At 34.4% G+C, this 64,412-nt stretch overlaps 2 protein-coding genes across 2 annotated transcripts; both read left to right on the plus strand.

Moving 5' to 3' along the window:
- The first annotated feature begins 20,043 nt into the window (after positions 1 to 20,043).
- On the plus strand, positions 20,044 to 26,723 carry LOC121429957 (alpha-N-acetylgalactosamine-specific lectin-like). The gene is made up of 5 exons (XM_041627224.1): positions 20,044 to 20,229; positions 22,203 to 22,388; positions 23,786 to 23,884; positions 24,271 to 24,452; positions 25,382 to 26,723. The coding sequence occupies exons 1-5, from the start codon at positions 20,175 to 20,177 to the stop codon at positions 25,667 to 25,669; spliced, it is 810 nt and encodes a 269-aa protein (XP_041483158.1). The 5' UTR covers positions 20,044 to 20,174; the 3' UTR covers positions 25,670 to 26,723.
- A 2,651-nt stretch (positions 26,724 to 29,374) lies between these two features.
- LOC121430358 (neurocan core protein-like) lies at positions 29,375 to 60,553 on the plus strand. Its single transcript, XM_041627639.1, has 6 exons — positions 29,375 to 29,696; positions 30,245 to 30,436; positions 30,785 to 30,883; positions 53,752 to 53,850; positions 59,550 to 59,800; positions 60,209 to 60,553. The coding sequence occupies exons 1-6, from the start codon at positions 29,639 to 29,641 to the stop codon at positions 60,461 to 60,463; spliced, it is 954 nt and encodes a 317-aa protein (XP_041483573.1). The 5' UTR covers positions 29,375 to 29,638; the 3' UTR covers positions 60,464 to 60,553.
- The last annotated feature ends 3,859 nt before the right edge of the window (positions 60,554 to 64,412 follow it).

Below are 64,412 nucleotides of genomic sequence, written 5' to 3' on the forward strand. Positions count from 1 at the left end.
TATCCACGTTGGGGTAATTTGATTATATTACTGGCTAACTTCCAATTTGACTCTCCAAGCGACTGAGTGGATAATTTTATATCAACAAGCAAATATTATATTAGCTAGTATCTAGTCGCATTATTTTGTAATTTAATAAAACAGTTCAAGTCCCGGATCAGTCAGCAATTCACTATTTTACACTGAGCAATTAACCAATACACTAAGTAAAGAAGTCAATTGTGATCTATTAATGATTAATCTGATCTCACTATAGTCGCCCTTTTCCCGAATCATTCATGTACAACAGGGGTGCTATCCCTGTGTCTGATGGGGGGGGGGGGGGCAAAAGTGAAACAATGTCCTCAATTTCGGTGCGCTCCACGCGTAATCAGAATTTTGCGCTCAGAGCGTGCTGAAAATGTGGAAATTGTGTATGTTTCATTGTATTTTTTGTCAAGTTTAATGGCTTTGTAGTGCTTTTCGATACTTTTAATTCATATGCATTGCACATTTTGAATTTTGTAAATTGACAAAATTATTTGGGGGAAAGCTCCTCGCCCCAAATACTTTCATTGAAGGGGCAATTGCCCCCACCCCCTGATCGACGCCTCTGATGTTAACAATAACATGAAACAAAAGCGTATAGGGTTGGGAGTGGCAGTGAGTTTAAATTCATTTCATCTTTATTTTTATTATTATTTTATCATTAGTTTTTGCTTGTGAAAACATTACCCCTCCTAACATGCCTAACGAGGTTTTACAGGCACGCCGCTGCATACAATCATTTACAACCTGTTATGATCCCATCACAAGTTAATTGATTAACTTTTTTATTTAAAGTTTATCAACGAAATAGCGTGAGGTAAAATATGTTTAGGTTCATAGTGAAACTTTTTTTTCTACATATTGCATCACATTAGGTAACCGACAAACGTTAATGTCCGACCACATAAATGGGGACTACTAAGGAGAACAAAGATGGCTATAAATAACAACCTTGCGGAAAACCCTGGTCGTCCTGCTCACTGCTAGGGACAAGGTATTTCAGAAATGAAAGATTTCCTGAAATGATTTATTTCAAGAGGAATTCTCCATCCTGACCTGCTAAAAAAGGGGCATGGTTTTTCCTCCTGCCCATGAATTTGAGGATGTTTCTAACCATGACCAACTGGTAAAGCTTGGGCAGCAATTGATGTCAACAAATTAGAATGTTTTATACCCCAGATGCGGAGCTTAAAAACTCATTTAGCAAATCTTAATAAGCATACACTTTAAGAACAAATCAGCAAAGACTAGTTAATAGGGTCATCTAGGTGCATCTGTTATTCTAGTCGTATTCAACTATTTTCTAGTCGTATTTTTCTAGAACATAGTTGTTTCTGACCAGAATATTCAGAAATGTGACTAGACATATATATATATTGACTGATTTTTTTAAGGGTGTAAAATCAAGAAAGGCGATGCAGAGGGGCTATATAGCCCCCTCCCCGAATATATCATTTTTATAAATAATAACAACATAATAATTAAAACATAATTTTCGAAGCTAGCTCTAAGTAATTAATACTTCTTATGTTTTCTGTAGAAGTGTAAACGAACGACCTCTTTCGCATTCGCACGTTTATCGTATTTTAAATTTCGTTTCACGATAGCCTCGAAATACCGTTATCATTATTGATATTTTTGTTTTACATTTAGGCCCCTTACCAGTTGTCTTCCTCCTTTTCAGCTTCTTGCTTCGTGGTTGCAAGTATTGCTTCGCGATAATATTTACAAACCTTTTAAAGTCCCCATTCGTGTAATCATCTCGAGAAGATGTTACGCCTGTCTGCTCCAAGAGTGCCGCCCCCTCTTTATAGGCTTGATTGCCAAATCTTAACATATACAATTAATACATGCCTTATGTTGCGTGTGGATGACAAAACGAAAACGGTAACATTGGACAACAAAAAGCAGCAAATGTCTCTCGATGTCATAGATTATAATCGAGGTAGACAAAATCAATAGCCATTTATTTTCATGAAATCCTTTTCTCTTTCGAAATATTCTCGAAAGGGATATTATCTTGTTTATGCATTATTTGGCGTCGTGACAAGAAATACACTTGAAAGTCTGTCACAGCTGCTCTCTCTTCAGCAAGCAAGGCGAGAATGTAACTTGAAATAAAATGGGATTTCTTATAATTTTGTCGTAGCCCGCCCCACCCAGACTAATCTCAGGATATTGTTGAAGGTAATACTGACATATACACTGTCTCAATGATAACACGTGTCAAATGATTTGAATGTACTCTCAAATTGAGCTTCATCAATTTGAGGCCATATAGATTACGGGTTCAAATGCGTGCAATAAAGGCCATAACAACCTTTTTCAAATCTATTTCTTTATAATCAAATTAGTATTCATATATTGTTCAGTTCTGATTCTTCTTTTAATCCCAGTTTAATCAAGGCTATCCACATATCAGTTTTGAAATTCAGTAAGACCTGATAAGGGCTTGGCGGTGATGGGGCTAAAACGAGAGAATAAGGAGCTTATACTTAAATAAAACCAGCAGCATGATATCATGTATGGCATTGCTTACATCTTATTCATTCTTATTATATGGGCTCCCTATATAGAAAATTGAAACTACACAAATCGTATTTTTTTCGAAAGAATAGGATGTTGGTGAAAAATTATGATTTGTTTTACGCCCGTTATTGATCTTTCAGCAGTGTTCAGATAGACCCAGTTTCAAAGGTCAGCTTTGGGTATCAAGAGATAAATCTTTCTAAGGTTATTTCCTGCTTTCAAAGAGAAAAATATATAATATCTACTTCAATCCATATCATGCCATATGGAGCTTTTCATGGGTTTATTTTCGTTGAAACTCTTGAGCCGAATCGGGATATCGCTAGGTCAGGAAAGGGCGTGTATTTACCCCTCTTGGAGCTCTAAAATCTCGTTTCTTATGGCAGGCGTGTAGTGTCATGACAACCATTTGACAAGCGGCTTGCAAGATATTTGGAAAATCCTGACGTTTCTCGCCATCATAATCATAATATTGATATTTCACTGCAACAAGAAATTTCATTCATTTTTTTCTTCACGTCGTCAATTATATAATACACCGGCGTGTACACACTCAAGATACTCCCACCCCAAACCCCTATATTTTCCAACCAATATAGATAGCAAAGGCATGCATTTGTAATTTCTATTGACATCATCTTTATTTACTTATTTGTTTGTAAATGGTAATGTTGGGAGTAGGTTAGAAGAAAAAAAAATCGCTTGTTAAATATTTGTTAGTCTTAGGTTACTTTATCATTTGAATTTTATTCTAAACACCGACATTGTGTTTAAACGATCGTTACTACAAATATGGAAATTTGAACAAGTCACTCAAGAGGCATGAGCTGCTAATACCTGAAAACATGGAAAATGTCAACTATGTTTGTACAAAAGCAATCAGAAGAATTTCTACATTTTTCCTATTAATAAAACAGTTCTTCCTGTAGACTTTTATCAAAACTTTAGAAAGATCTTAATTTCTTTAATAGAAATCTAGAATTTAGAAATATCGGCAACCACCACGACTCGTATAAGGCAATGCATATAAACCAATCGTGAATGCCAATTCATTATACCATGCCATTCTTGAACTTTGGGGAGGGGGTAAATTATTCTCAAAGGTTAAGGGTGAAAGTCTGAGTTAAATGAAGGACAGACGGATATATGAACTAGAGGAAAATGACTGTACATGAAAGCTGAAAATTATTTTGCTTTGGCATCCTAAAAAAATCAACTACGGGAATTTTTAACAGTGCTGATATCTCCATGATTTAATCAATCATATACATACCATTCTTGATAAGTCAGGATCAGATTTGTAAAACTTAAATGTGTTGATTACTGTATAACAAGAGACACCAAAGAATTAAATATACCATACACTCAAAGCACAAATTTAGTTGAAATCAAGAATGATAGGATGAAAATGAACAACAGATGTGTACAGAGCATGTTTCAATATTATTGATACAAAGAGTAAGTTTTTATTTTGACAATGCGTTTTGTTAAAATATACATGTATTTGCGAGGTGAATTATGTATATCTCCTTATTTTTTGATAATTTTTCGTACTATATTTTCATTATGTTCTACAAAGCGACGGGGGAGACAAGTCATGCTTTAGTTTACGTACCATTTTTACATTCTTGAATAAAAAAATAGGCATATTACCGACATAGCATGAAGATACTTACCAAAAGACTAACCTAAGTAATGATTTAGTAATTAGTTATTTACATTAAGTGCCATTGTTCCGTGGAACAGTGGTAACTTCACTTTTTTATATATATTTTTCATAAAAACACAATTTCAATGATACAAAACTAATGTTTTTCTCGCTTAGTCTACTTTATTTATTTTATATTTTATATACATGTGAACTCTCTGTTTTAAACGTATTAATGACGTCTTTGGCAAAATCATGGATTCCTTTGACAATAATTAATTAAAAAAAGTTGACTAGCAGGATCTTTTGGATAAGAAGTATCCAATTTTTGTGACGGAAACAGTAGCAAATATCAAGTAACTCTGTTGATGAAACATGTTAGATTACAGGAGTGCATGTTAGCACTTTTGAGTGTTAATTAATAGTTTGTCGGATGACAACTATTCTTTCACGGAATTCTGCCTTCTATCGTGATCCTCCATACCTGTTAACTGTTTCCTCTTGAGACTGAAGCGGTAAGATTTTATTTTGTAGGCAGGAAGATTTTAATTCACATTTCCATGAAACTAAAATGTATACATTGTAAAACCGCGGTTAGTGTTATCAAAGTTACCCACTGATCCGATCTCATTCATGTCATTCTCAAACACAATTGAATTGGTAGACAACTTTTGCTAAACTTCTATAATTGTTATCTAATTATTGAATAATATATCTCTACGGGCTTTTATTTAAAAACAAACACATAATGAATATCTTATATGTGTGGCGGCACCAAATGGGAGGGGGGGGGGGTGCCATGGTCATCTTTCCCCTCCGTTGGAACCCACGTCCCTCCTTTTTGTCCCCATACGTTTTGGAGAATGGAGAAAGAAGGTAGAATAATTTGCTTCCAACATTAACATTTTATTTTGCCATCCACTTGCCCCCTTCCCATAAAGTCGTGGTACCGTCACACAAGCACAAGGGCTGCATCTGGATAAATCGATTTTTTTTTTTGGGGGGGGGGGTGAGGAACAATCTGTCGATCTAAAACGTCATATTTGATTTCTCAGTTGAAATTGCGGAGATATTTGGCATATAAAGTGACACGGATCAGACCTCTCTTTTTATACCCTCCCGTCTACTTGCTTCTTATTTCTCCTTCATTTTTGTCTCTTAGATTTTTCCCCCACTAAATGGAAATTCAAGGAGGGGAGGTTGCACCTCTGTCCCCATGTGGCATCGTACCTTTACATGTAGTGGGCCTCTCTTTAAAATATTCAGAAAATGTAATGAAATCTAAGAAATTCACGAAAAAACGACTAAATCATTTTTTTAGAAGAAGTCACCAATATCTCGGCCTGGGTTCCACCTGTAGGGCCTTAATACACCCTTTCTGTAGACTTCAGTCCCGGACTTCAGTGCACATCGAAACATATCTCTCACTCCCTGATTTTAAACTCACCTTCGGCGATTCCGAGAGCAGCGATCGCAATCAGCCCTCCGTTTGTCAGTCAGCAAACTGTGACTCACTTCAGCATCAAGTTCATCTAAATGCCAATGACATTTTCTCACCCCATTTTTTATTTTCCCTTTTTTTTGGGGGGGGGGGGGGGCGGGGGGAGTCGGGTCCGCTGAGCGGCTCATGCATGTTCGAATGCACCCGTACCCTTGGAGCGCGATCTTCGGCGAAGCCCGGCTCGGTTTGACAGTCACCCCAACCATGCAGGAAGCGACTCGTCAAAATAATAGCATGTTTACAATCAATGAAATGGGAATGTTATCCGTCATCGACTTGACATGATTCGTTTGATATAATCCCAGCAAGATCTGGATGCTGCTAGACGAATGGGTGGCGGGGCCGGGGCTGGCCTATATTTTCCAGAATTTCAGGGTATATATATTCTTTCCGTTGCAATAAACATGATAAAGTGACTGAAATTTATATGGACGATGAGCTTTGTATATAAGCGAGAGAACGACCCCTCCCACTAAAAAATCCACCCCCTAAAAGGTTACACCCCCATCAAACCACAAATAAATGGGACAGAAATAGTCCCCTCCCACAAATAATAATCATGATTTTTTGAAAAGAGAGAAAAATATAACCCACAAATAGTTTTTCAAATATGTCTTAATTTCTGGTAAAATTTGTTTACGCTCAATATGACTTTGTTTGATATTGATATTGACAAAGTAATATTAATATTTGTGGAGGTGTTGCAAATTGTGGAGAGGAGAGTATGTCATGTGTGTGTGTGGGGGGGGGGTGTGCGTGGGGGTCCATGTGTGTCAGCTCGTCTGATTTTAGTCAGGTTTTGTTTATATTATTTTAGTAACTGTTTAGTTTAGTCTAGCTTCATTTTAGTTTGATTTAGTTCAGTTTAGTTAAGTTTGGTTTAGTATAGTTTAGTTTGATTAGTTTAATTTACGTTACTTTAGTCTAGTTTAGTTAAGTAAAGTTGATTTTAATTAAATTTGGTTGAGTTTAGTAGTTTAGTTTAGTTCATAGTTTATTTTTAGCTCTGTTTAATTTAGTTTAGTATAGTTAAGTTTAGTTTGGTTTAGTTTAATATTGTTTACTCTAATTGTAGTTTAGTTTACTTAAGTTTAGATAAACTGATTAATGATGAAGTATATAAGCATATCCAGCAGATTAGACATTATTACTGTCGTCCTGTTGTTGGTATTGTTTCTTGAGCTGTCAAATGGCGCCCTGTCTCACTGTAACTTAGAAAAAAAAAAATCTATTTGGGTCACAAACCAAAATATTAATTTGGTAAATTCTGTCACTTTTTCCCATCAGTGATAACAAAATCAAATCTGTTCACGTATGACGATGCCTATTTACTCGCGTTGTAACCAAAGAATAAGCCAAGACTTTATTTGTTATATTATAAGCACGATCAAACACTAGTTAAGAAATACGATGGCGTATATACATTTGATGTTTCGAACAAACTTAATTGAGATATGAATCATAATGACGTAATTAGGTTCGTTTGATAAGCTTGATAAATTCACGGTTTTCTTCATTAAGCTTTACGAATCAAGGCGTCAAGCCGTATGTGTAACGAATTATGAGTGATATTGACAGATCACAGATGTAAAGAAAATTCTTAAACATATGCTGAACTCGCACATGTATTCAAGTGCGTCATAATGAGATAAAAACAAATGACGAATTCCCAATGGTGAAAAAAATCTTGTTTTTTCTTACATTATGTGTTTTCGATATTCCATTTATTTTTTCTTTCGTTTTACTAAATGAGAATTGCGAACTGTTACAAGCATACAGGGCACATTGCAAAAGAAATCAGATATATTTTTAATGGATGGAAATGAGCAACAAAACATCAAATTATAATGGTATTTACCTATTATCTGTTGCCTTGCCGATAAAGAATCAATGGAATTCAAAGAAGTGATATTGACCAATAGAATGTCATTCATTTATGTTTGCAGAGAATGGCGCATAGGGCCTGCATAAACTATAATCATACAGTATAAATGAGTGAAACATATAATCGAGCCAAGTGTTAATAGGTTGACCATGAAGTAATCCTCGTAACTCTATTGGGGCAGATAAAAATAAACTTACTGTCAGTATAAAACATATATAGATATGTAAAGAAATTCATGTGACGAGTATGGGTCAACGGATCAAAGAGCTAATCTCTTGGCATTATGTCTTGGCATGATATAACCGAAAGCAATCCGTTAAATAATGTATTCCGGTTTTGCCCTTTAAAGACACCGTAACATATTTAATGTTAACCCTTGAAAGTTCGCCTTGATATGATTAAGTGTAGACCGCGCCTTGTCTGAGGTCGCCCTGGGCTCAGGTGGAGTGCCAAGAGCTTATGAAGAAGTCATTAACCTCATCGTTTAGTCAATTGCCTTTGGCACTTGTCATTTTCCGAGAAATATTCTTGTTAGCTGCGAAAAGTTTTTATCATGTCACTCAAATTGACTACTTGACATAACTGTAATATGCAAAACATGATGGAGATGGTGGTGAATAATAATAATGATAATAATAATAATAATAATAATAGTAATAATAATAATAATACTAATACTAATAATAATAATAATAATAAGAAGAAGAAGAAGAAGAAGAAGAAGAAAAGAGTAGAAGAAAAAGAAAGGGAAGAAGAAAATAGTAATAAGAAGAAATGTAAAAAAATATATGTACTTGAGTTGATTTAAAAGAAAATCGTATTATTAGTGTTCAGATGGATGGGGGGGGGGGGCTGGGCCAAAGGAAAAAGGGAATAAGAAACATTTGTGAAAATTTGCTGGCTCACTTCGTTCGCTAGCATCTCATTAGAACGTATACTCAATCCGGCAAAGCTTACCACCAATGGCACATTCTATCACTAGGCAGAGTTATCCCATTGTAACCCTTTGCTTTGATTATTCCGAATTAATATTACTTTATTCCTTAGCCGTGCTCTGAATACCCGTATGTCCTGTCAATATAGCAATTTTTAAAGCTGAGTGTAAATATTAATAGACAGAAAATTGTTCAAAGTCACGAAGGAATCACTCCAACTACATTCGAAGTTCATTCTAAATAAAACTCGATTTTTCTCGAGGGAACACCTGGTCTATATCTAGAACTTCTAATTCAAGTTCATCTCTTACTCATGCTAAGTATATATTCCCAAACGGTCAGATGTAGGAGAGGTGATGGGGTGGCATGCTAGGTTATAGCTTCATTTCCAGCTATTGACTATTGAGTCACATTCACACCGCTGAAACCGACCCCAGGGAAGCGTTTCATCAACATTTTTATCCGACAAGTTGTCAGATCCGACAACTTTCCCTGATTCTGATTGGCTGGGAAGTACTGTTTCTATATGGTAATTATCGGGAAAAAATCCTTTCATGAAATGCTTCCCTGACCGATCAAAGCTGTTACGTTATTCAGAATGGAATCATGGTTTATCGATCGGTTTGAAGTCGGTTTAATTGTTGTCACTGTAAACATAAGAGAGAGAGAGAGAGACAGACAGAGGGAGGGGCATGAACAGTAAAAATAACCACATCCCATGCTCACCACCCCTTCCAATAACAACGACAACCATAACGGCAAACGCATATCAAGTAGTATTTTTGAAAATATAAAATTTGTATTTTCAAAAATACATTTTGATTAAAAAATATTATTGAGGCAACCTTATAGAGACTTAATCTCTATAAAGTTGCATCAATTCTTTTTTAAAATCAAAATGCTCCAAAAGAACAAACAACAAAGAAGGAAAAGGGAAATGAAATGAAAAAGGTCAATCATGTAATTTTTTATGGCTATTGTGTCAAACTCTATTAAAAAAGTAAACTTTTATTAAAAAAAATCATTACTGTATTTTCAATCACTCGCGACTATTTAAAATCCAATCTGAAATGTGCCCCCTCTTAATTTTTTTTATTTTTTAGTTATTTCTTTTACGGAGCCAATATTGCTACTGACCGCTGTATATTATATTGCAAACCAAGCCAGTCAGGAACTATATATCAATTGGAATATTACCTAAATATTTAGCTCAAGTTCATGGCGATCAGGCTTAAGACTTTCTTGTCAATTTCCTGTCTGAAATTATTTTGGAGGAGTCCCAAGGGCCTCCATGGAGAGATGTAGGTTTATGTTTGAACGGTCGTTTGATGGTATCCTTGATAAGAAAGCCAGAAAGGAAATTCCATTCTGCAAGTCACTGCCTTGATTTACCTCATCATCCAAGGTTCCTATATCATATCATAAAATGTGTCTAAAACTGAAATGGGGGTTTTAAATGTCTATTAACAGTTTAAAATCAACAAAATTACGGTAAATTCATTGCGCATATACGTCTTTGATAAATTATTGATTCTTTAAGAGGATCATAATTCGAAACTCTCACAATCCAAATATTTTCATTTAAGCCTATCGTGAAAAATGGGATGTAAATACATATGACATTTATTTTTTATTGAGCCATTTGTTTCGAAATATTTTGTAGATTTAATTTATGCTTAGGCGCTTTCCCTTCACTGTGCTATAGAGCTCTATAAACAGAAATTTAATGTATTAAATTAAAAACTTGGTGTAATAAGTGAGTATTCTGTGTCTTTGAAAGCTGACAAGTGTCTTTAAAATGAGGGTATTCGCGTGGACACAATAGGGCTGCAGTTCTTTTTGAAAACTATTGAATTGTCAATTGTTTTGCTAAACATGCAGACCTGGAAAAAATAATAATATTCTATTCATGAGTCTGTCAACATCAATACTATATCTTGTCCGAACTCGATTGAAGAACAAAATAAAAAGCACACTTAAAACTATTAGCATTCAATTGAATATTCTATAATGGGAGCGTGGGCAAAATGGTAAGTGGTCATAATTATTTTTCACAAAAACTATACCATAACGTTGAAATGCCTGGTGCCATGGTGGCGGCTCTCCATGATATTTTCATTGTTGCTGCATTGCTGGGCGTGACGTCAGAGATCGCTACTGTAGTGTGTCATTTAAAAAAGGCAACTGATGATAAAACTAACCATGTTGTCTTGTCACAAAAAAAGTTATTTAGGAGCAAGCACCATTGATGAAAGCCTCTATTAATGAACCTCATTATATTAAATGAGGAACAGTGAGCTCGAATTGTCGAAATGTCACAAACATATCAAATTCCACTTGTTCACGAAAACATGATATCTAATTGATTGTTATTGTTGCAATTTATATGAAAATGCTTGCTTATCTTTAAATCTGCAACAAAAGAAATTTATATTTCATATAATAAAACGAAGAAGAAATAATACACGACATAGTTGACTCCCTCGTTTGCATATTACCGGTGATGTGCATGTTTTGTGGGAATATGAAAAACATTGAAAATGTCATAACCTTCTAAATTTACTTTCGAGTCTGATGATTTCTTTTAGCATCGTGCTTAATTTTTTTTGTATTCATTCAATCCATTTTTGTTAGGGTGAACTAGTCTTCTAATTAAATTTAATTTCTTTTATTTTCATTAATTTCTTCATCTTTAATGTATAGTTTAAATGCGTTTCATCGGTTTCTAAAATTATTTTGAAATGAGCTTTAATCATCCACGTAACAACCTTTATTGCAAAGTATGCGTTTCTTTAAAGAGAACATTATCTCCTTCACCTTTTTTCTCAAGATAAAATATCTTGTGTCTTTTTTTGCGGTTCATATCGTCTTGAAAGTTGAAAGTCATCTCTAATTAGAAGATAATTCTCGGCGCCTCTCTTGTGCCTTGACAAAAACCACTAGCTGATGATCCGCTTATCAGACTCTGAACAATATGTCAAATCCAAATCAGGAATTGGGACCGTGTAAAGATATTCTGCCGATTCTCTTGTGAAAAAAACGTAAACTCAGCACACGACACTACTTTCCATGCTTTCTCTACCACTGGCGTGCAAATGGAACGGGGGAGGGGGGCTTGGGCTATAGTCCCCAACAATTTCACAATCCGAAAAAAGAGAAAAAGAAGAAAGAAAAAGGAGTGAAAGATATTATTTTCTATCCCCAAATTATATTTTTGATTAGATATTACAAAGGTCAACGTTTTGCTCATTCACTTCGCTCGCTCGCTCGCATCCTTTCAGAACCTTTTTTTCCACCCGCCAGTAACTGTTCCTCGATGAACATAATAAAATTAATTTAAGTTCATATATATGTATATTATATATATATATGTAGATATACTTATAGAATGGAATTAAATGCATCTAAAAAGAGACGGTAACATTAAGTGGATGTCACATGCAGCCAATATTAGTGCGATTAGCGGGATGGGTCATAAATATGTATAAACTTTCAAATAAAATAAGCAATAATGTCATCGCTGATAATGTAAATCACGAGCTCTTTTCATGGAAGTTGCTGTGGCCGAGTATAGTCTAAGAAAACTGACTAGAGACATAACAATTCGAGGTTCGATTCCAAGCCATGGCCCAGGCGCAAAAAATATGAAATGAATGAAATGTTTTACGAAAAATGACGAAAGTTAGAAACTTCAACCTTTTGGCCTGCACCACAAAAAAGAAAAGAAAAAAAGAAAAAAAAATGGTCGTATGAACAGGGAAACGAATACTAGTAGTACATCTGTGATATGAACATATTTTCATGAATCACTGTCTACAACTTACCCAAGATCTGAAACACGTACGATCTGACCTTGCGGCTAGAATTTAAAAGGAAAGAGAAAAAAAAGTGACATATGACAATTCATGTTTCGTTTATTGTTTTCATTGGGTATTTTCCCTCCGACATTCTTTTTTGTTATTTTCGTCTTCAATTAGGAAGTCTACATTCTTCAGACATCGTCAAGTATGAATCATCTCCAGGTAAGGATGAGGTCATGAATACAACTTTTGAAGGGATTCAGAAAAAAAATTTGGTTGGTGGCAGCCCCCAATAAAAATTATCGTCCTAAAACTTGACAACTGTTTATATGATTTTTCTGATTCATTAATGGTGAAATCCATCATAATATTTGTATATATAAAACTTTTCTGCATTTGATGAATTCATCTTACATAAGGATTGACGTCCCATTAGAAAAAAAGTTCACATTCTTCATTTTCAGATCTTGCTTAAACTCTGCATTCAAGCTCTTACTGTTACAATTCAAGGATATATGTTTATGACAAAAATGTAATATTATTCATAATACAATCAAATAATAATAATAATAATAGTGTATATTTGTAGAGCGCACACACCGTCAGTAGACGCTCATGGCGCTAGCCGAGCAACAGTTCTCTTTTACAGTGTAAAAATTAGATTTTATAGAAATTTATATAAATACTACACAAGAACATGGACAAGTACAATTTAAGAATAATAATTTCACATCTGCTTCATTCACCCCAACCCATCCATCAGCTAATCATCAAATGAAAAAAATATTCCGAACAATATTCAGAAAGTGGGTGGCTGTAAAAGATTGGCCAAATGTATATTTTGACAGCAGAAACTCGGGAAGGGGTGGGGTGCATGGTTGGAGCACCTATAGACTCATGCCCCCAACCTGTTTCGTATGCCCTTGAGAACGATTTAAATTACACTACTCAAATCTCATCAAGGTGGTAATAACTCAACGCCTTCGTAGGCTCATTTCCACCGATTAAATGATACTCCTGTGGAGATTCACATTGAACTATAGGCATAAAAATACAAAGTCATGGTGCTGTAGCTTCATAATATGCTGCTTCATATCATATCATACCATTTTTTTAATACAGATTTCGAATGATCGTTTTCTGAACCTGTTTATGGATTACAATCATGATCTTTAGTATGGCATGTCTAAAATCTCAGCTCTTGCTTCGCGATTTCTTTAGTAAAAGGTGTATTTCATTCACGATTTGATTAAGTGTCTTAAAACTTCCCGTTTTCAGAACGAATATATGGAAAGTAAAATGAAAGAATAAACAGAGTAAAACAATTATTCATATAATTATATAGGGGTAAATGAATAGTTTACCAAAATGAAATACATAAAAAACATAATTCTTTTTCAAGAAAGTATCATATTCAAATATCATGTAATTCATAAATCATATTAAACTATACCTGTCCTATTTTAGCAGAAGTGGATGAGAGTCACTGCTATTTTTTTAATCACCGAAATTGATACAAATTATTGTAGGCGGTAATTTGGTGGAGGTAGCATGGAGACATGTCCCCTTGTAATTCTGAATTGGGAGTTGGGAATAAGAAAAGTTTCCATTGAATTTCCAGAGCAGTGTTTAAACCAGCAGGCACTGTCTTTCTCGTCCACTCATTTTCAAATTATACTATGTGTCAGGAATTTGTTCTCGCAGGTAATCATTCCGAATTATAGAAATTAAAATACCAAGATTTCCCCTATTTATACACAAATATCGTGTATCCCGGCTTGGATTGACCCTACAAGTTAACAGAAATATTTTAAGTCTACATATTTTATCCTCCGCTTCCCAAAGGATATCCCGTCGTAAATATAAACAGAATCATATATTTCAATCAATTTACGGATTTATAAATCATGAAACCTCGCAAATAAGAATAAAGTATTTAGTTTTATTAACATGTCAATCGTTTTATACTGACGACTGAAAGTCATTTTCATAAAACTACATCAATCATGTTAATCTCTGAAACGAATTATGTTTGAATTTTCAGATCAGTTCATCGATGTAAACTGGATCGTGTTGTAGGGATTAAAAATATAAAATTCGAAACATCAATTGAGCCCCTAAATGATTAATCTCAGGGTCCTAAAATGATGAGCCGTTCAAATTCCACAAACCATATCTACCAATTTTATTTTTCACGTTGATCATTTCATAATTTATAATTGATGTGGCTTAAAGGTTAATTTCACGGATAAACCCGGGGATATTTTGCCTGGCGTTGGAGATTTGAGGTATGGAGCTGTATAGATCTCAATCATGTTTAGCTAAATACTTCGAAAAAAAAAAATCTTTAGCTCCCAATACGTGAGCTGTCAAATTATATATTATCCCGGAGTATAATACTCTTCGGATCATTTACAAAATATTCCATTAACAGTCTCAACCATAGGCTAGAATGATATGTGTATACACACTAAGAAATAAAGGTTCAAAATTGAACCCCGAAAGGTTGATGCAATATCAGCACCCTATGGGTACAAATATTTAACCCCTGATTTGGGGTTCAAAATTGAACCCTGCAGTTGGGGTTCATTTTTGCACCCTACGGGTTCAAAACTACACCCTTAGGGGTTCAATTTGAAATTTAGGGGTGCAGTTTTGAACCCGCAGGGTGCAAAAATGAATCCCAACCGCATGGTTCAATTTTGAACCCCAAATCAGGGGTTCAATTTTTGAACCCATAGGGTGCTGATTTTGCATCAACCTTTCGGGGTTCAATTTTGAACCTTTATTTCTTAGTGTGTATATTTTTTTTCTTGGCATGTTTCATTGAAATAAATCAACATGATTAAAAATCTAAAATACAAGAATGATTAAAAATGATAATGAAATTCGTGAAATGCAAAGGAATGAAAGAGAGTATCTATAAACCTTAGTTGCACAGCAAAAACTATGGTGTTAACCGGTGTACATAGAGGACCACACCAGTTATTTACACCGGTGTTAAATTGGTGGTGTTAGTTTTACACCTATAGGTGTTATCACAACACCTTTGGTTGTTACATGTACACTCTTTGGTGTTATATTCAATCTCTAGCGTGTAATTTTAACACCTCAGGCTGTGGTCCTCTATTAACACCAATTGGTGTCAGTTTTAACACCACAGTTTTTACAGTGTGGAAATGGTGACATTATGAAAAAGCGACATGAAGAATCTTTTAAGTGTGTTGATCAGAGATGATCCACAGAACTCCAAAAAAGCAAAGCCGATAATTCGAACTCGTTAATCAACAGCCTACGTTATGACCATTGATCCATGACAACATTAACTCGTGACCTCACTTCCGCGTTTGATGAACTTAATCATGTTAACGATGTCGTAATGGAATCAAATTGAACATTTTGGATTCAATGACAATTATTTCGATTGGAGGACAGTGGCTATAACGACTGTAAGATATGCTTTTATTTGGGAAATACATAAATTTCCGGTAACAAGCAAGCAAAAACAAAAGATACCCCCATAAAAAAGCATGCAGCAGAAAGGAAAAACAACCTTAGAGTGAAATGCACAACTAACTAACCAACATGACAAAGACTGTCCGTGCAAAGTTATTTATTACCTTACTTTGCATATTTTATGCTTGGTCAAAATTAAGGGAGACAAAATAATTAAGTGAAGTTTGTAAACAATTAGAATAAAAATGTGGTCATCATGTGATCATGGTCTGTAATTAATGAGTCCATTTCACTTACAACAACCTCTTTAAACTATATAATGTGTACATATTCCATTTTCTTGTGAGAGGGATGAATTTGGAAGACTTTGCAAAAGCAAATTTGGTATGTTTGGAAGTACATATAATCTTTCGAGATAATTCAATTGCAATTAGTAAGATTTTTCTCGTATTTTTGTCAATAATGAGCATGCGTTACATATTGCACATAAGCCTAAATTACATCATACACTGACTTTTATAACACACGAACGCTTTTCGTCATTATATTACATAAGTTAATCGATTTTGGTTTTCTTCTCATGTTCAAAAGGCCTTATTAGACCGATTTTTGAAATGATTTGATTGATATTATGATAAAACACATTCTAAATTTGTCAAGATATCAGGGGCCAGGGGAATCGGTCTCCCAAGTAATTCCTCAGTTCTAGGCACATTATAAGCCTCTTAAAAATCATGTACTTTATTTCATTTTTAAGGATGTAGTCTGACTGGGTTTTTTTAATCCACTTTTATCAATATTTTCCCTCGTACTCATCATTTTTGTTTGAAACCTTAAAACTGTCAACATCGATGAGACAGATGCGGCTTTCTGCACTCTGCTTTTATCCTAAACCAATTCACTTCAAATACGTAACGACATACAAACAGGAGGCGGGGTAAAAACTAGTGCAGTCACACCAGCGAAACCGATTACAAACCGACCGATGATATGCAATTGCAAATAACGCTATAGCGTTGATCGGTCAGGAACCGGTTTAGCCGGGTGTGACTGTGGCATAACCGTAGACGCGTGACGTGATTAACCCCGGTTTCCGACCACGGTCACTGAAAATAACTTTCCAGATTGAAAATCCGGGACCGTTTAATAAGTCTGAAATGATTCACCAAGAGGGGGGAAATCTATTGTTTGGCATCGAAGATATAATTGTCATCAAGTCTTCATCTGACCCATTTGTCATGAGCTTGTTGTTTGGATCCAAAGCTGCTGGATTTAGAGATAATTAGGGTAGTCCTACTTTCGCCGGTGAAAGGAAATCCCCAACAAAAATACAATTCGATGTTATAATTTTGTATGGTGTTTGGAGCTGACACTTGGATCCCACAGGAGGTGTTTCATACAGTTGAACGCAAAGTTGGAGATAAATCTTTGAATCACTTCAATACTGATGATGTTGTTGAAAATGCAATTGTTGCCTGTTATTTCTCTTATACTATTCTCGGTTATATTAAAGCCGCTATCCGATTGGTCAGAAGTGGATCACGTGATAAAAAGTTCGTTGTACTGTGTACTAGCTTATCAACATGCGCGCATAAGCGCACATTCCACAAACCTAATCAAAAAGGTATAGCCATGCCCATGTGTGATATCTTTTCGACAAAATCGCTCCTGGAATATAAAACAAATAATCACATTTTGGTTTGTCTTTCGAAAGACTGCTACCTTAAAAAAACCTCGGAAATAATAGCTTATCCCATCATTGTCACTAATTGTAATCGTTGTGTATTTAGAGGTATATTCTTTACATTAGATTCGTAATTTGACGGGGGAAAGGGACATCAGTTAAACTGCTACATGATTTTTTCAATGACTGATTGAAAATTTATAGATACTGTTTTATCAACTTGATTTTCTTTTACATCTATCTATTCCTATAAAGTTTCAGGTAAGGTCACACGGCTCCAAATTTCACACTTTCTTCTGTGGGGTTATTATAAAACATCCATTGATTTTCTTTTTGGGACATAAATATCATCAGTAACCCCCCCCGCAAACATTAAATCAAAGATCTCGATCATGATTATAGTATTAATTAAAAGAAGTGAAAAAAGCTTACGCTACCAGCAAGAAACGAAAGCCCCCCCCCCCAAAAAAACAAAAAAACACAACCCTGTTAATTCACTCCATCGAAACCGACTCCCGACCGATTATTATATCAAATAGCATATCATCAGTCGGTTGGTGTGACTCGCAAAAAAACATCATTATTATCAACATAACACTGCATTAGCGCCTTTGTGCTCGAACTTTAAGTACGGACCTTGTAGTAGGTCCATGCTTTAAGCAAATTCCATATACAGTGAAACAAGAAAGAGCGCATTGTTTAAGCCTGCCACTCTAACAACAAGTTGTTTAAACTTTTTGTTATTGTTTAAACTTTGAAAGCAACTTGTTTAAAAAGTTGAAACAATTATTTAAAAAGTTTATACAATAATTGCTAGAGTGACGGGATTACACAACGTGCTTAAAAAATTATAGAGCGTTTTTACAGTATAGTTAAGTTGATGGGGGACATTTGTTAATGAAAACATATGCCATTTGGGGAATAGCTTTTACCCCTGAAAATCAAGAACTATTGCGAAATGGACACCATCAGGGACCCGTTTCATAAAGTCTTACAACTACGATAACCTTGTCATTGCTTTAACTGCCATGGTAACCATGATCGTGATTGGCTGCAGTGCTCTGTTACCATGGTAGTTGCCATACTGTCAAAGTTAGCATAGTTGTAAATCTCTATGGAAAGGGCCCCCGGTTTGATAAAAATGATTAACCAATGACCAAATTCATTTCTAATCCTAGTTTAAGCAAATCCAGAATTCCTGACCCGCTTCTGCCCCGACCCTCTTCTGCCTAACGCCTCTGACCGTACGTGCTCCCGGGGTGGGCCTCTCCTTCTTTCTCGTAGTCTCGATTTCTGCCGGGGCTAGACTCGATAAGCTCCGCCTTTTCTAGCCCCGGTCACATTATTTACCATCGTATTTTGATTTTGTTGTATGTTTTTTTTCTTTCTTTTTTATGTAAACATTGAGTAATTTTCTTTTTTTTCATTTGTAATTGTGTACAGGGTTTTTAATGTGAAATAAAAGAAATGAAATGAAATACATATCCTCTGATATGAGAGGAACTGGCTTTGTTAGAATTTTTGCCAGTCTTTTCCACAACATGTTTTTATTTAAGAGTATAGACTGATTACTCAAGCCTGTGGCTTTTCAATCGTTTTCCTAGTATTACTGGAACAATAGTGGAAAGGAGCCAATGGCCAGTGGTATGAAGAATTGTCTTCTGAGCATGTACAGAAATGTTGTTTGATATATATTTTGGTTTAAGAGGTGATTAAGAGGTTTTTAATTCAGACCCCCTTCCAGAAAAGAATGTTTCGCGGTCACGGAATCGGAACTCAGCCTTATTCTTTTAACTGATTGTTTTTGTGATTTTTTTTGGTTTGGAAAGTAAATAACATTTTCCATTCGAAGTAAAATGTAATACCCTGGCCATGCATTACTTCAAGAAGAAAATGCTTGGAAAAGTTCACTCTTTAGTAAGTAGTAGAAAGTGAATTAAGAGTAATTTCGGAGTTTATTTTGCCACAATTTGGAGTGACCTTGCTCTAGAACGATTACACTCCAAATTACCATTCTTGAATTCTTACAATAAACGTGATCGCTTTCGATTATCAATTTCCTTTAAAAAGAGAAGGTAGTCGGTAATCCGCAACACGTAGCATGAAATGAGAATCGAAATATTGCAATATTGCATTAGATGAATGCAATCATTCGTATCTAAGCGCATCAAAGCATTCAATTTCATTAAAAAGAAGCTATAATATAATGATCGAATTGGCCCCAGTAACTGGTGCTTTGGCGAGGCCAACGTCATGCACCGATAGGAAGGAAAAGAAAAGAAAATAACAAATTAAATGGAAAATGACTACAAACTTTCCTATTTATCATTGAGCCATTAACCCTCCTGTATATCTACCGAGTATTGCAAAGAAGTCAAAATGCTAATAAAATAATAATAATAATAATATTATTATGGCTTAAAACTGGGTGAAAGCTGATTCGTTTTGTGGTGCTCCCGCTCTCCCCTCGTTCACACACACACACACACACACACACACACACACACACACACGCACACACACACACACACACCACCACCACCTCTCTCCTCCTTTCTCTGTTCGTACGAATGCACATGCTTTAGATAATTATCTCACCTTATCCTCTATAGTTCATTAATATATCATAACATCATCTCGGACAGTCAGGCTTATCGTATTTTAGAAAAACGCAATATACTCATACAATTATTAGTCTTTCTGGTCAAGATGGAAAGTCCTTTTATCAGACGTCCACTTTTCATGATCTTTCTTTTGCACTTGGGTAAGTAATAGGTATTCATTATAATGCATTTGTTCTTTTATTATTTTTTGGCTTAAATGACACATATTGGATGGTATTCTTGTCGTAATGGTTTAGTGAACATACATGTAATTTAAATTTGGACCACACTGTTTATGCCACTTGTACTTTTATTTATCAAGCGCAAATGATCTTTATTAAGCAGAGAAAAGACTTTTCCAAAAATTTTATAAATGAGATGAAAAGGACAATATGAGTTCAATAAACCAATTTTCGCGATCATGTTGCAATCTTGCACATTCGTACGAATAAATTCAACAATCGTAATAATAAGTATCCCCCTACCTTTAAGTAAGAAAAGCTAATACATGTAAAAGGCAATAGTTCTTAGATAACATCTATATGACAATAATAATTATCAATGGTGCAATATGGAAAGAAAGTGGAAACAATTGTCGTTATTGTCCCCCAAAATTAATTCAGCGTGCAAAGAGTAAATTAATTACATACATACATACATACATACATGTAGTTTGAACAGTATCTTTGTCATAAAAATGGAAAGGTAAGAAAAAGCAAGCATTCAATTGAAGAGGAGACTGAACTGTATGTTAGTATAGTTAACATTGGGTTTAACTAGCACGACACTACACCATTTCGCCAAAAACACAAAAAGGTTAAAAACTAGTTGCTAGGTTATGGAATCGTTGGTCTAAGCCGTGTCGCAACCCAAAACCATATCCACACATCTTGAAAGGGGAAAAGCAGACAAGCAGGTGAAGAAGTTGATTTTTTTTTTTAAATATTGAAATAATACATTTTTCGACAGCAGATCCCCTCCTTTTGCTACACTGCCCAGTTTTGGTATATGGAAGCAAGTGACACATATCCGTCAAAGAGTTATTGTTGTTTCTGAAACACCCTTTGTATGTTGGACGTTAAGGCAAAATTTGGGGAAGAAAATGATCGTTATATGGAAACACATTGAAGAAAATATGCTTTGAAATTGCATTGACGCCTATAATAAATAAAGAATAAATGGAAATAAAAAGTCATACTACAGGAGGCATCTGAATTTCAAAGTCAAAACTAGCAAGTTCTGTTCGCTGAGCTATGATTTACTACCCGATTAGGAAAACGAATCGAAGAATAAAACAGATTACGGATTTTAAAGCAATTTTTTTAGTTTCCAGAATTTCATTAAAAAACTGATCCATTTTCATTGACTGCCTGTCATAGCATCAGACATAATTGGTAGGTACTTAACGCATGAATGATTGTCAACGAAACATATTAGTGACTGGAAGAGATGATTCCTACCAACTACCTAGTTTTATCTATTACAGACATTTTTGCAATAAAATTAAATTGATAATAGCAATGTAGCGTTCATTTAGCACTTTTTTATGTTTCTTTATGTACGTGTTGGCTCAGCTGGTAGAGCGTCCATCTCACAACCGGGAGGTCGGGGGTTCAAGCCATGGTCGCGTCAGACCAAAAGACGTTAATTCAGGTTATTTTAGATGTCATATCGAACAATAAAACATAGATTTTTATTTCTTTTATTTTTTTGTCATTTCATAAGTGTTCAATTCCATCGTTCTATAAGACGCACTATACTGCTTTAGCACAGTACGCAAAAACTACTCACTCAGTCAGAAACGTATTGAACAATTAATTTCCTGTATAGTAGATATTATACATTTTATACTATTAATATTTGATGGGCTATCGTCGGCGAAGCGGTGTGTGTATGCAGCGTTTGAACGAGTACGCGGTCAGCCGTACACCACTTGGGAAATGAATATTGTCATAATATAGTACGCTCGACCTCAAATTATTTCCATCCTTACTAAAATTCTCATCGTCTTCAACAACTTATCCTGATATTCAATAACAAATGAACGATGCTGAAAGCAAAACGAATTACAGTTATCGAAAGTTAAAATATACTAATTCATGCATGAATGAAAATTTTCTTGTCTTTTTTTCAGATGCTGGTTTATCAACTCTGGGGAGTTTAGATACCAACCGTGTTATGTTTAATACCTTGCCATGTAACACTATCACCACTGCACACGGGACCTCTATTGGCCTGGTACCCAAAGCGGTAACTGATGGACAGTTGCCAGAGATTGGTAGGATAGGAGCAGCAAACAGTGTCGTCTGCAAACTTCCGGGTATGATGAAAGAAATAAAAAAAATTAACACTGAAAACCTGTGGTGTTAAGACTACACCAACGGTGTACATAGGGAGCTACACCAGTTATATCACGACAGTTTTAATTTATGCTGTATAGTTAAAATACCAACTAATGTTTCATAACATATTTGGTTATTTTGTTCGTCAGAATAGTCTTTTTCAAGATCCAGCGGTTTCGCTACAGTTGGTTTGTAACAATAATAACAATAAACACATCGTTTATTATGCGCCATCTATCTAGTAAACTATCCTGAGGCCTCAGATCCACTTGATCTACAAGCAGATTCTGAGACCGTCTACTACCATCATGGCTAAACCTGATTAAACCCACATGGTATTCTCTCAAGATCATCTAAATAGTTGATATTTACATTGAAAATATATAAACTTTACTAATAATAATCTACAGTATGTACAAGCTAGATGAAATTGCGGCTGGTAGCCCATATTCAGCTGCAACTATAATAATGCTGGCCTTCCATGGGGCCAGTGCAATGTGAGACAATAGTATTGGTCCAGTCATCACATTGTCCCATATCAACTGAGTCTTTATCACCTAGTCTGATGCAAAGCTATGTTTTGGGGACTAAAATAATAATAATAATAATAACAATAATAATAATAATAGTAATAATAATAATGATAATATTAATAATAATAATAATAATAATGGTCATTTTTTGTGTAGCGCAGAACACAAAACAAAAAGTGTCTGCGCCATACCTTAAAACATCCATCCGAGGCCAACTTTTTGCTCTGTCATGGAATCATTTTAAACTATCATTTTAAGTACTTTTTTGTCAGAAGTGTTTTCATTAATTTATTACGACCATAAAATTATTATAGACATACAGTGTAATGAAAAGAATAAAAGATTGGATTTAAATAATGACGAATGGGGGACCCCAAGGAATAACAGAGCTGTTATGCTCAACAGCTCTGAAATGGGCTATCCAATCGCGTCATATAATTATTAGTGCTTTGAAAGATATTGCGTATGTTATATTTCGTTTTTCTTTTGATTTTGGAAATAAAACAAACAACGGATGAGATCTGATGTAAATATGACAAGTAATTATTGGTAAATAAAATGATCAATATAGAGGCCAACCAATACAAGCAAATATGTAAAGTTTGAGTCAGAAATCACCTACGAAGGGTTTCCCTTTCATTTAATAAAAAAACGTCATTAAAAGATCCAATTATCCACGTAAAGATCACAGTGTTGTATACATGTGTGAAACCTTGAATTTATTACATCATATGCGAACAACTCAATAACCAAATGAGTTAACAAGCATATACTATGAATTAATATTTGTATTATACTTGTTTCATTACAATTCATTGCGTACGTAATCTATCTGTTTTTAGCGTGCCTTTCTCAACCTTGCCTTAATGGAGGGAACTGTGTGGAGACCCATCTAGGCTTCGCATGCAATTGCGCTCAGGATTTCTATGGCGTACAATGTGGTAAGTCCACAAGGGCGTTTCGTTTGTTATTCTGGCTATGCTTGCATATCATGGTAGGAGGGAAAGAGGGGGGGGGGGGGCTTCATCGACTTGGTTATCAGTGAAGTTTCATAGGCTATATTTTTTTTTTCATATTTTATTCAGATTTAAGAAAATTTTCGAATCAGTATCATACCTATCGTTCTTTTCTCATAAGAGGTTTATCATTTGGGAATTGAGGACCCCGGAAAACTAATCATAAAAAGGGATTTATGATTTAATGATGAAATCTTGCATTAGAAAAAATACTTACGCTTTTTTGATCTCGAGTGTTATCAATGGACTGATAAGAACAGAATTTTTCGCTCACTTACTCTCCTTTTTTCTCTCACTCATTCCAACTCTAGAGAATCGATATTGCCCAGATACCTTTAGTCATTTTCGAGGCAATTGCTATATCTACGTAAAAACTACGGTGGACTTTGACACCGCGCTATCTTACTGTCGAGCTGCCGGAGAGAATGTAGATCTGGCTTCTGTTCATAGCACCGAGGAGTTGGATTTCATGACGAGCCTTTGCGAAGCACACGTATGTCAGTTTTTATTACATCGTTTTCCTTGCAATTTGTTCGGTGAAATTGATCCCAAGATTATTGAGCCCCTACCCAAGGGGGAGGGGGGGGGGGCACATTCCCCTTTATGACCCTAAATCAGTTTCCTATCATTGAAGTTGACGATGTTTTATGATAAAATTTTACTCCTTTTTTCTAGGGGTGGGGGTAATAAGTGACCCTTTTACCTTGACATTTAGGGGAATGAAAAGTTAATTATTTGGAGCCAAGACTATATTTAAAAAGAAGCTTGTGCCACCGCCAGTTTAGTCATGTTGAATCCGCTCAAAACTAATACAAACCATGATACTGATCTCCACCTTGCTCTGACTCAAAATACAAAGTTTCACAATCAAATGTCCCGGGGAAAAGGTAATGACCTTCCGAACCATGTTTTATGACATCAGAAATAACACGACAAGTAACGATAAAGATGTGAACGAGGATAGTAGATGATTGCAATGCAAGTGTAACGAAGATGATGATAATGGTTATAACGACGATCATGGTAATAATAATGATAATTATAGAATACTACTAATAATGATGCTAAAGATGATGAAGGTGATGGTGATGTTTAATATAATAATTATTATCATCACCACTCATCATCACCATCACCATCATCATCACCATCATCACCATCATTTTCATCATCATCATCATCACCATCATCATCATCATCATCATCACCACCATCATCACCATTATCATAATCATCATCATCACCATCATCATCATCATCACTCATCCTCATCTTTTATAATAATAATTATGTGACAATTACTATATTGGTATCAATAATAATCTAATCTTTTATTCACTATTCTATTTTCCCACCGAACCCATTCCCGATGACACCCCGCCCTCCGCCCATTTCTGATGACGCATCAACCATGTCTTTCAGTCTGACTGTACCTACTCGCAATGGATCGGCCTCAATCGGACTTCGTACTCCGTCCCGTTCGGGTGGACGGATGGGACGCCCTTCAACTACACGGCCTGGGGGAATAATGAACCATCTAGTGATGGAAGTGACTTCTGGGCAGAGCTCTGCGTAGAGATGATCTTTCCCGGTGTGAAAGCGATGAATGCAACAAATCCCAAGGATTCTCACATTGAACATGCAAAATGGAACACCAAGAACTGTAAAGGTTACTACATCTCATATGCTTGCAAGTTTCCACTTGACTAAATTTACAGACGTTGTTAAAAGTTGGAAATCACTGTATGTAATGTGGGCTTTCCAAATTGGCAGGACAGTGCAGATTCATTCATAAAACCTCTTTTTCCGAATTGAAGATGATGACAATGAGGTATATGGTCGAAATCACATTACTTTCCATGTTCATGACGTTATCATTTAGTAGTAAGCAATAGAGTATTTTTTTTCTCTGAAGGATCTCCTGCGCAAAGTACATGTAGGATAGGAGAGGATGATGTGATGATAGAATAAACGGGTGTATGGGTCCTATAACTCAAGAACAATATTAAAGGAATCACGAAATTAACGGCTACTCTACATTATTATTGCATTGTCTTGTGTCTTGAGCTATGCAAGGGACAGTGAATATTTAAAAATGCATACATCGACAGATAGAGCACGAAGTTATTGATATCTTCATGCATAGACTTCTACAGAATTATGACTCCTTATAAAGTCTTTCGATATATTGGCTAATTGATGAATGATTTGAGGAGCAAACTCTATTCTGTTTGTGGTATTTTGGGGGCTATTTTTTCTTACAGAAAATACCTTAGGCAAATAAAGTTATTTAGACTACCGTATTTATCATGCTTGCAAATCATTACGGCTGTCTCTTTCGTTCATGAAATTTCATTGCATATAATTGTCACGTCTCCTTTGTGTTTTTCACTGAATGACTATGACTACAAATTACTTGATTCTAATGATATTGATTTGTTCTGTAGTAATTTTGTAGTTATGTTTATACTCAATAGTATATGCATATATATGATGAAATGAACGCATCGATAAATTCAGACTCAACTCAAACATGGACTACATAATGGAAATCCTATTTTTTGAAACATTTGATACGATCCTGAATGTTGTTTTGATTCAGGTGAGTGGGATGATAATAAGTTCGAGAGATTTATATGTCACATAAATTTTGCAACAGTCATGCCATCTGCAAAATGTTGTCAATGATGTTGACGAATAATGGATTTTATCGATATGAGTTTCTTGCTCAGTAGTTGTGAATTGATTCATGAAATAAAGTCAACAAAACAGTAAAACAGTTCGATTGTGGTTGTGTCTGTAATCTATGTTGCGCAGTATGATTAGTCAGAGGGCCTGTATTCTGAAAACGGGGTCTGGTCGAAAGCTAGGGTTTATCTTTGTGGCTATGGAGAGCCAAATGTGATGCAAATAATCCATAATCTCAAAGTACAGGTTAGATCTTCATTTATGAGCTTATACAGTAATCGAATCAGCCGTAACTGTCAGGGAAATAATCATTAAAATAGTTTTCTACACCATTAAAGGAAACAAAAAGCCAAGAAGAGAAGTAATCTTATTTGAAAGAGTAAAATGAGAGGAACAATTTAATAAAAGTTTCATCAAAATCGGTTATGAAATGAGCAAGTTATGGGATTTTGAAAACTCTTGTTTTACTTTCTATGGGCATCCTCAAATTGGTAAAACGTGCTTCAAAGTGGCTGATTTTGTGGACAACTCTCCATTTGTTATGTACACAAATTTTCAGATTTTTCTCATTATCTTTCAAATTGCATCTTGCCTCCTGAGCACAACATATGTCATGGGAAAATATAATCCACACTATATATGTCAAGGTCAGGAGGAGATAATGTGAAAAATGTAAAATAAAGGGGAATATCTGAAATATGTATACAAAACAAATGGAGAGTTGTCCACAAAAACAGCCATTTTGAAACACGTTTGCCAATTCGAGGATCCACATAGAAAGTACAACAAGACTTTTCAGTCGTCCATAACTTGCTTATTTCATAATCGATTTTGATGAAACCTTTTTAAAATTGTTCCTCTCATTTTTATCTTTCCAATAAGATTGCTTCTCTTCTTGGGTTTGGTTTCCTTTAATTGAAGGACGAGCACATTAGGCCTAAACGTAAGGAATCATCTCAACAAAATGATCACATTTTCGGCTTCCCATGGAAGAACTCCCATGGCCTAATTTAAGCAAGACCTCCGAATTGTTAAATTGGACATCAAAATGTGTAATTTAGTATGCAATATGAAAATCGATATTGAGATGATACGATAAGTATACGAATGACGCACATTATTTTGTCATGCCCCAATCCCCCGTCTTTACACCAATAATAGCTCTTTATAAAAGATTTGAATTATCAGTCTTCTTAGACCACTCATGGTCTAGGGCGCCTGTCTATACATGAAAAGTCCGGGGTTCGATCCCGGCCGCGGCACCTATGCCCATGAGCAAGGCATTTAATCTACAATGCTCTTTTATTCTGCTTTCAAATAAGTAGAAATGCTATATGCATTATTGGTAACTTGGTGTTCACTTGTTTTAAAAAAAATTGAGGACGTCGAGAACCTTGATTATAATAAGTAATTTCATGCCTTAGCCCAAAACCGCGGCACTGTGCACCATCAACCAATTATTTTATTAAGAACCATTTCGAAACAAATAGAGCATAAAATAATTAACAACCCCTTCAACTGCTCTTCTGCTTAAAAAAACACCCTCGCACAAACACACACACGCACCCTCCTACACTCAAATACAAAAACCTCTCTCCAGGTCACGAGCCATTGATAATTACACCCTCTACCCTTTACCCCCCCTCTCGTTCACCCCTCCCACTCTTCCCCTTCAAAGTTGTCACCTGCTTCCTTCCCGTTGGTGGGAAAACGGGGGCTAATCCCTAACAAAAGGGTGATTTGAATAAAAAGAGAAAAGTCCAACAAGCATAACACTGAACATTTCATAAAAATCGGATGTAAAATAAGAAAGTTATGACATTTCAAAGTTTCATTTAATTTCACAAAACAGTTATATGCACATCCTGGTCGAAATGCAAACCAGGAGACTGATGACGTCATCCACTCACTATTTATTTTTGGTAGTTTATTATATGAAATATGAACTATTCTAATTCTCTCAAGTAAAACAACAATTAATTTTTCGCCGAACATGTGGAATTAGCATTGTTTAATACTATATGGTTCACTTATGTTGGTCTTATTGTCAAATCTGTAAAAATTAAAATATTGTATAATTGAAACAATAATAAAAAAAGAAATAGTGAGTGATGGACATCATCGATTTACTCATTTGTATGTCACTGAGTTGTGCATTTCACTGTTTTGTAAAATACAAGCGAAACTTCAAAATGCCATAGCTTTCTTATTTTATATCCGATTTCGCTGAAATTTTCAGCGTTATGCTAGTTTTTTCTCTATTTATTCAAATAAACATTATTACGGGGTGTACTTGATCTTTAATCAGAGACACATATATCTCCAATTATTGTAGAAAGACACAAAAGTGTGTTTAATGCGTTCAGAATATAAGAAAATTGATTTTACAAAAACTGATAAAAAATCCCCCTCTTTTAAGTGGACAAGAGCAATGCTACAATTATCGTTGTTATGTATAGTTCAAGTCCAAGATTTATTTCATTTCTCAACTCAATACAATATAAGAAATAAATACACAGATATAAAATGATAACCATACAAATCAATACAAATTAATTTACATTGCAAGCAATATGACTATACAAGAAGAGTATATATATCACTATAACTTCTTTTATAATGATGGATGGGTCTTATACTGCACTTGGAACCGCATTTTGGGGAAAGAAATAGAATGATTCAGAAATATAGCGCATGTTTGTTCCTGTCTATCTGCCCATCCTACCTCCCCCTGCACCATCCTTTCTTCACACCACCGGTCTTTTTTTCTGCAAACACCCGACCTCCTTTTCCTACATACAGGACTATACAAATCCATTAATTTGCACTCAAGATTAATATACCCTAGCCTTCACCTCATATTGTTTTTAACTGGATTAAAATTTCTCGATTAAAATTGAACTGAACTGCACCTCCATTTTGGGGGCATCTTCGTTTCATAACCAATTACTCTACTAAACCGAGATACACTACGCGACAGCGTTCCTGTTCATGATGGAAACTACTTTTACTACACACCAATTTGTGATCATCCTCCATTATTATTTAGGTAAGCATTCCATAAATTATAATGATCATTTTTTAATCTAAGTATTATAAAAAAATCTTATTTATATAGTGCATTTATGGTACAACTGACGCAGTTAATCATCTTCTTTCTCCTAAATGATAACGACAGTGCAAACAATCACGTTATCATGGTAAATAGATAGTTAAAAATGTTAAACGAAATGTTTGAAGAGTGGTTCAATAATTTACCCTTCACAATACAGAACTTAAGGTGTATCATGTTTGTAGAATTTTCTTAGTCAAATAAAATTCTCATATTGTTATGGTGATGTTTTCTGTATAGTTATTTACCCTTTTCGATAGCATGCTTATTTACCATTTTCTTATGTTCATCATACTGTGTCACAGCACAAGATCTAATGAAACAGTAATTAAAACTATATCAAAGGAAATAGTTCATTAGATTTTTAAACACATATTTACTAGACATTTACGTTTGCAACCTTACCAAATACAGTCATGGCGAAAGGAATGGATGTCTATTTCTTATGAATGAATGTACATGTACGTGACGTTTATATTTTTCAGTATTTAAAGTAACAGCTTACGACAACCTGGTTACAAACAACGCCATTTGCAACTTCCCATCATGCAACACGATCGAATTAAAAAGTGGGATTTCAATTCGCTTGCAACCAAAAATCGTAACTGGGATGACGAATGAAGAAGCCAGGTGGCCAGAGGTGAAAAGAGCCAACAATTACGTATGCAAACTTCCAGGTATGCGGATCATATTCAAATTCAAATTCGTATTTATTAATTTCATAAGAAAATAATTTAATCCCAACAACTCCAAAGCCCACGAAATGTTCGTGGAAAAGAAGGAAACCATGGAAAAGAAGGAAAAGGGGTGACAAGATGAAATGCAATATCATTTGTTTTATTATAATAGTCTTAAATAGATGAAAATTTTCGCTCTCTCGCGACCTTTAAATTGCTCCATACACATTTTTCACCTCCGACATATATTGTTGGCCCATTGTGCCACATCAGCTATCATCACTATCATCATCAACACCACCATCATCAATCAATTTCTATAAACCTTTGATTTTGTTCATTATACAGCATGTCTTTCTGCCCCTTGTCTAAATGGAGCATCATGTGTGGAGACATTCCAAGGCTTTATCTGCAAATGTTCTCCGGGTATTTACAGCGAACATTGTGGTAAGAAAATTTAGGTAATCATAACCAAGCTTAACTTGGTAATTGGAAATTACAAAAAATGAAACGAGAAAAGTACTCCTTATCATCATGCGACAAGAAAAGTTTAAAGACATAAATAAGTCCTAATATTATGAGTAAATAGAATGAAATGTATAGAGCTTTAAGGAATGGGATGGATAGATCTTTACAGAATGTAAGAGATAGAGTTATAAAGAAATGAATGGATGGATCATTAACCTTAGAGAATGGAATGGATAAAACTTGTAAATAGAATTGAAAGAGCTAAAAGGAACTGAATGGGTCGAACTTTAAAGAACTGAAGTTGATAGGGTTTTAGAGAAGGCAGTGGTTAGAGCTTTAGAGAATGGAAATGATAGAGCTCGAAGGAATGAAATGGAAAGAGCTTTCGAGAAGTGAATGGATAGATCTTTGAAGAATGGAATGGGGAGAGCTTTCGAGAACTGAATGGATAGATCTTTGAAGAATGGAATGGGGAGAGCTTTCGAGAACTGAATGGATAGATCTTTGAAGAATGGAATGGGGAGAGCTTTCGAGAACTGAATGGATAGATCTTTGAAGAATGGAATGGGGAGAGCTTTCGAGAACTGAATGGATAGATCTTTGAAGAATGGAATGGGGAGAGCTTTCGAGAACTGAATGGATAGATCTTTGAAGAATGGAATGGGGAGAGCTCTAAAGAATCGATGGGAAAGAGCTTTAAAGAGTGGAATGGATAGAGCTTTAAAAAACAAATGGATAGAGCTTTAAAGAATAGAATGAATGGATAGAGCTTTAAAGAACTGGATGGATAAAGCTTTGAATGATGAAATGGAGAGAGCTTTAAGGAACCGAATGGATAGAGCTTCAAAGACTAAAGCTCTATCCTCTGAATGGAAAAAGCTTGAGATAATGGAATTGAAAGAGCTTTAAAGAATGGAACAAATGGATAGACCTTTAAAGACCTGAGTGGATAGAGCACTATGTAATAGATAGAGCTATAAAGAACTGAATCGATGGATCTTTATGGAATAGCATAGCGCTTTAGAGAATGGAATAAATAGTACTTGGAAAAATAGAATTGAAAGAGCTTAAAGGAACTGAATGGGTTGGGCTTTAAAGAATTGAAGTGTTTAGGGTTTTAGAGACTGCAATGGATAGATCTTTAAAGAATGGAATTAGCTCTAAAGAATCGTTGGGGTAGAGCTTTAAAGAATGGATTGGATATAGCTTTAAAGATGGTAATGGATAGAGCATTAAAGAGTTGAATGGGCAGGGATTAAAGAATGGAATGGAGAGAGCTTAAGGAACTGAATGGATATAGTTTCGAAGACTGAAGCTCTATCCTCTGAATGGAAAGAGCTTGAAATAATGTAACGAATGGATAGATCTCTAAAGAATGTAATAGGGTTAGAACGAACTGAATGGATGGATGTTTAAAGAATGGCTTACGTAGAGTTTTACAGAAAAGAATGGATAGAGCTATAAAGAATGGAATGGATAGAGATTTAAAGAACTGAATGGATAGAGCATTTAAAGAGCTGAATAGATAGAGCTTTAAGGAATGGAATGGAGAGAGTTTTAAGGAAATGAATGGATAGAGCTTCAAAGACAGAGGCTCTATCCTCTGAATAGAAAGAACTTGAAATAATGGAATGGATAGAGCTTTGAACATCAAATTGGAGAGAGCTTTAAAGACGGGAATAAATGGAAAGAGCTTTAAAGAAGTCATTGAAAAGAGCTTTAAAGAATGGAATGGATAGAGCTTTAAAGAACTGAATGGATGGAGCATTAAAGAACTGAGTGGACAGAGCATTAAAGAGCTGAATGGATAGAGCTTCAAAGACTGAAGGTCTATTCTCTGAATGGAAAGAGCTTGAAATAATAGAATGGATAGGGATTTGAATATCAAAATGGAGAGAGCTTTAAAGACTGGAATAAATGGATAGAGTTTTAAAGAAGTCATTGAATATAGCTTTAAAAAATGGAATGGATAGAGCTTCAAAGAACCGAATAGATGGAGCTTCAAAAAACTGAAGAGACGGAGCTTCAAATAATGGATTCGATAAAGGTTTAAAGAACAAATGGATGTATCTTTAAAGAATGGAATGAATGAATGAATGAATAGAAATTTAAAGACCTGAATGGATAGAGCTTAAAAGAACTGCATGGATAGATCTTTAAAGAATGGAATGGATAGAGCTTTAAATATCAAAATGGAGAGCTTTTAAGAATGGAATGAGTGAATAGAACTTTAAAGAACTGAATGGATAGAGCTTTTGAAGAATGGAATGAATATAGCTTGAAAGAACTGAATGGATAGAGCTTCAAAGCACTGAAGGGACGAAGCTTTAAATAATGGAATGGAGAAGGTTTTAAAGAATGAAATGGATAGAGCTTTAAAGAACTGAAGCTCTATCCTCTGAGTGAAAAGAGCTTGAAATAATGGGATGTATAGAGTTTTAAAAAACGCCTGTGTAGAGCTTTAAAGAATGGAATGAATGAATAGAACTTTAAAGAACAGAATTGATAGAGCTTTTAATGAATGGAATGAATATAGCTTGAAAAAAATTGAATGAATAGGGCTTCAAAGAACTGAAGGGACAGAGCTTTAAAGAATGGAAAGGAGAGAGCTTTAAAGAACTGAATGGATAGAGCTTTTGAAGAATGGAATGAATAGAGCTTGAAAAAACTGAATGGATAGAGCTGTAAAGAATGGAATGGACAGGGCATAAAAGAACAAAATTTGATAGAGCTTAAAGGATGGAATGGATAGAATCTTAAAGAACTGAATGGATAGAACATTAAAGAGCTAAATGGATAGAGCTTCAAAGACTGAAGGTCTATTCTCTGAATGGAAATAGCTTGAAATAATGGAATGGATAGAGCTTTAAATATCAAAATGGAGACAGCTTTAAAGAATGGAATGAATGGATAGAGCTTTATAGAACTCAATGGATAGAGCTTTAGATAATGGAATGGATAGAGCTTTAAAGAACTCAACGGATAGAGAACTGAATGGATAGAGCTTTTGAAGAATGGAATGAATAGAGCTTGAAAGAACTGAATGAATAAAGCTTTAAAGAACTGAAGGGACAGAGCTTTAAATAATAGAATGGATAAAGCTTCAAAGACTGAAACTCTATCCTCTGAATGGAAAGAGCTTGAAATAATGGAATGTATAGAGTTAAAAAAAACAAATGTATAGAGTTTTAAAGAATGGAATGAATGAATGAATAGAACTTTAAAGAAGTGAATCGATAGAGCATTAAAGAGCTGAAAGGATAGAGCTTTAAAGATTGGAATGAATAAAGCTTGAAAGAACTGAATGGATAAAGCTTCAAAGAATGGAATGGTTAGAGCTTTAAAGAACTAAATGGATAGAGCTTTAAAGAATGGAATGAATAGAGCTTTAAAGAACTGAATGTATAGAGCTTCTGAAGAGTGGAAAGAATATAGCTTGAAAGAACAAATGAATAGAGCTTTAAAGAATGGAATGGATAAAACTTTATTGAGGTTAAAGAATTGAATAGATGGAGCTATAAAATGCTTTAAATAATGGATAGAACTTCTTAAGATGAGAATGTGGAAAGCTTTAAGGAACTGAATGGATATAGCTTCAAAGATTGAAGCACTATCCTCTGAATGAAAAAAGCTTGAAATAATGGAATGGATAGAGTTTTAGAAAAAAACAAATGTATAGAGCTTGAAAGAATGGAATGAATGAATAGAACTTTAAAGAACTGAATGGATAGAGTATTAAACAGCTGAATGGATATAGCTTTAAATAGTGAAATGGAGACAGCTTTAAGGAACTGAATGGATATATCGTCAAAGACTGAAGCTCTATCCTCTGAATGGAAAGAGCTTGAAATAGCGGAACGGATAGAGCTTTGAAAAAACAAATCGATAAAGCTTTAAAAAAAATGGAATGAATGGATAGAGCTTTAAAGAACTGAGTGTAAAGAGCTTCAAAGAATGGAATGGATAGAGCTTTAATTATCAAAATGGAGAGAGCTTTAAAGAATGGAATGAATGGATAGAGCTTTAAAGAACTCATTGGATAGAGCTTTAAAGAATGGAATGGGTAGAGCCTGAAAGCACTGAATGGATAGAGCTTCAAAGAATGGAATGGATGGAGCTTTAAATATCAAAATGGAGACAGCTTTAAAGAATGGAATGAATGGATAGAGCTTTATAGAACTAAATGGATAGAGCTTTAAAGAATGGAAAGGATAGAGCTTCAAAGAACTGAAGGGACAGAGCTTTAAATAATAGAATGGATATAGCTTCAAAGACTGAAACTCTATCCTCTGAATGGAAAGAGTTTGAAATAAAGGAATGGATAGTGTTAAAAAACACAAATGAATAGAGCTTTAAAGAATGGAATGAATGAATAGAACTTTAAAGAACTGAATGGATAGAGCATGAAAGAGCTGAATGGATAGAGCTTTTAAGATTGGAATAGATAAAAGCTTGAAAGAACTGAATGGATGAAGCTTCAAAGAATTGAATGGTTAGAGCTTTAAAGAACTAAATGGATAGAGCTTTTGAAGAATGGAATGAATAGGCTTGAAAGAACTGAATGAATAAAGCTTCAAAGAACTGAAGGGACAGAGCTTTAAATAATATAATGGATATAGCTTCAAAGACTGAAACTCTATCCTCTGAATGGAAAAAGCTTGAAATAATGGAATAGATAGAGTTAAAAAAAAAATGTATAGAGCTTTAAAGAATGGAATGAATGAATGAATAGAACTTTAAAGAACTGAATCGATCGAGCATTAAAGAGCTGAATGGATAGAGCATTAAAGATTGGAATGGATAAAGCTTGAAAGAACTGAATGGATAAAGCTTCAAAGAATGGAATGGTTAGAGCTTTAAAGAACTAAATGGATAGAGCTTTAAAGAATGGAATGGATAGAGCTTTAAAGAACTGAATGTATAGAGCTTCTGAAGAATGGAAAGAATATAGCTTGAAAGAACAAATGAATAGAGCTTTAAAGAATGGAATGGATAAAGCTTTATTGAGGTTAAAGAATTGAATAGATGGAGCTTTAAAATGCTTTAAATAATGGATAGAACTTCTTAAGATGAGAATGTGGAAAGCTTTAAGGAACTGAATGGATATAGCTTCAAAGATTGAAGCACTATCCTCTGAATGAAAAAAGCTTGAAATAATGGAATGGATAGAGTTTTAGAAAAAAACAAATGTATAGAGCTTGAAAGAATGGAATGAATGAATAGAACTTTAAAGAACTGAATGGATAGAGTATTAAACAGCTGAATGGATAGAGCTTTAAATAGTGAAATGGAGACAGCTTTAAGGAACTGAATGGATATATCGTCAAAGACTGAAGCTCTATCCTCTGAATGGAAAGAGCTTGAAATAGTGGAACGGATAGAGCTTTGAAAAAACAAATCGATAAAGCTTTAAAAAAATGGAATGAATGGATAGAGCTTTAAAGAACTGAGTGGAAAGAGCTTCAAAGAATGGAATGGATAGAGCTTTAATTATCAAAATGGAGAGAGCTTTAAAGAATGGAATGAATGGATAGAGCTTTAAAGAACTCATTGGATAGAGCTTTAAAGAATGGAATGGATAGAGCCTGAAAGCACTGAATGGATAGAGCTTCAAAGAATGGAATGGATAGAGCTTTAAATATCAAAATGGAGACAGCTTTAAAGAATGGATTGAATGGATAGAGCTTTATAGAACTAAATGGATAGAGCTTTCAAGGATGGAAAGGATAGAGCTTCAAAGAACTGAAGGGACAGAGCTTTAAATAATAGAATAGATATAGCTTCAAAGACTGAAACTCTATCCTCTGAATGGAAAGAGTTTGAAATAAAGGAATGGATAGTGTTAAAAAAACACAAATGAATAGAGCTTTAAAGAATGGAATGAATGAATAGAACTTTAAAGAACTGAATGGATAGAGCATGAAAGAGCTGAATGGATAGAGCTTTAAAGATTGGAATAGATAAAAGCTTGAAAGAACTGAATGGATGAAGCTTCAAAGAATTGAATGGTTAGAGCTTTAAAGAACTAAATGGATAGAGCTTTTGAAGAATGGAATGAATAGAGCTTGAAAGAACTGAATGAATAAAGCTTCAAAGAACTGAAGGGACAGAGCTTTAAATAATAGAATGGATAAAGCTTCAAAGACTGAAACTCTATCCTCTGAATGGAAAGAGCTTGAAATAATGGAATGTATAGAGTTAAAAAAAACAAATGTATAGAGTTTTAAAGAATGGAATGAATGAATGAATAGAACTTTAAAGAAGTGAATCGATCGAGCATTAAAGAGCTGAATGGATAGAGCTTTAAAGATTGGAATGGATAAAGCTTGAAAGAACTGAATGGATAAAGCTTCAAAGAATGGAATGGTTAGAGCTTTAAAGAACTAAATGGATAGAGCTTTAAAGAATGGAATGAATAGAGCTTTAAAGAACTGAATGTATAGAGCTTCTGAAGAATGGAAAGAATATAGCTTGAAAGAACAAATGAATAGAGCTTTAAAGAATGGAATGGATAAAACTTTATTGAGGTTAAAGAATTGAATAGATGGAGCTATAAAATGCTTTAAATAATGGATAGAACTTCTTAAGATGAGAATGTGGAAAGCTTTAAGGAACTGAATGGATATAGCTTCAAAGATTGAAGCACTATCCTCTGAATGAAAAAAGCTTGAAATAATGGAATGGATAGAGTTTTAGAAAAAAACAAATGTATAGAGCTTGAAAGAATGGAATGAATGAATAGAACTTTAAAGAACTGAATGGATAGAGTATTAAACAGCTGAATGGATAGAGCTTTAAATAGTGAAATGGAGACAGCTTTAAGGAACTGAATGGATATATCGTCAAAGACTGAAGCTCTATCCTCTGAATGGAAAGAGCTTGAAATAGCGGAACGGATAGAGCTTTGAAAAAACAAATCGATAAAGCTTTAAAAAAAATGGAATGAATGGATAGAGCTTTAAAGAACTGAGTGTAAAGAGCTTCAAAGAATGGAATGGATAGAGCTTTAATTATCAAAATGGAGAGAACTTTAAAGAATGGAATGAATGGATAGAGCTTTAAAGAACTCATTGGATAGAGCTTTAAAGAATGGAATGGGTAGAGCCTGAAAGCACTGAATGGATAGAGCTTCAAAGAATGGAATGGATGGAGCTTTAAATATCAAAATGGAGACAGCTTTAAAGAATGGAATGAATGGATAGAGCTTTATAGAACTAAATGGATAGAGCTTTAAAGAATGGAAAGGATAGAGCTTTAAAGAACTGAAGGGACAGAGCTTTAAATAATAGAATGGATATAGCTTCAAAGACTGAAACTCTATCCTCTGAATGGAAAGAGTTTGAAATAAAGGAATGGATAGTGTTAAAAAACACAAATGAATAGAGCTTTAAAGAATGGAATGAATGAATAGAACTTTAAAGAACTGAATGGATAGAGCATGAAAGAGCTGAATGGATAGAGCTTTTAAGATTGGAATAGATAAAAGCTTGAAAGAACTGAATGGATGAAGCTTCAAAGAATTGAATGGTTAGAGCTTTAAAGAACTAAATGGATAGAGCTTTTGAAGAATGGAATGAATAGGCTTGAAAGAACTGAATGAATAAAGCTTCAAAGAACTGAAGGGACAGAGCTTTAAATAATATAATGGATATAGCTTCAAAGACTGAAACTCTATCCTCTGAATGGAAAAAGCTTGAAATAATGGAATAGATAGAGTAAAAAAAAAATGTATAGAGCTTTAAAGAATGGAATGAATGAATGAATAGAACTTTAAAGAACTGAATCGATCGAGCATTAAAGAGCTGAATGGATAGAGCATTAAAGATTGGAATGGATAAAGCTTGAAAGAACTGAATGGATAAAGCTTCAAAGAATGGAATGGTTAGAGCTTTAAAGAACTAAATGGATAGAGCTTTAAAGAATGGAATGGATAGAGCTTTAAAGAACTGAATGTATAGAGCTTCTGAAGAATGGAAAGAATATAGCTTGAAAGAACAAATGAATAGAGCTTTAAAGAATGGAATGGATAAAGCTTTATTGAGGTTAAAGAATTGAATAGATGGAGCTTTAAAATGCTTTAAATAATGGATAGAACTTCTTAAGATGAGAATGTGGAAAGCTTTAAGGAACTGAATGGATATAGCTTCAAAGATTGAAGCACTATCCTCTGAATGAAAAAAGCTTGAAATAATGGAATGGATAGAGTTTTAGAAAAAAACAAATGTATAGAGCTTGAAAGAATGGAATGAATGAATAGAACTTTAAAGAACTGAATGGATAGAGTATTAAACAGCTGAATGGATAGAGCTTTAAATAGTGAAATGGAGACAGCTTTAAGGAACTGAATGGATATATCGTCAAAGACTGAAGCTCTATCCTCTGAATGGAAAGAGCTTGAAATAGTGGAACGGATAGAGCTTTGAAAAAACAAATCGATAAAGCTTTAAAAAAATGGAATGAATGGATAGAGCTTTAAAGAACTGAGTGGAAAGAGCTTCAAAGAATGGAATGGATAGAGCTTTAATTATCAAAATGGAGAGAGCTTTAAAGAATGGAATGAATGGATAGAGCTTTAAAGAACTCATTGGATAGAGCTTTAAAGAATGGAATGGATAGAGCCTGAAAGCACTGAATGGATAGAGCTTCAAAGAATGGAATGGATAGAGCTTTAAATATCAAAATGGAGACAGCTTTAAAGAATGGATTGAATGGATAGAGCTTTATAGAACTAAATGGATAGAGCTTTCAAGGATGGAAAGGATAGAGCTTCAAAGAACTGAAGGGACAGAGCTTTAAATAATAGAATAGATATAGCTTCAAAGACTGAAACTCTATCCGCTGAATGGAAAGAGTTTGAAATAAAGGAATGGATAGTGTTAAAAAAACACAAATGAATAGAGCTTTAAAGAATGGAATGAATGAATAGAACTTTAAAGAACTGAATGGATAGAGCATGAAAGAGCTGAATGGATAGAGCTTTAAAGATTGGAATAGATAAAAGCTTGAAAGAACTGAATGGATGAAGCTTCAAAGAATTGAATGGTTAGAGCTTTAAAGAACTAAATGGATAGAGCTTTTGAAGAATGGAATGAATAGAGCTTGAAAGAACTGAATGAATAAAGCTTTAAAGAACTGAAGGGACAGAGCTTTAAATAATAGAATGGATAAAGCTTCAAAGACTGAAACTCTATCCTCTGAATGGAAAGAGCTTGAAATAATGGAATGTATAGAGTTAAAAAAAACAAATGTATAGAGTTTTAAAGAATGGAATGAATGAATGAATAGAACTTTAAAGAACTGAATCGATCGAGCATTAAAGAGCTGAATGGATAGAGCTTTAAAGATTGGAATGGATAAAGCTTGAAAGAACTGAATGGATAAAGCTTCAAAGAATGGAATGGTTAGAGCTTTAAAGAACTAAATGGATAGAGCTTAAAGAATGGAATGGATAGAGCTCTAAAGAACTGAATGTATAGAGCTTCTGAAGAATGGAAAGAATATAGCTTGAAAGAACAAATGAATAGAGCTTTAAAGAATGGAATGGATAAAGATTTATTGAGGTTAAAGAATTGAATAGATGGAGCTTTAAAATGCTTTAAATAATGGATAGAACTTCTTAAGATGAGAATGTGGAAAGCTTTAAGGAACTGAATGGATATAGCTTCAAAGATTGAAGCACTATCCTCTGAATGAAAAAAGCTTGAAATAATGGAATGGATAGAGTTTTAGAAAAAAAACAAATGTATAGAGCTTGAAAGAATGGAATGAATGAATAGAACTTTAAAGAACTGAATGGATAGAGTATTAAACAGCTGAATGGATAGAGCTTTAAATAGTGAAATGGAGACAGCTTTAAGGAACTGAATGGATATATCGTCAAAGGCTGAAGCTCTATCCTCTGAATGGAAAGAGCTTGAAATAGCGGAACGGATAGAGCTTTGAAAAAACAAATCGATAAAGCTTTAAAAAAAATGGAATGAATGGATAGAGCTTTAAAGAACTGAGTGGAAAGAGCTTCAAAGAATGGAATGGATAGAGCTTTAATTATCAAAATGGAGAGAGCTTTAAAGAATGGAATGAATGGATAGAGCTTCAAAGAACTGAAGGGACAGAGCTTTAAATATAGGAATGGAAAGAGTTTCGAAGAATGGAATGGATAAAGCTTTAAAAGTGTGAAATTTATTGAGCTTAAATAATTGAATAGATAGAGCTTTTAAGAGCTTCAAATAAGGGAGAGAACTTTTAAAGATGAGAATGAGAAAGCTTTAAGGAACTGAATGGATATAGCTTCAAAGATTGAAGCTCTTTCCTCTGAATGGAAAGAGCTTGAAATAATGGAATGTATAGAGCTCTAAAAAAACGAATGGATAAAGCTTTAAAGAATGGAATGAATGGATAGAGCTTTCAAGAACTGAGTGGAAAGAGCTTCAAAGAATGGAATGGATAGAGCTTTAATTATCAAAATGGAGAGAGCTTTAAAGGTGGAATGAATGGATAGAGCTTTAAAGAATTCATTGGATAGAGCTTTAAAGAATGGAATGGATAGAGCTTTAAAGAGCTTCAAAGAAGGATAGAACTTTTAAAGATGAGAATGGGAAAGCTTTAAGGAACTGAATGGATATAGCTTCAAAGATTGAAGCTCTTTCCTCTGAATGGAAAGAGCTTGAAATAATGGAATGGATAGAGCTAAAAAAACAAATGTATAGAGCTTTAAAGAATGGAATGAATGAATAGGACTTTAAAGAGCTGAATGGATAGAGCTTTGAATAATGAAATGGAGAGAGCTTAAAGGAACTGAATGGAGAGATCGTCAAGGACTGAAGCTCTATCCTCCAAATGGAGAAAACTTGAAATAATAGAATGGATAGAGCTTTGAAAAAACAAATGGATAGACCTTTATAAAATGGAATGAATGGATAGAGCTTTAAAGAATTGAAGGGCCAGAGCTTCAAATAATGGATTGGATAGAGCTTTAAAAAACAAATGGATAGAGCTTTAAATAATGGAATAAATAAAGCTTTAAAAACGTGAATTTGAGTGAGCTTTAGGAATTGAATAGATAGAGCTTGAAAGAGCTTTAAAGAATGAATAGAACTTCTAAGAACTGAATGGATAGAGCTTCAAAGACTGAAGGTGTATTCTCTGAATGGAAAGAGCTTGAAATAATGGAATAGATTTAAAAAATGAAATGAATGAATAGAACTTTAAAGAACTGAGTGGAAAGAGCTTCAAAGAATGGAATGGATAGAGTTTTAGAAAAAAACAAATGTATAGAGCTTGAAAGAATGGAATGAATGAATAGAACTTTAAAGAACTGAATGGATAGAGTATTAAACAGCTGAATGGATAGAGCTTTAAATAGTGAAATGGAGACAGCTTTAAGGAACTGAATGGATATATCGTCAAAGACTGAAGCTCTATCCTCTGAATGGAAAGAGCTTGAAATAGCGGAACGGATAGAGCTTTGAAAAAACAAATCGATAAAGCTTTAAAAAAATGGAATTAATGGATAGAGCTTTAAAGAACTGAGTGGAAAGAGCTTCAAAGAATGGAATGGATAGAGCTTTAATTATCAAAATGGAGAGAGCTTTAAAGAATGGAATGAATGGATAGAGCTTTAAAGAACTGAATCGATAGAGCATTAAAGAGCTGAATAGATAGAGCTTTAAAGATTGGAATAGATAAAAGCTTGAAAGAACTGAATGGATGAAGCTTCAAAGAATTGAATGGTTAGAGCTTTAAAGAACTAAATGGATAGAGCTTTAAAGAATGGAAGGGATAGACCTTTAAAGAACTGAATGTATAGAGCTTTTGAAGAATGAAAAGAACATAGGTTGAAAGAACTGAATGAATAGAGCTTCAAAGAACTGAAGGGACAGAGCTTTAAATATAGGAATGGAAAGAGTTTCGAAGAATGGAATGGATAAAGCTTTAAAAGTGTGAAATTTATTGAGCTTAAATAATTGAATAGATAGAGCTTTTAAGAGCTTCAAAGAAGGGAGAGAACTTTTAAAGATGAGAATGAGAAAGCTTTAAGGAACTGAATGGATATAGCTTCAAAGATTGAAGCTCTTTCCTCTGAATGGAAAGAGCTTGAAATAATGGAATGTATAGAGCTTTAAAAAAACAAATGGATAAAGCTTTAAAGAATGGAATGAATGGATAGAGCTTTCAAGAACTGAGTGGAAAGAGCTTCAAAGAATGGAATGGATAGAGCTTTAATTATCAAAATGGAGAGAGCTTTAAAGGTGGAATGAATGGATAGAGCTTTAAAGAATTCATTGGAAAGAGCTTTAAAGAATGGAATGGATAGAGCTTTAAAGAGCTTCAAAGAAGGATAGAACTTTTAAAGATGAGAATGGGAAAGCTTTAAGGAACTGAATGGATATAGCTTCAAAGATTGAAGCTCTTTCCTCTGAATGGAAAGAGCTTGAAATAATGGAATGGATAGAGATAAAAAAACAAATGTATAGAGCTTTAAAGAATGGAATGAATGAATAGAACTTTAAAGAGCTGAATGGATAGAGCTTTAAATAATGAAATGGAGAGAGCTTAAAGGAACTGAATGGATAGATCGTCAAAGACTGAAGCTCTATCCTCCAAATGGAGAAAACTTGAAATAATGGAATGGACAGAGCTTTGAAAAAAAACAAATGGATAGACCTTTATAAAATGGAATGAATGGATAGGGCTTTAAAGAACTGAAGGGACAGAGCTTCAAATAATGGATTAGATAGAGCTTTAAAAAACAAATGGATAGAGCTTTAAATAATGGAATAAATAAAGCTTTAAAAACGTGAATTTGAGTGAGCTTTAGGAATTGAATAGATAGAGCTTGAAAGAGCTTTAAAGAATGGATAGAACTTCTAAGAACTGAATGGATAGAGCTTCAAAGACTGAAGGTGTATTCTCTGAATGGAAAGAGCTTGAAATAATGGAATAGATTTAAAAAATGAAATGAATGAATAGAACTTTAAAGAACTGAGTGGAAAGAGCTTCAAAGAATGGAATGGATAGAGTTTTAGAAAAAAACAAATGTATAGAGCTTGAAAGAATGGAATGAATGAATAGAACTTTAAAGAACTGAATGGATAGAGTATTAAACAGCTGAATGGATAGAGCTTTAAATAGTGAAATGGAGACAGCTTTAAGGAACTGAATGGATATATCGTCAAAGACTGAAGCTCTATCCTCTGAATGGAAAGAGCTTGAAATAGCGGAACGGATAGAGCTTTGAAAAAACAAATCGATAAAGCTTTTAAAAAAAATGGAATTAATGGATAGAGCTTTAAAGAACTGAGTGGAAAGAGCTTCAAAGAATGGAATGGATAGAGCTTTAATTATCAAAATGGAGAGAGCTTTAAAGAATGGAATGAATGGATAGAGCTTTAAAGAACTGAATCGATAGAGCATTAAAGAGCTGAATAGATAGAGCTTTAAAGATTGGAATAGATAAAAGCTTGAAAGAACTGAATGGATGAAGCTTCAAAGAATTGAATGGTTAGAGCTTTAAAGAACTAAATGGATAGAGCTTTAAAGAATGGAAGGGATAGACCTTTAAAGAACTGAATGTATAGAGCTTTTGAAGAATGAAAAGAACATAGGTTGAAAGAACTGAATGAATAGAGCTTCAAAGAACTGAAGGGACAGAGCTTTAAATATAGGAATGGAAAGAGTTTCGAAGAATGGAATGGATAAAGCTTTAAAAGTGTGAAATTTATTGAGCTTAAATAATTGAATAGATAGAGCTTTTAAGAGCTTCAAAGAAGGGAGAGAACTTTTAAAGATGAGAATGAGAAAGCTTTAAGGAACTGAATGGATATAGCTTCAAAGATTGAAGCTCTTTCCTCTGAATGGAAAGAGCTTGAAATAATGGAATGTATAGAGCTTTAAAAAAACAAATGGATAAAGCTTTAAAGAATGGAATGAATGGATAGAGCTTTCAAGAACTGAGTGGAAAGAGCTTCAAAGAATGGAATGGATAGAGCTTTAATTATCAAAATGGAGAGAGCTTTAAAGGTGGAATGAATGGATAGAGCTTTAAAGAATTCATTGGATAGAGCTTTAAAGAATGGAATGGATAGAGCTTTAAAGGGCTTCAAAGAAGGATAGAACTTTTAAAGATGAGAATGGGAAAGCTTTAAGGAACTGAATGGATATAGCTTCAAAGATTGAAGCTCTTTCCTCTGAATGGAAAGAGCTTGAAATAATGGAATGGATAGAGCTAAAAAAAACAAATGTATAGAGCTTTAAAGAATGGAATGAATGAATAGAACTTTAAAGAGCTGAATGGATAGAGCTTTAAATAATGAAATGGAGAGAGCTTAAAGGAACTGAATGGAGAGATCGTCAAGGACTGAAGCTCTATCCTCTGAATGGAAAGAGCTTGAAATAGCGGAACGGATAGAGCTTTGAAAAAACAAATCGATAAAGCTTTTAAAAAAATGGAATTAATGGATAGAGCTTTAAAGAACTGAGTGGAAAGAGCTTCAAAGAATGGAATGGATAGAGCTTTAATTATCAAAATGGAGAGAGCTTTAAAGAATGGAATGAATGGATAGAGCTTTAAAGAACTGAATCGATAGAGCATTAAAGAGCTGAATAGATAGAGCTTTAAATATTGGAATAGATAAAAGCTTGAAAGAACTGAATGGATGAAGCTTCAAAGAATTGAATGGTTAGAGCTTTAAAGAACTAAATGGATAGAGCTTTAAAGAATGGAAGGGATAGACCTTTAAAGAACTGAATGTATAGAGCTTTTGAAGAATGAAAAGAACATAGGTTGAAAGAACTGAATGAATAGAGCTTCAAAGAACTGAAGGGACAGAGCTTTAAATATAGGAATGGAAAGAGTTTCGAAGAATGGAATGGATAAAGCTTTAAAAGTGTGAAATTTATTGAGCTTAAATAATTGGATAGAGCTTTTAAGAGCTTCAAAGAAGGGAGAGAACTTTTAAAGATGAGAATGAGAAAGCTTTAAGGAACTGAATGGATATAGCTTCAAAGATTGAAGCTCTTTCCTCTGAATGGAAAGAGCTTGAAATAATGGAATGTATAGAGCTTTAAAAAAACAAATGGATAAAGCTTTAAAGAATGGAATGAATGGATAGAGCTTTCAAGAACTGAGTGGAAAGAGCTTCAAAGAATGGAATGGATAGAGCTTTAATTATCAAAATGGAGAGAGCTTTAAAGGTGGAATGAATGGATAGAGCTTTAAAGAATTCATTGGATAGAGCTTTAAAGAATGGAATGGATAGAGCTTTAAAGAGCTTCAAAGAAGGATAGAACTTTTAAAGATGAGAATGGGAAAGCTTTAAGGAACTGAATGGATATAGCTTCAAAGATTGAAGCTCTTTCCTCTGAATGGAAAGAGCTTGAAATAATGGAATGGATAGAGCTAAAAAAAACAAATGTATAGAGCTTTAAAGAATGGAATGAATGAATAGAACTTTAAAGAGCTGAATGGATAGAGCTTTAAATAATGAAATGGAGAGAGCTTAAAGGAACTGAATGGATAGATCGTCAAAGACTGAAGCTCTATCCTCTGAATGGAAAGAGCTTGAAATAGCGGAACGGATAGAGCTTTGAAAAAAAACAAATGGATAGACCTTTATAAAATGGAATGAATGGATAGGGCTTTAAAGAACTGAAGGGACAGAGCTTCAAATAATGGATTAGATAGAGCTTTAAAAAACAAATGGATAGAGCTTTAAAGAATGGAATAAATAAAGCTTTAAAAACGTGAATTTGAGTGAGCTTAAGGAATTGAATAGAGCTTGAGAGCTTTAAAAAATGGATAGAACTTCTAAGAACTGAATGGATAGAGCATTAAAGAGAACTGAATGGATAGAGCTTCAAAGACTGAAGGTGTATTCTCTGAATGGAAAGAGCTTGAAATAATGGAATAGATTTAAAAAATGAAATGAATGAATAGAACATTAAAGAACTGAGTGGAAAGAGCTTCAAAGAATGGAATGGACAGGGCATAAAAGAACTGAATTTGATAGAGCTTAAAGGATGGAATGGATAGAACTATTAAGAACTGAATGGATAGAGCATGAGCTGAATGGATAGAGCTTCAAAGACTGAAGGTCTATTCTCTGAATGGAAAGAGCTTTAAAGAATGTAATGGATAAAACTTTAAAAAGTGAATTTGATCGAGCTTAAAGAACTGAATAGATAGAGCTTTAGAGAGCTTTAAGGAATGGATAGAACTTCTAAAGATGAGAATGGGGAAAGCTTTAAGGAACTGAATGGATATAGCTTCAAAGACTGAAGCTCTATCCTGTGAATGTAACAAGCCTGAAATAATGGAATGGATACAGCTTAAAAAAACAAATGTATAGAGCTTGAAAGAATGGAATGAATGAATCGAACTTTAAAGAACGGAATGGATAGAGCATTAAAGAGCTGAATGGATAGAGCTTTAAATAATGAAATGGAGAGAGCTTTAAGGAACTGAATGAATATAGCGTCAAAGACTGAAGCTCTATCCTCTGAATGGAAAGAGCTTGAAATAATGGAATGTATAGAGCTTTAAAAAAACAAATGGATAAAGCTTTAAAGAATGGAATGAATGGATAGAGCTTTAAAGAACTGAGTGGAAAGAGCTTCAAAGAATGGAATGGATAGAGCTTTAATTATCAAAATGGAGAGAGCTTTAAAGAATGGAATGAATGGATAGAGCTTTAAAGAACTCATTGGATAGAGCTTTAAAGAATGGATAGAGCTTTAAAGAGCTTCAAAGAAGGATAGAACTTTTAAAGATGAGAATGGGAAAGCTTTAAGGAACTGAATGGATATAGCTTCAAAGATTGAAGCTCTTTCCTCTGAATGGAAAGAGCTTGAAATAATGGAATGGATAGAGCTAAAAAAACCCAAATGTATAGAGCTTTAAAGAATGGAATGAATGAATAGAACTTTAAAGTGCAGAATGGATAGAGCTTTAAATAATGAAATGGAGAGAGCTTAAAGGAACTGAATGGATAGATCGTCAAGGACTGAAGCTCTATCCTCCAAATGGAGAAAACATGAAGTAATGGGATGGTTAGAGCTTTGAAAAAACAAATGGATAGACCTTTATAAAATGGAATGAATGGATAGAGCTTTAAAGAATTGAAGGGCCAGAGCTTCAAATAATGGATTGGATAGAGCTTTAAAAAACAAATGGATAGAGCTTTAAGGAATGGAATAAATAAAGCTTTAAAAACGTGAATTTCAGTGAGCTTAAGGAATTGAATAGATAAAGCTTGAAAGAGCTTTAAAGAATGGATAGAACTTCTAAGAACTGAATGGAAAGAGCATTAAAGAGAACTGAATGGATAGAGATTCAAAGACTGAAGGTGTATTCTCTGAAGGGAAAGAGCTTGAAATAATGGAATAGATTTAAAAAATGAAATGAATGAATAGAACATTAAAGAACTGATTGGAAAGAGCTTCAAAGAATGGAATGGACAGGGCACAGAAGAACTGAATTTGATAGAGCTTAAAGGATGGAATAGATAGAACTATTATTAAGAACTGAATGGATAGAGCATGAGCTGAATGGATAGAGATTCAAAGACTAAAGGTCTATTCTCTGAATGGAAAGAGTTTGAAATAATGGAATGGATAGAGCTTTAAAGAATGGAATGAATTGATAAAGCTTTAAAGAACTCAATGGATAGAGCTTTAAAGAATGGAATAGATAGACCTTTAAAGAATGGAATGGATAAAGCTTAAAAGAACTGAAGTGGAGGGTTTTAGAGACTGCAATGGATAGAGCTTTAAAGAATGTAATGGATAAAACTTTAAAAAGTGAATTTGATCGAGCTTAAAGAACTGAATAGATAGAGCTTTAGAGAGCTTTAAGGAATGGATAGAACTTCTAAAGATGAGAATGGGGAAAGCTTTAAGGAACTGAATGGATATAGCTTCAAAGACTGAAGCTCTATCCTGTGAATGTAACGAGCTTGAAATAATGGAATGAATAGAGCTTTAAAAAACAAATGGATAGAGCTTGAAAGAATGGAATGAATGAACCGAACTTTAAAGAACTGAATGGAGACAGCTTTAAAAAATGGAATGAATGGATAGAGCTTCATAGAACTCAACGGATAGAGCATTAAATAATGGAATGGATAGAACTTGAAAGAACTGAATGGATAGAGCTTCAAAGAATGGATAGAACTTTAAAGATCTCAATGGATAGAGCTTTTGAAGAATGGAATGAATTGAGCTTGAAAGAACTGCATGAATAGAGCTTCAAAGAACTGAAGGGACAGAGCTTTAAATAATGGAATGGAAAGAGCGTTGAAGAATGGAATTGATAGAGCCTTAAAGAACTGAAGCTCTATCCTCTGAATGATAAGAGCTTGAAATAATGGAATGGATAGAGCTCTAAAGAATATACCGAATGGATAAAGCTTGAAAGAACTGAAGTGGAAAGGGTTTTAGAGACTGCAATGGATAGAGCTTTAAAGAATATAATGGATAAAACTTTAAAAAAGTGAATTTGATTGAGCTTAAAGAAATGAATAGATAGAGCTTTATAGAGCTTTAAGGAATGAATAGAACTTCTTTAAAATGAGAATGGGGAAAGCTCTAAGGAACTGAATGGATATAGCTTCAAAGACTGAAGCTCTCTCCTCTGAATGGAACGAGCTTGAAATAATGGAATGCATAGAGCTTTAAAAAACAAATGTATAGAGCCTGAAGAGTGGAATGAATGAATCGAACTTTAAAGAACTGAATGGATAGAGCTTAAAAGAGCTGAATGGATAGGGCTTTAAATAATGAAATGTAGAGAGCTTTAAGGAACTGAATGAATATAGCGTCAAAGACTGAAGCTCTATCCTCTGAATGGAAAGAGCTTGAAATAATGGAATGTATAGAGCTTTAAAAAAGCAAATGGATAAAGCTTTAAAGAATGGAATGTATGGATAGAGCTTTCAAGAACTGAAGGGACAGAGCTTCAAATAATTGATCGGATAGAGCTTGAAAAAACAAATGTATAGAGCTTTAAAGAATGGAATGAATAGAGCTTTAAAGAACTGAGTGGAAAGAGCTTCAAAGAATGGAATGGATAGAGCTTTAAAGAACTGAGTGGAAAGAGCTTCAAAGAATGGAATGGACAGGGCATGAAAGAACTGAATTTGATAGAGCTGAAAGGACGGAATGGATAGAATTTTTAATAACTGAATGGATAGAGTTTTTAAGAACTGAGTGGACAGAGCATTAAAGAGCTGAATGGATAGAGCTTCAAAGACTGAAGGTCTATTCTCTGAATGGAAAGAGCTTGAAATAATGGAATGGATAGAGTTTTAAATATCAAAATGGAGAGAGCTTTAGAGACTGGAATAAATGGATAGAGCTATAAATAAGTCAATGAACAGAGCGTTGAATAATGGAATGGAATGAATAGAGCTTGAAAGAACTGAATGGATAGAGCTTTAAAGAATGGAATGGATAGAGCTTTGAGTATCAAAATGAAGACAGCTTTAAAGAATGGAATGAATGGATAGAGCTTCATAGAACTCAAAGGATAGAAATTTAAATAATGGAATGGATAGAGCTTGAAAGAACTCAATGGATAGAGCTTTCAAGAATGGAATGGACAGAGCTTGAAAGAACTGAATGGATAGAGCTTTTGAAGAATGGAATGAATTGAGCTTGAAAGAACTGCATGAATAGAGCTTCAAAGAACTGAAGGGACAGAGCTTTGAATAATGGAATGGAAAGAGCTTTGAAGAATGGAATGGATAGAGCCTTAAAGAACTGAAGCTCTATCCTCTGAATGATAAGAGCTTGAAATAATGGAATGGATAGAGCTCTAAAGAATATACCGAATGGATAAAGCTTAAAAGAACTGAAGTGGAAAGGGATTTAGAGACTGTAATGGATAGAGCTTTAAAGAATATAATGGATAAAACTTTAAAAAGTGAATTTGGTTGAGCTTAAAGAATTGAATAGATAGAGCTTTATAGAGCTTTAAGGAATGATTAGAACTTTTAAAGATGAGAATGGGGAAAGCTTTAAGGAACTAAATGGATATAGCTTCAAAGACTGAAACTCTATCCTCTGAATGGAACGAGCTTGAAATAATGGAATGGATAGAGCTTTAAAAAACAAATGTATAGAGCCTGAAAGAATGGAATGAATGAATAGAGCTTTATAGAACTGAGTGGAAAGAGCTTCAAAGAATGGAATGGACAGGGCATGAAAGAACTGAATTTGATAGAGCTGAAAGGATGGAATGAATAGAATTTTAAAGAACTGAATGGATAGAGCATTAAAGAGCTGAATGGATAGAGCTTTAAAGAGCTGAATGGATAGAGCTTCAAAGACTGAAGGTCTATTCTCTGAACGGAAAGAGCTTGAAATAATGGAATGGATAGAGTTTTAAATATCAAAATGGAGAGAGCTTTAGAGACTGGAATAAATGGATAGAGCTATAAATAAGTCAATGAACAGAGCGTTGAATAATGGAATGGAATGAATAGAGCTTGAAAGAACTGAATGGATAGAGCTTTAAAGAATGGAATGGATAGAGCTTTGAGTATCAAAATGAAGACAGCTTTAAAGAATGGAATGAATGGATAGAGCTTCATAGAACTCAAAGGATAGAAATTTGAATAATGGAATGGATAGAGCTTGAAAGAACTCAATGGATAGAGCTTTCAAGAATGGAATGGACAGAGCTTGAAAGAACTGAATGGATAGAGCTTTTGAAGAATGGAATGAATTGAGCTTGAAAGAACTGCATGAATAGAGCTTCAAAGAACTGAAGGGACAGAGCTTTGAATAATGGAATGGAAAGAGCTTTGAAGAATGGAATGGATAGAGCCTTAAAGAACTGAAGCTCTATCCTCTGAATGATAAGAGCTTGAAATAATGGAATGGATAGAGCTCTAAAGAATATACCGAATGGATAAAGCTTAAAAGAACTGAAGTGGAAAGGGATTTAGAGACTGTAATGGATAGAGCTTTAAAGAATATAATGGATAAAACTTTAAAAAGTGAATTTGGTTGAGCTTAAAGAATTGAATAGATAGAGCTTTATAGAGCTTTAAGGAATGATTAGAACTTTTAAAGATGAGAATGGGGAAAGCTTTAAGGAACTAAATGGATATAGCTTCAAAGACTGAAGCTCTATCCTCTGAATGGAACGAGCTTGAAATAATGGAATGGATAAAGCTTTAAAAAACAAATGTATAGAGCCTGAAAGAATGGAATGAATGAATAGAGCTTTATAGAACTGAGTGGAAAGAGCTTCAAAGAATGGAATTGACAGGGCATGAAAGAACTGAATTTGATAGAGCTGAAAGGATGGAATGAATATAATTTTAAAGAACTGAATGGATAGAGCATTAAAGAGCTGAATGGATAGAGCTTTAAAGAGCTGAATGGATAGAGCTTCAAAGACTGAAGGTCTATTCTCTGAACGGAAAGAGCTTGAAATAATGGAATGGATAGAGTTTTAAATATCAAAATGGAGAGAGCTTTAGAGACTGGAATAAATGGATAGAGCTATAAATAAGTCAATGAACAGAGCGTTGAATAATGGAATGGAATGAATAGAGCTTGAAAGAACTGAATGGATAGAGCTTTAAAGAATGGAATGGATAGAGCTTTGAGTATCAAAATGAAGACAGCTTTAAAGAATGGAATGAATGGATAGAGCTTCATAGAACTCAAAGGATAGAAATTTGAATAATGGAATGGATAGAGCTTGAAAGAACTCAATGGATAGAGCTTTCAAGAATGGAATGGACAGAGCTTGAAAGAACTGAATGGATAGAGCTTTTGAAGAATGGAATGAATTGAGCTTGAAAGAACTGCATGAATAGAGCTTCAAAGAACTGAAGGGACAGAGCTTTGAATAATGGAATGGAAAGAGCTTTGAAGATTGGAATGGATAGAGCCTTAAAGAACTGAAGCTCTATCCTCTGAATGATAAGAGCTTGAAATAATGGAATGGATAGAGCTCTAAAGAATATACCGAATGGATAAAGCTTAAAAGAACTGAAGTGGAAAGGGATTTAGAGACTGTAATGGATAGAGCTTTAAAGAATATAATGGATAAAACTTTAAAAAGTGAATTTGGTTGAGCTTAAAGAATTGAATAGATAGAGCTTTATAGAGCTTTAAGGAATGATTAGAACTTTTAAAGATGAGAATGGGGAAAGCTTTAAGGAACTAAATGGATAATAATTTTAAAGAACTGAATGGATAGAGCATTAAAGAGCTGAATGGATAGAGCTTTAAAGAGCTGAATTGATACAGTTTCAATGACTGAAGGTCTATTCTCTGAATGGAAAAAGCTTGAAATAATGGAATGGATAGAGCTTTAAATGTCAAAATGGAGACAGATTCAAAGAATGGAATGAATGGATAGAGCTTTATAGAATTCAGTGGATAGAGCTTTAAAGAATGGAATGAATAGAGCTTGATAGAATTGAATGAATAGATCTAGAACTGAAGGGACAGAGCTTTAAATAATGGAATCGATAAAGCTTTAAAAATAGTGAATTTGATTGAGCTTAAAGAAATGAATAGATAGAGCTTTAAATAATGGATTGAACTTCTAAAGACGAGAATGGGGAAAGCTTTAAGGAACTGAATGGATATAGCTTCATAAACTGAAGCTCTATCCTCTGAATGGAAAGAGCTTTAGAATAATGAAATGGAGAGAGCTTTAAGGAACTGAACAATCACAATTTTATCATCATAATCATTATCCATCAACGTATCACCACCATCATCACCACCTACAACATTTCCATTATCGTCATCACCATCATCCATTTTCATTAGTATCACTAATACCACCACCGAATCATTTTAAACTTATGTTTTTTTTCTTGCAGCATGTCTTTCTAATCCATGTCTAAATGGTGGAACATGTACGGAGACTCTCCAAGCATACACCTGCGAATGTACCGCTGCTTACGAAGGTCAACACTGTGGTAAGTCAGCCTGCAATCACAAATAAAGAATGAATCTTTATTTAAATTTCCACACAGCATTACAGAAAAGAATAGTGTAAAATGATATTATTATAACAGCAATGCTACTTGCAGAATCGGAAAATCACAATTGTCCAACGTGGAGGTAGGTATACATGTAAATACAAATATCTAAATAATAAAATCGTCAAAAGAATGTACACGTATTTGAGAAAATTAGGTATAGGCCTTTAAGAAGTATGACTTGTGGACTGAAGGCCATCGAGTAAGACATCATCAAGTAAATAATAGAAATAATAAATAATAATGAAAATAATGTAATACATTATTTATATAACATAACACTTCATGGAATAGGTCAAACCTGTCAAGTTATAAGGCATGAGAGAAGAAGGTAGAGAAACAGAGAGGGAGTTGAGGGAATAGAGGGATGGTGGTAATGTGAGGGGTGAGCAGATAGAAGAATATGAAGGGGAGGGAGGGAGGGGTGCTGGTATGTAAAGGGAAGGTTACACGCACAGGGAATATATATGTGTGTTTGTTGTAGGTTTTTCATAGTCTCGTTGGAAAATGTTAGTGCCCACTGGCTACACATATGACCAAGAAGGTCTACAATCTTGACTTTTTTCGAACGAATCCAAATTAGGATGTGAATTACTAGGCCTAATATATTTTAAAAATATGAGTTCGTTTCGCTTTTACGACTGCTTGTATTGTTATCGTTGACCTGACATTGTGCACTAATAATTATTCGAAATATCAAAACTGTCATTATAAACAAAAGGCCGTGTAATTATGGACACTTCCCTTGATTATAAACAGAGGTTAATTAATTAAATTTCGTCAGGCATGAACGATATTGCCATCGCCTTTTCTCTTATCGTGACCAGCGTTGATCTAATTATTACCGCTGTTCATCAGCATTTACCCCTTCACTTTCCGTTGTATTTACTTGTTTTCTTTCTATTAGTAAATACCATATGATCTAGTTTTTGCCGCTGGTTTCAGAATCCAACCCCTCTCAAAATATTGCATGATTACTATTTGAGATAAATTAATCGAGTTTCGACATAATATTAGAAACTATTAAAAACACCCAATTAGATTAGACGTTGTGTGGCGTGTGCCTGTAATCAAGCTATAAATGCGGAGGGGGGGGGGGGTGCAAATTGATCCAGAGATTCGAGACCATATGGGCGACCTCATTCGGATGGTAGAGACGTCTCAGATACATATAAAAAAAATCATATCTGAATGATTCAAGTCTTTAAAGGCCAAGCCCATCCCAGAAAAATGTTGATTTTTAATAGAGAAATATCAAACTAGCATAAAGCTGAAAATTTCATCAAAATTGGATGTAAAATTGAAAAAAGTTATGACATTTTACTTTTTTTAAAGTTTCGCTTATTTTTCACAAAACAGTTAAATGTACAACTCAGTGCCATGTAAATGAGACAGTCGATGGTGTCACTCACTATTTGTTTTTTTACTGTTATTTATTAAAGATTTGACAAGAGCCAATTAGTCAGGTCCAGATTTGAGAAAAGTAGACTGCCTTAGGCAAATCGTGTTAATGCTGAATTAAGAAGTGCTTTAACATAATTTGAGGGCGCTGAGTCCAAATTTGCTGTTTGCCAACCTTGATTTTGATGTTAAAATCCTCAAATTGGCAAAAACAAAATGGCCACCATTCTACACCCATTTTTACTCTATTCTGACCCCCCAAAACTTGTAACAAACATGTTTGTCAACGGTTTTTGGTACTACTTGATCTAAAAAATAACATACTAAAAATCCACCAAAATCCGTATCCGGGAAAGTGGATATTTTCAAGATGGCGTCTAAAATGGCCGCCATATACTGAAAATTAATTTTATCTACCCTAGACACCTTTTCCGGTGCATACATGTATTCAATGGTGGAAGGCGAAAAAGGAAAGAGTGAACATAAGCACTCCAGGGTACCTGAAAATCCAAGATTGCGTGAAAATGGCTGCCATGGCCTAAAAAATCATAATTCATCTTTTACGTATTTTAGTGTCATTTATTTGGGTTATATTCATTGGTGATTTCAAGGGTCAAGAAGTAAACCGGGACAAGTTACAAGGACAGTCAACAGCCCAATGTCCAAAAAATCCAAGATGTCTTTCAAAATTGGAGCCTAAAATAGCTGTCATCTAAAAACCCCAAACCCGACATATAGTTTGTTTAATACCTGCCTTGGGCATCATGATGTTGGTGTCTAACCCATGGTTTAATGGGTCAAGAAATACGTTGGAACAAGTAAAAAGACAGTCTATGGTCCTTCATGTCCCAAAATCCAGGATGATTTGCAAAAATGGAGTATAAAATGTCTGTCGTTAATTAAAAACCGACACAGTTTTGTTTAATAACCGCCTGGAGAATATGATTTTTTAGTATAACGCATGGATTAAAAGGTCAAGTATTAGATTGGGACAAGTTACAAGGACAGTTAGTGGTTCCATTATGTCCAAAAATCCATAATGGCTTCCAAAAATGGAGTCTATATAGGCCGTTCTCACCGAAAAACTGACATAGTTTGTTTAATATCAGCCCGGGGTATATGATTTTGGTGTTAAACCCATGGTTTAAAGGGTCAAGTAATAAATAAGGACAAGTTACAAGGACAGTCAGAGATCCAGCATGTCCAAGAATCCAACAAGGCTTCCAAATTTGCGGGGTCTAAAATGGCTATTGTTACCTAAAAACTGTCATAGTTTGTTTAATATCCGCCTGGGGTATATGAATATGTTGTCTAACCCTTGGTTTAAATGGTCAAGTAATACATTAGGATAAGTTACGAGGACAATCAATGGTCCTGTAGGTCTAAAAATCCAAGATGGCTTCCAATTAAGGAGACCAAAATGGCTGCTGATACTCAAAAATTGACATAATCTATTTAAAATCCATTTGGGAAATATGATGTTCAGTTGCTGTCTACACTATGGTTTCAAGGGTTGAATAATACTTTTGGATTAGTTACAATGGTATGAAATGGTCCATTTTGCCTATAATTTAAAGTTTGCTTTCAAAGTGAGTATTAAAAGACTTCCATCAGCTAAACTTAGTCATAATTAGGTGAACAAAATCTACACTACATGTATTGTGGTTTGAAGGCTGAAATAATAAATCGGAACTAATAAAAAAGATGGTCAGTTTCCTTTTCGTCGTAAAAAGTTCAAAGCGACTTCTAAGATGAGAGGACTGCTGTCCTCTCATCATGAAACCATAGGATAGTCCTGAGCACAAAAATGACGTGTCTTGAAATACTTATCAGTGAATTATGGAAATTTTTAGGTGAAAGAGTACCTTATTTTTTAAAGTTTGTTTTTGGATGTTTACTTATTGGTGCACCACCACTTATTATTCACTAATTCTTGTAAAACATATTTTCATGAGTCTTAGAAACAGAGACACCAAAACAGTAGCACTAGATGGGATATAAAGTATTGTCATTTTTGTAATAATGGTGGCCAATTCGAATGTAATTTTTGGAGCGTTCTTCAATCTTTTGACAAAATGGACATCTGTCTTCACCTATATCGACCCTTGAAATCATGAGAAATGCCCAAAAATGTTCTTACATTGTAGGTAGATAGTATATGAACTTTTCAGCCAGATTTTTAAGAAATAGCATCTATTTTTTAAGCCATCATTATTTTGGGGGGGCAAAACTGCACCACTGATAAACCTTGAAATTTTTCCAATGTAATTTTCCCCTTTTGAATCATGATTTTTTATGTTTTATTTTATTCTCGGTAGACCCCAAAGTTATTTCTACCAGGTTGATATTATATGAATTTGGACCATTTCAAAGTTACAACGTCCATTAGAAGCCATTTTGGAAGGTAATCTTGGATTCTCTGACACACTCACTGACTTTCTTGTAAACATGTCCTGATTCATTATTTGCCTTGAAAGCTTCTTGATTATTTTGATTTTGAGGATTTACTTCATTTTTGGAGTTGATGGTACAACGACTGCCGTTGTGGACGCTATGTTAGATTTCCAGGTAACCTTGACAACGTTTTGTAACTATAACCTGTGTCAATATAGACTTTGTTTAATCCTAACATGCCTAAGTTTCATGAAATAAACATCTAAACCCTAAAAGTTATGAAATTTCAAAAACTTAACCTCGGTTAAAATTTGATGTTGACTTCGCCGCCACCGTCGGAAAAGCGGCGTCCATGTCTTGCTTCTGCTATGCAGGCGAGGAAAAAATGGTGGACACGTTAACGATATCCAATGTGAATATGCCAGCATCGCCCCAAATTATCAAACATTTTGCCATATTATTTAGCAAATCAGCAGCTGTGAATCATGGCAGCCATCTTGGAATTAAAGATGGCGGACGAATCAATGGGACACATTATGTTTGCAACCCTGGGTATAAAAAATAACGCATAGATCCCAATTTTTAAATATAATCACCCATAAAAATCGTTTAATATGGGAAACTGCATTAAAAATGCCGCCATTTTAATTTTTGCCGATTTGAGGATGAAAACGTCGGAATCAAGTTTGGCAAACAGCATTTTTGGGTTCAGCACCCCTGAATTACCTTAAAACAATTGATAAATCAGCATTAACACAAAATGCCTAAAGCATTTTTTCTGAGCACGTTTCCTAAAATCTGGACCTGACTAAATTTGAATGAACGACATAGTATTAAAATAATGGTAATTCCGTATGATCGGGGTGGGGGGGGGGGGGGGTTATCTTTGTTTCACTTGACAATATGGACAAACTTAGAATATTTTATATAATAAAATACAAAGAAATAGTTAGTGGATGATGTCATCATTCTCCTCATTTGCATACCGATCAGGCTGTACATATAACTGTTTTGTGAAATAAAGCGAAATTTTAGAATGTCATAACTTTCTTGTTTTACGTCCGATCTTGATGAAATTTTCAGTGTTATACTCGGTGGAATTTTATTTTTATTCAAATTAACTTTTTGCTGGAGTGGATTGTCCTTTAAGACGCAACTATACACCCAAACGCGCACCCAAACACCATCTTACTCACTCTCTCTCTCTCGCACACACACACATGCACACACAAACAATACTCACATACTAACGCACAACCATACATACTCCTAAGCGTTTTTGATAATGGATTGGAGAAGAATGACATAAACCCATACTCGTTCTGCAAATGAACGCTATACCGCGCCTAGTCTTTGTGGTTTTCATGAAATCATTCTGTCAAAATAGTTCTGTCTATTCGCTTTTGTGAATAGATCCAATGTATTTTGCGTGTCTGAAACTTTCCATGTTAAACATTGCGAATATTACAATGGGCGATAATATTAAATTAAGCAATTAATGAAATAATTAATTATTGTATTGTCACGTTTCACTATTTTTTGAAAATCGGTAGGATTTTTTGCATGATTGTGTCACAATTTCGTCTTCAAACTCTGATATATTTCAACACTGAGGACATAATCGTGTACATAAATTTACAAATAATATCAAATTTCTACGAAAGAAGGCAGGTGACTCATGCATGCATTTATTAAAAACATACTATAAATCCTACGTTTTCCTCCTGACCTGACTTGGTGGTTGAAACTTTTAAATACTCTTTTCCTAATTATTTTGCAAAATATATATCTATTTCTTTTCTTTGTGTGTGTCTTTTTTTTTTTACTTGAAAACAACTTAGAGACGCCCGCTGCACCGCCTGTAGTATCGCCCCCAGGGGTGATGCCTACTCCATGCCCATGGAGTCAAAGCTGTCCAGATTCTTGGAGTACTTTTCAAGGCAATTGTTATCAGTACATCCGCACCTCGGTACACTTCAGTCCTGCGTTGTCGAGTTGCAGAGCTAGCGTCCAATCGAACTGCGAAGCTGACCTCGTTTCCATTCACAGTCTTATCGAGTTGGAATTCTTGAAGCAGATCTGCGAAACAACGGTATGGATGTAGCAGAACTTTCGAAATTAAGACGGACGGGAGGGAGGAAAGTTGATTCAGATTAAACCGACCTGCGCATGATCAGTCCTTATAAAAATTAGGGACTCTTTAATGAAGTCAAACCTTCTAACCTATAGCCACCCTTCCCCACTATGTGCACCCCAAACCCATAGCACCGGTCTAGGTATACTTCTTCCCTCCTAATTTTCACCAAACCTATACCCTATAAATCCTTGGAATTTAGGTTGTACCCATACCATTCAACTGTTCATTTTCTTATTGCACCCAAAACTACCCACCTCTATCTACTCTACTCCCTCATTAATTCACTCGACCCTCAATCCATGGCACCTGTATCTCTTAACTCGCCCACTCCATTAACCCTCTCCACTTTCTATCATCCTACAGCTGCACTCGAATTGCGACTCGCAGTGGATTGGACTCAGTCGGAGTTCCTACTCCAACCCATTTGCGTGGACGGACGAAACGCCTCTCAACTACACGGAATGGCAGAACGGAGAGCCTACCAGCATCGGTCCTGGTGGCTACTTCTCATTGTTTTGCGTCCAGATGAATATGACCTCTTTGGAATGGGTAACGACATCATGTTCTGAAGAAGTTAGTTCATATACTTGCAAGTTTTCAATGAAACAGATCAGTTAGTGTGTTGTCGGGCCTCCCACAGATTAAACCATCTATTGAGAGTTTTGAGGGAAGGAAATGGTTATCATTCGAGGAAGAAGTTCAAACTCCGACAAAAATTATAATCTTCTTAGTGTTTTTTTTATTCTTACGTATTATGTGTGTTCGTTTAGATATTGTTAATAATAAAAGTGTAATAATCGAATACCACGCACTTATTTGTAATAATATCATCGAGAGCCAGGTCAAGTAAAGACTTTCTCCTCTTTCAAAATCATGTATCAAATGTAATGATCATTTCCGATAAGGCATTGTATCTACATTTCTCTTTGTATTCTAAGTGTCAGTATCGGAATGCGTTTTGCATTGATTATATTTCATGAACATTGGTTATCGATGAAGGCAGATATTTAATCTAAATAAAAAAGCAACAGTTCAATTTTCCTCTTCGAATCAATGGATGCCTTAATTAACCTTATTTCTGTTTATCTTGCTTGAGTGAGAATCCTGATATTGTCTCATAAAAGAAAAGAAAACAAAAATAGACGAGAAAATAAAAACGCTTACACTTACAATTCGCGAATCTTTGATACAGCTTATAGTATGGAAAGTTTCAATGGAGGGGGGGGGGGGAGGGGGAGGGGTATCCAAATTAATATCAAGTTACTCAATTGAGATTGATATCAACTGTGTAGCCTACATAAAGTGATTGGTTAACATTGGTTTCACTTTTGAAAAATCTGAGCTAGGTCACACTTGTCACCTGTGTCTGTGATACGTTACAAAAATGAAGCCCAGAAAAAATTGCGTTCGAAAATAATTATTTAGTGCTTCAAAAATTGAAATATAAAGTGACCGGAAACACCATCTTAATTTCATCCCATACACTTATGTGTACTATTTAGGCGTCAATAAGACGCCTATTTACAAAATCGGGGTTCGCCTTGTAGTTTTAGCTTTTCATTCTCAATAATGGTTGCTTTCAGGGCTTATTAACATGCACTTGTACACATTTTTCATCTTGGTTTGATAATTTTTTAAATCGGCTGCTCACAAAGTTAAACAATACCTTTAAGAAATAAAATTTGAGAGATCGATCTCAAGACTAGTATGGTCTATCGCAACTCTTTGCGAGACGGGGTCTCGAGTGATAAATACATACATGTATATTTAAATAATAATACAAGCTCACATGGTTGACTGTCGGTTCATTAGATTTATTGAGTTTCACGCAACCTACGTTAGCTCCGGCGAGAGGTGCAATCATACAGGCAACATGTATATAAATATATTTATTTGTAAATTTCCTACTATGTGCTACGATACCACATTTCATAATACATTTCATAAATTATGTATGAATTTTTCATTTTCAATATTACTCTTTTGATTTCTACTGAGAATATTATTCGTAAGGTAAAAATAGCTGTGGCTGCGATATGATAAAACAAATTGGGCCGAATGAAAAAAAAGAAGATTTGGAATACCATGGTATAATTAAAGCAGTATTCCTTATCCTATTTGACCACTGATGTGCAGCTTTGAGCTGCAGTTGATGGGAAGGTTTTAGGATTTAAGGGAAAGGAAGTAGGGGATTATACCGCTGTATAGGGAAGCATGATTCAATTATCCAATCAAGCAGCAATTACGAACGTAAAATCGAATGATCTTAAATTAATTCAACAATAATGGAAATTGTTCATTTGATCATTGATGACTTCACCAAGATACTGTGTAAATATGCTGTTTTACGGTTCATATTTGGGTCGACTTTGTCTACCTCTCCCATTTTATCTTTAGTGAATTGACTTTTTCTTACTTTGATGAAAGATTTCTTGGCCAGTACTGGCCTGAATTTTAAATGTATAACAATCCTCATCCTTTGAATGCTTGAGGGTGTTGGATTTTGATAGGGTGCGTGATTGTGTGTGTCTGTGTGTGCTGACTGTGCTCAAACACACGCATTCTTGTTTATGTATTGAATATTGTTTTATTGTATTTGCATTTATGTATTTGTATTCGAATTTATGTGTCTCCATACCTCTTATATAGGTCTACATTGTATTCATTATTAATATTATCATAATAATGTTTGATCGTGGTTTTTACGGGATCTATTTAGAGATTGTAAGGGATGCGGTCGAAAATAGGTAATTTATAGTGTCTATGTTCAAACATAGAGCTATTAGGCCATAACGTATTTCTTTTCAATGCGATGCTACCATTTAGTCACGTAAAACACTGCATCATGTTATGTAAGATTTGAGTATTAATAAACTAGAACTTATGATCACTAGACAGAATTGATTGTCCTTTGTTCATATCAGCTTGTCTACATATCTCCTAGTTCATTCTTCTTTCTCCCATTTTTCAATGAATCTTTCTACTTGGACGGAAATAAAGATCACCTTAAAGCACCATAACACCTGGATTGCCTTGCATTCTCCTATTAAAATTATTATTTTACTTTCTTATTATATTTATCAATTCTTTGAACCCATAGTATTTTCAATCAATTCTATTCTAAATTTATATCAATATAGAATATGTGTAAAGTGAAAAGTATCAACTTACCTGTTGTGATGTTGCCATGTGTGCTTTTCGTATGATGGTGAATTTCTCAATCTTTTTTACGAAATGGTCTATATGTTTTCATACACCAAAAGAAAAAAAAATATCCAGGATGTGTGCCTGTACATGTTTTGGATTGTTTTGGTTTTAGCCTGTTTGCCGAAGTAAGTTTAATACTTCCAATCGATTACTAGCACTTATAAATTTACCAACGAAATTTACATCAATATAGTGATAAAAAAGTACCAAGTTATTTTTGTAATGTTGCCATGTATGGGTTTCGACTTATGGTGAATTTCTCAACCATTTTGTATTGAATGGACAACATTTTTTCATTCATTAAAGTACATAATGATTCAAAATATGTAATGGCTGAAGAAATACTTACAATCGATTGCTGGAATTCACTCTTGAGAAAATAACTTTCATGATTAATGGCTTACTATTTGATTTCCAGCAATCGATTGCTGCCAAGTTCACCATTACGTACACTCTTTGAATTCTGGACGGCTTGATGCCTGATTTATTTTTTGCCTTTTGTGATATTGCAATTTTTTAAATTAATACATAACAAAATTTAACATTACAACACAGGTAAAGTCAGTCGAACTTGTGCAACAGATTACAGGTAGTTACATGTACTTTGCTTTGTTTATAATGATGGATACTAAATTTAAGAAAAAAAAAAAAATCAATGTTAAAGTGTCAGTGACCTTACTCATTATGATATTTTTGTGTACGCAATTGTTGAATGATCTATGTAGCTATACTTGTTAGGCACTGTATATAGCTAATTATTGTAATGTTGTAGGAAAAAACAATTTGTCTAATTTATTTTCAATATACGAAAGAACCTTTAAATACTTTTTGCTGTCAATATTCTTGCATGTACATGCTCAGTGGTATTTATTTTAAATCACTTTAGTATATAACTGTCTCTGTATCCATTTTTCTCAAAGGCATTGTACTAGCCTTGCCTCGCACCACATGTTTGCCTAATTTCGTTAATTGTAATCCAACAAGAAATACTCTTTAATACCTGTACTGAATTTAATCGATCTGTTACCCGCAATTTTACACTGCATGTATTCCGATTTTTACTATTCTTTTTAATTTATGTTTGGTTCTTTGACTAAGGTTTATCGATAGATTTTTATAGAATTATTTAGACAGGTTTCATTTCTTTATTCACTTTTGTGATTACAACAATTCTGGTTCTACTTTCTGTTAACGTTAAGGTGGCCAGATGCTCGCAGGTTAGGACTTCATTGACCTCCCGTATGATTTGCTATCATTGTCATCATCATCATTACCACCACCACCATCATCATCATCATCATCATCATCATCACCACCACCATCATCATCATCATCATCATCATCACCACCACCATCATCA

Source organism: Lytechinus variegatus, chromosome 16 (assembly GCF_018143015.1).
Source record: "Lytechinus variegatus isolate NC3 chromosome 16, Lvar_3.0, whole genome shotgun sequence".
Taxonomy (NCBI): Eukaryota; Metazoa; Echinodermata; class Echinoidea; order Temnopleuroida; family Toxopneustidae; genus Lytechinus; species Lytechinus variegatus.

What these genes read in the sequence shown, in the direction of transcription:
- LOC121429957 (XM_041627224.1), top strand. Translation starts at nt 20,175, where the DNA reads ATGGAAAGTCCTTTTATCAGACGTCCACTTTTCATGATCTTTCTTTTG. An exon ending in GATCTTTCTTTTGCACTTGG is followed by an intron (nt 20,230 to 22,202) that starts GTAAGTAATAGG and finishes TCTTTTTTTCAG; the next exon opens with ATGCTGGTTTATCAACTCTG. An exon ending in TTTCTATGGCGTACAATGTG is followed by an intron (nt 23,885 to 24,270) that starts GTAAGTCCACAA and finishes TTCCAACTCTAG; the next exon opens with AGAATCGATATTGCCCAGAT.
- LOC121430358 (XM_041627639.1), top strand. Translation starts at nt 29,639, where the DNA reads ATGATGGAAACTACTTTTACTACACACCAATTTGTGATCATCCTCCAT. An exon ending in TTACGTATGCAAACTTCCAG is followed by an intron (nt 30,437 to 30,784) that starts GTATGCGGATCA and finishes TTCATTATACAG; the next exon opens with CATGTCTTTCTGCCCCTTGT. An exon ending in TATTTACAGCGAACATTGTG is followed by an intron (nt 30,884 to 53,751) that starts GTAAGAAAATTT and finishes TTTTTCTTGCAG; the next exon opens with CATGTCTTTCTAATCCATGT.